The sequence below is a fragment of the Streptopelia decaocto genome, assembly GCF_964273445.1.
Source record: "Streptopelia decaocto genome assembly, chromosome: 22".
NCBI lineage: Eukaryota > Metazoa > Chordata > Aves > Columbiformes > Columbidae > Streptopelia > Streptopelia decaocto.
This window is the reverse complement of record NC_138677.1, coordinates 949,693-1,019,633: the sequence shown is the minus strand read 5'-3', so window position 1 is coordinate 1,019,633 and position 69,941 is coordinate 949,693. Positions and strand designations below refer to the sequence as shown.

Sequence of the window (69,941 nt, the reverse complement as noted above, 5' to 3'; positions counted from 1 at the left end):
AACACAAGATGCACCATATGGTTTCTGGAGCAGCAGCTGGAAACAAAACGGAATAGCCTGGGACATCTAAAAGGGCCCTGAATTCCCAGGAAACATGATTGCCTCAATATACTTTTTGAGTAATAAAGAGAAGTAAGCACGTTCAAGGCGTTTGTCATCTGAAAGATGGTCTCCCTAACATGGAGGGATTCATAGCGTAAAATTGCCAACAGGATCTCAGAATATCCCCTGTAATATCAAAGGCAGCTTAGAGCACTTGTCTAGAATTGGTGAAGTCAATTCCTCTCACCTTTCTGTTCAGTAATTTTCAGTGGACATTTGTCCCTCCGATTTGCTAATCCCACTTTGTATCCTTTGGAGTTTTGTCATTAACAGCAACTAAAGGAAATAACACAGCATAGCTTTCTTTTGTTTGGTATCCTGTACATTAAAGATTACAAAAGCCTGCTGGTATCAGCTCACTACCACATTGCATTAATTCTCCTCATTCTCACCCTCAGACTTTCCACCCTGTTCCCAAGAAGGCTGCACACAGCAAGTTTGAACGTGCTTTTATTGGTGGTCGGGAAGCAGAGCAGGAGGTGGCACTGTTGCGCAGCAGGGGGAGGAAGGGAATAATGTGAATCTGTGTGTACTTGGGACTTGGACTTTTACCTTAGCATGGAGAACCTCCTTAGCACAGAACGTGTGCCTGTGCCGTGAGAGCATTGCTGACCCCGTCTGAGCTGCCCCTGGAAGCCTCTAAGCATCAGCGTGTTGTGCAAACGGGGCACTGAGCATTTTAGTAAGAGGAGGGAGAGTCAGGTAGGTCTTGGAGTGCAAACTTTCTCAGCTCTTTACGTATCCAGGGTTCAAAATAGGAGACTCTGGTAAATACTTCAGGGAAGATGCAATATTTCTTTCCATAAGAAACAATGCCATGAGCCTTCCCATTGCAGACTAAAGGGCCACCAGAATCACCCTGTGGGGTAAAAGGAGTGATAAGGTCAGATATGTCAATGCATAGCTTCCCCCGCCCTAAGGAGGAAACTGCCCCTCTTGCCTCCCTCCCCTTTCGACCATCTCCCTCCAGGCCCAGCTCCGCAGGGCTTGTAGCTGCCTTACTACTCCTCTAAGCCAATTTGTGAAGCAGTTCAGGTCTGGAGCAAAAACTGCCTTCACATCCCTGAAAAGAAGAATCTTGTGATACTTCAGACACATGGAAATATCGAAACCATCCCACTCTGTGTGGAGGATATCACAAAGATGAGAGGAGATCTGCAGCCTGCTGGGGCTGTGGCTGGGCTGGGTAGAATATGCCCAGGCATGTTAAAAGGCACATGATGCTGGTAACTGGGCAACTGCACCCTTGTTCAGGGAGCACGTCAGCTTCAGACCTCCCGAGAGGAGCCGCAGCACATCATCCTGAAGAATCTCATTCAATTCTAATCCCCTTCATCTCCCACCTGAGAACCTTGTTCAGGGAGCACGTCAGCTTCGGACCTCCCGAGAGGAGCCGCAGCACATCATCCTGAAGAATCTCATTCAATTCTAATCCCCTTCATCTCCCACCTGAGAACCAACCTGACTGGCTATTCCCAACCTCATGCCAAACTTGGAGCCCAAAACAACACGTACATGGGAAGCTGATTTTTTGCCATCCTCATCGCCACAGCAGATCATAGACTCACGCAGATAGTTCTTTTTGAAAGACTCCTCACATATGTCCTCCCTCTGCACCTCCAGGTCCACCTCCATCAGCACACTGCTCTTATCCCCTGTTGTTGATGTCCAGCCCCAGCCAGCCACTTCGCATCTAGTTCCTTGCTTAATATGCTCATTGTGCCTGGGCAAGGGGACACGATTCACTTGCTTATTCATCTTGGCCTTTGGCTTCAGCTGCCAAGCAGAGAGAACATGTGGTTAGAGCAGGCAAGGGAATGGGAGCAAGTTCATGGGGTTGGGAAAAATGAGCAGGGAGATCCGTCAGGTAGCACGTATGTGTGAGGGCATACCTTCAGCAGCACTATGTCATTTGCAAGGGTATCTCCTGAATAGTTGGGGTGGATGACCCAGCGGCCAATGTGGAACTTCTGCTGGCTCAGCTCCTCCTTCTTTATGTTGTGTGCTCCCAGAGTCACAGTGATATTCACTCCCCTGACAGGAAACACCAACATGTTCCATTTACACTGACTATAGCAACTTGGCCTCCCCATGGCAGGCGGTCTGAGGGAGGTGGTGGTGGGATATTCCTGCCCAGAAATTAGTTCTCAGGAAGTTGCCCTCTGTAGCCTGGATTCCTTCCACATTGAATTGAGAGTCCCTTACTCCATGCTGACGTACGTCTGAGGTGTCCCATTCTGAAGACCAAAAGGGAATCAGGGAATGGGGGACACTGGCCTCTCTCCTCTCCAACAGTAGCTCTGACCCATGGTAGGAACCATGGACCAGAAGGGTGCTGCTGAGGAGTTCTGTCCCAGGCACGCACCCTGGCAGACAATTCCTGCAGCTCACAGGGCATGTGTAGCAGATGCACTTCCCTTCCCCTGACCCACCTTCTCTCCCACCCCCTGCCCCCCAAAGCACCTGAAACTGCTAGACCAATAGACCACTATGATCATGCACACACCCCATGGTCAACAGACAAGGGCCTTGACCAGTGAAACGCCTTGGTTGAGACAAGTTTCTGGACCACTACCACAAACAACCACAGCTCAAACTCAGCTAGAATATAAATGGAGCCCCGCAGAGACCCCCGTCAAGTTGGTGTCCCCAGAGCAGTGGGTGTGCAGTCAAAGACTCTCCTCCTTAGGCTGGCCATCTAAGGAACATTCCTTGAACACTGAGAGGACTTGCTGAACTGGTAGGCAACGGTCTGGGTACCCTTAAGAGTCCTCACTTTGTAGGAGTGGGAAGATGCACATTTTGAGTCATCACTCTAGAGTCTGGGATCTAGTCCCTTGAGTCTGAACTGGCTGTTTAGTAATTGAACTCCTAAGCAGTATCCTAACCTGTATATTATAATGTTGGAGTGCTGAATAATTTTGGAAAACCCCTTTTATAGTTGGTTGTCTTCTAAACAGTTCTGGTTAGAATAAATCAGTTTGGAGCTTATCACCTGCCTAAATTCATATTAGGGTTGTCTCCATGACAGGATGGCTGGGCTCACAGAAAGCCCTGCTGTGCCTGAAGAGACGTCGAGTGCTCCTTCACCCCAGACCAGGACTGTGATTCTCCATGACTGTGTGAGACTTGAAAAAATCCCCCATACAAGAAAGACAACCCTTACGTTTTACCAGCCACGCAGTGAGCTGCTGAGAGCACTGCGTATGGGCGAATCAGGAATCCTCCGCATTTAGATGTACCTGACGGACTTCTAACTGACAAATAAGCCATGTAGGGCCTGGAGTGGGGCCAAGCTTCCTGCCCGCCAATGATCCTTCCTGGAAGAGAGGTGGGGAGCATTAGTATCACATGTGCCACTGTTTCCCATCAAGTTTGGAGAAGCATGAGTAGAAAGGGTCATCCTCTGGCATCATATGCCGATGATGCCAATAACTCTTCTTCCATGGGCTTTCCAAAGTATTGCCTGCATACAATGGAGAGAAAAACAAGCAACACTTCCAGGGGATGACTGACCGCACCTGACTAGGGATGTCTAAAATGCCGTCAAAGGGCACAGTTCTAGTACCTGTAATGCACAATTGGTTTCAGGCACAGCCTGAGCTGAGAGATAGAACAGAGCAGGAGAGTAGAGATATGAGAAAAGGCAAGGCAAGTACCAGACAGAATTCCAACTCAGTGCCCGTTTCTGCCCTTGCATGTCCTCCTCTTAATCCTGTCTCTCTGTACTCACCAGCCTCAGCCCATGGGACAAGGAGAAAAGCACTTGTGAGCAGAAGAAGTAGCATCTTCTCCTACTATCTTGAAGAGCCAAAACAGTTGCTATGGCCAAGCAGGAGACAGGTACAGAATGGCAATCTACATATATGAAGTTTGGAGCGGAAACAGGAAACCTCAGCCTGCTATTGGCTTGTGTCCTTTACTGTTTCTGCTCTTCAAAACCCCAAAACTGTGGTTTGGTGAGGGGTTCATGTTACAATCTCTCGTTTTTGACACCATCTCCTCCAAAAATTGGAGAGAACTGCTCTTGTTCAGAGTACCCAGGGCACACACAGTACCCCAGCAGCAGCGAGAGTAGTGGGATATCTCCAGTCGAGTGTATATCTCATTGGAGAGCCTTGGTGGAGCCTCCTTGGATCCTAGATGTGGGTTGGTTTTAGTTTTTTTCTTTTTTTCCCCATCACCTGATAGGAACAGCGAGAGCTGGACAGGGCCAGACACAGGTCCCAGTTCTTATCAGAGGGGCTGAGTGCCATCAGAGGTGCCCTTGGGATATCAAAAATCACCTGTCAGAATACCTAAGGCACAGGACCTAGTGGAGACACACAACCTTAAGCACTAATGTTCTTGTCACTAGTGAAAGATGTGTTGGTTTTACATTGGAGTTTACTGACGACACCAGGTGATAGAATCATGCAGGTGAGCAGGGACCACAGGAGGTCATTTAGCCTGACCTGGTGCTCAAAGCAGCGTCAGCTATGAGGTCAAAATTGCTGTGTGCTTGATTCAGTGAGGTCTTGAAAACCCTCATCTATCTGGCAACTTCCTGAGTGAAAGGGAGTCAGTAGCCAAGAGACAACAAGGAAGGCAGAAGAACTGGCTTTGTCACAAAGGTCCCAGGACCACAGTATTCAAGTGAGAAGAACAAGGAAAGCTTGGGGATAACAGCCAGGGTAAGGTGAGGGTCTAGATGACTAGACAAATCCATAGTGACAAAAAGTCTGATGCCAACCTGAGAAGTCAGTCTTTGCTCCCAGGTCCAGACCAGCAGGTTACAAGGCTGAGACACAGCTGGAGCTGGAGCTCAGGTGAGGACCAGAGTCAGAATCTCCTCTTCAGAGCAGCTCCCATGAGAAGGGGAGAAGCCCTGGCTGAGGCCTCTCTGCAGTCCTCCCTGGGAGCACTGCCTCCAGTGTCACCTGATGGAAGGGACATCACCCTCAGTTGCCCTGGCTCTAATGTGGCTGCGGGCCTGGCCAGTCGCATCTCCAGGATGGGATATGTGCTTAAGGTTTCACCCCTAATGCCTGTGAGTGGGGGAGCAGTGAGCAGCTTTGGCGGAGGTTGGAGGTGAAAGACAGAGAAGACAAAGATCTTTGTGGGATTCCAGCTCCTGCTGCCCTTGGGCAAGTTCCCATCCTGGCTTTTCACGTTCCTTATTACACACTCCTGCAGCACAGTGCCTTTTAATATTGAAATCTTCTGAGTTTCTTCACACTTCTACATTGTCCAGGCCTCTTCCTTTCTGAGGACTGCAGAGGGTCTGGCCCCCTGCTCGGGCAGGGCACGTGCGTCCAGTTGTGCCCACAAGCCCCTCACCAAAACACTGAATTCAAACTTCAAAGTCACTGCAGTGATACCTTCATTGAAGAAAATCACAGGAAATGGAAAATTGGGCCACATGTTTGGCTCTCATTCCTTTTAAAATGTGGGAGCTTGGCCAGGTGGCCTCCCAGGTTTCCCTGCATTAGGAAGCAGTGTTACCTGTTGGGACTGAGGACAGGTGGAGGAGAGAGAAGCTCCTTCCACTCTGCTCATGTGCTGGGCTCTGGGCTTTGTGCAAGAAGCAGGAGCCACTGTCTTTCAACAGCAGCCCAACTGATGACTAAGCTGAGGAGCCGGCTCTGACCTGTGGTTTATCTCACAGGACCTTGTCTTTGATTTTGGCCTCTTGCAGGCTGGGGAACTGTACTGCCTGCAGGCTGACGGGACTTATTATGGGATGCCAACAGCAGCATTTTGGGATTGTACAAAAAATACTGTGGAATTTTTAAAGTGACAGTCAAAGGTGGAGAAAGGGAAGGGCTGAGGTGGCCTGAGGAGCAGCGTGTGTGGGACGGGGGGATGACAGGAAAAGGCTGCTTGTGGGTGCACTTGCCTGGCCCTGTGCTTTGCATGATGACCACAGTCTCGTGTTCTCATGAAACTCCACCTTTCTAATGAATTTGAGAATGACTTCTCTAAGCCCCAAGCCCACGCAAAGAGCAGGAACCGTGCTCTGTAGCAGCGCTGTGGGAACTGACAGACCACATCTAGTGCTGCACGAGACTCCCTCCCCTGCATTAGACTGTGAGGCTCATTTGGACAGACACCCTCCCTACCTCAAACACCTTTACTTATCCTGGAAGCATGTCAGCCTCTTCCTTTCAGCATTTACAGTGGTTTCCGCAGCTTTTCGCACTCCATGGGTGTTTGTGAGAGATCAAACACTAAGTCAATTTTAAAATCTTTGTGTTTTCTGCCTCGGTGTGAAACAAAGGAGGCAAAAATTGAATGTGAAACCTAAAGTGCGATCATTCCTACAGGTACGAGGGGAAGGGCATAACTGATTCAATCTCAAGAACCAAAAGAAGGTCAAAAGGATACAAAAGACGTGGAAGGGCTGGATCAACCTGCAGAGGGCAGAAAGAACTCCTTTACCTTAATATTGGACCTATGTCACTTTTCTTACAATCTATGGCTCCTTGCAAGAGAGACACAAGACTTGTTTGACAACTTCATTTCCTGATGAAAAGTTGCAAAACCTGAGAACTCCTCCAGACACAACTTAGAATGAGAATAGAAATACCTGTATTGTCTTTACCATAAAGCCCAACCTTGTCAGCTGGGCGTGGGTCTTCCACAGGAAGCTGCTTGCTGTGCCAGTGCCCTTTTAACCTGTCCCAGAAGACTGGTTAAAGGCTGGTTAAAGAGCGAGGACCGTGAACCACTGAGCCCATGTGGCTGGTGTGCCAGGAACTGCAGAGCCCAGTCAGCCTGCCTGAGTACAGTAAGAGACTTGTAAACCAGGCAGTGAAATGGCCACAAGTTTGGGCTGGGTACCAGATGTACCTCAGGGTGCAAAAGCTGGCTACGCAGTCACCAACCACATGAAGTTCAACAAGGGCAAGTGCCGGATTTTGCACCTGGGACACGGCAACATTGGCTGTACAGACAGACTGGGGACTGAGATGCTGGAGAGCAGCTCTGCAGAGAGGGATCTGGGGGTTCTGGTTGACAGCAAGATGAATATGAGCCACCAGTGTCCCTGGAGCCCAGAGGGACCTGTGTCCTGGTGCATCCAGCACAGCACGGCCAGCCGGGCAGGGGGGACTGTCCCGCTCTGCTCTGCCTGGGGCGGCCTCACCTGCAGCATTCACTGTGTGCAGGGCTGGGGACACGGGAGAAAAGCAGATAAATCTGCTGGAGAGTGTCCAGAGGAGGCCACAAAGTTGGTGAAGGGTCCAGAGAGGAAGTTGTGCAAGTAGCAGCTAAACTCACTTGGTTTGTTCAGCCTGGAGATGAGGAGACTGAGGGGAGACCTCATCGTGGTCTACAGCTTCCTCACAAGGTGGGAGGAAGGGTAAGCACCAGTCTCTTCTCTCTAGTGACTAATGACAGAACCCAGAGAATGTCAGGAAGATGTGCTGGGGAGGGTCAGTGGGACATGAGGAAAAGGTTCTTCACCCAGAGGTGCTGGACACTGAACAGGCTCCCCAGGGAGGTGTCACGGCCCCAACCTGACAGTGTTCAAGGAGAAACTGGACAACGTCCTCAGACCCACGGTGTGACCTGTGGGGTGTCCTGTGCAGGGACAGCAGTTGGACTCAAGATCCTTGTGGGTCCCTTCCAGCTCAGGACTTTCTATGATTCTATGATACTGGAGGGACCGTCAGGACCAAGCAAGCACTGCTGACACCATGAACTCTGGACATCACTTGGATGTGTGTGTGTGTCTGTGTGTGTGAGGCAAGTGGACATGAGCGGAGCCAAGGATCAGCTTCTGGGTAGGCTGAGTGTCTAAGGCTGATTACTGGGGGGATACATCACACATACATGTCTGTGTACGCTTGTGTGTGCAAGCTGGTCTGTGTCCCAGCAGCTGGAGTAGGGTTGGGAACTGTGAGAGATGGTGGCTCTCAGCATATGGTTTAAGTGTGTGTGGTCCTTAACACAAGGAAGGCTGAGATATTGTGAATTATTTGTCTCAAAGCTTGCTTGCTAAAATAATATGCATAAGGCTGTTTGTTAAAGAAAAATGCTTGCTCACACTGCTTGCTTCATTTGGCCTGCTGTAAAGGCCTAAATACAGTGAATTAAAGTGCAAAATGCATGATCACTGTGAATTGCTAAAACGCAAAGAATGCTTGAAGCTTAGGTAAGCTCAAGTGAAGCTCCAGCGCTATCAGCCACCAACATCTGCGACCAGGCCTGCAGTGTGCTCAGGCAACACCTGCCACCAACTGCCATAAAATGACCAGGTTATGACTTGCAAGTGTGGCCATCCGCCACCAGGACCAAAACCTGTCACCTGCGACCGGCGGACCTGACACCCGAGTGCTGCCAACACCTCCTGGACCTGGACCCTGCTACCAGAACCTGGACTCTGATACTGGCACGACCCGAGACCTGCAAACTGCCAGAGTTACTGGGACCTGAGACCTGCAAACTGCCAGAGTTACTGGGACCTGAGACCTGAGAGCTGCCCCACAGGAGACCTTTGGATCCCTGGCGGTGACCCTCTTGCTTATCTTCTCGCGTGCTTGCTTAACTTTCCTCCTAATTTCTCACCCTTTATCTCTGTTGCTCTTTCACACCTAGCTTTAGGTGTGAAAGTGAAATAGATTTACTCTGTCGTTAGGCATAAAAATAAAATAAGATAGTTTAGCGGCATCCGACCTCGTTTGTGTCTTAATCTCACTCTTGGAATAATTTCTGAATTTTTCTGAGTCCAACACTGGACCGGGACCCCACATAGGACCTCAGGGATTTGCCTGCATGGTGCCAGCAACTGTGAGACTTGGGATCCGGGGCAGCATGCTGGGTCAACTGAGTGTCTAGGGTCAAGTGTATTAGTGTTGCTGGGGGACCCCTGTGCCTAGGTGTAGGTGCTGGTGTGCAGGAGCTGGCACTGACCTTACAATGCCTCTGCCTGGTCCCAGCATCGGGGGAGAATTCACCTGGGCATATGACCAGAGTATACTTGCAATAATGCCCCAGGCCCCACTGAGGTTAAGAACATCACTGGTATGTCAGTCACTCAGTCTGAGAGACTGGTTTACACATACTGAGCTGTGTGCGTTTGCCAGTACTTCATCTGGGCATGTTGAACTGGCATTGTCCTTAAAAATAAAGTTCTTCTTCCAAGTCTAAGCTCCTAATAATATTTTAGACGCTTCCATCTGAGTTGTCCACCTACACCTGTGCTGCCTTCATAGGGAAAGACAGAGGAACTGTCTCTCAGTGGGAGATGATCTAGATCACAAGAATCACACTGAAAATAACATTTTTCCATTTTTCATTGTGAATACTTATGAGAAAAAATAATTTTGGAGATGGCATTAGAAGTCTATTTGTCTGATCAAGGCTGTGAACAACCTGACAGATATTTGAAGCTGGCCCAACCACGAGTGGAAGATGGACCTTCAGAGGTCTCCCATCCGTGGTTTGAAGTCGTCATTCTGGTTTAAGTGCCCTGTATTCTCACCTTCTACACGTTGTCCAAGAGTAGAGAGCAACAGTATTGCAGAAAAGGCAGGCTTTAGAGTTTCTTCTTCTGTGGTTAAGCTCAAGATTGGTGGGGATGATTAGGGAGAGGAGCATTTTGTAGTGTTGGTGAGGTCAAAAGTTTATGGTAAGGTCTGTCTTTAGTCACAGATACGATCTGCATTGTTTCTAGCTACTGAAGTGAAATTTAGATGAGGGAACAGAGGAAGTTAGAGGTTCAGCTTTGTTTAGTGTTTGCTTCTTTGTCTGTACCCTTTAATCTGTGCTGCAAAAGGCAGCCTTTCAACCAGCAAAAGAAAAGGGCATGAAATCATTCATGATCACTTTGTGTCTCTTCAGAATGGGTAATCTGACTTGGCTCATGGAGAGTACTTTTCTTGCCAAGCACCCTTGCTTTCCTAAATGTTAAAATCAAGTGTAAGGTTTCATTTGATCCACAGAATTTTAGTTGTTCTTTAATTAAATGCATCAACATAGATGCACGAGGACTATCTGGCAGGTGTTTGAGATACCTCAGACCAGCTGAAATGTCACAGGACACCTACAGTAGGCCCTACAGCGATACAGTGCAATCCACCTCTTCATTTGACATGCCCTTTGTTTTTGTTTTGTTTTGCTTTGTTTTTAAAAAGTCCTCTAGCTTCTGAGGAGGATGAGTGAAGAAATGCCTGCAAAATCAAATAACATTGGTCTTTCATTTCATTATAAAACAGAAAGACAGCTACATGGTAGGTTGGGAGATAGATAGATAGTTTCATGAAAAGGTGTTTTTCTGTAGTATCCGAACAGGATTTTTCTCCCTGAGATCTGATATTTTAAGTACATGACTTTTTGGTAAACCTCAGAGAAAAGCAAAATGTGGAAAAATGAAACAAAGTTTAGAATATGTATTTAGGATTATTTTTCAAAACCCAGTGGAAACTTTTATATTATGGTAGAGAGCAAATGTGTGAAAAAGTCGGCTGCAGTGGGTTGGCCACAGACAACATGTAAGCACCCACCCAGCCACTCATTCAGTCCCAGAAGAGCATGATGTTGATGGTATGGAATGGGTATCAAATATCCCTCTGGGCCAGTTTGGATCAGCTGTCCTGGATGTGTTCCCACCCAACTTCTTGCCTACCCCCAGTTCTGGGGTATGTTCAAATCCTGAAGACACTGGGCTCCACAAAGCAGCCTAACAGGGCATTTGCTGCCTTCAGACATTCATCCAGCTGGACCTCTGCAAGCATAGAGAAAAAGTAGAGGGGGACCACAACCCATTAAGGGAAGGTAGCATGTATTGACAGTCTCATAGACTGCTGTACAGGAGCCCTAGGAGAGAGGGACATGGGTCAATAGGTGTCAGCTGTGGATTTGGTGGGAAAGGTCCTGAGCGTGACTCCTCCCAGCAAAATCTTCTTACCGTCTTGGTCCTGCAGCCACCTACAAGCTTTGGCCTGCAGAAGGTCTGACCAAGATACCTTCCATTTGTACTGGTGCAACCAGACCAAGGCCAAAACTGTGGCCCAGGCAGTTGGTTGCACAACCTGTGAGGGAAAACATAACAATCAGGGGGAAGAAATAAAAAGAAAGATCAGACCTAAACCAACACGCGGAAAAAGACCTTCACACATACACAGATAATGTCTAAGCTTCTGAAACCCTCAAAATTGGAACGTTCCCAGATATCTGTGCTGATTCCACCCCACACCCTCCCCGTCCCACTTCCACAAGCAGAGAGGCTCTATACCCGACTGCTTTGATCTCTTCAGCTCAGACTGGAAACCTGGAGCAGAGGAAGGTTCAGCTCATGACAGTACCAGACTCCTGCCCCTCATCATTTACCTCGCTGGGCCTTTGTCCCTCAACATCAGCTTTGCTGAGCCCCAAGGCAGAGGCCAGGGCTGCAGTTGGAGCCCAGGACCCATTTGCTTTCTGAAGTGCCACCACTACCCTGAGCCCAGAAAAGTCACACAGTCTTGTTGACAGTGGTGAAATTGTCCAGTTCCAACTCATGTTGAATGCTGGTGGTTCTTCCATCATGTCGTCTTCGGGAGAAGGCTCCCACTCTGAAAGACAGAAACATACACACAGCTCATATCATACAATCTTGGAATGGTTTGGGTTGGAAGGGACCTTCAAGATCATCTAGTCTCAACTCCCCTGCCCTGGACAAGCAGCTGTGTAGGAAAGAAAGCCTGGAAACTGCTGTGCAAACAGCTATGTCTCTGTTAGCTTGACTCTCGTTTGCTGAACTGTATGAGGATAAAGCTACAGATTCATGCAGCTGTTTTGACACAAAACTTAGTGTTTGGGTATAGCGTTAAGGAAAGTTGGAGACAAGGATAAGGTTACTTCGGGCAAGTATTAATGCATTTGATTCTTAGTCTCCAGCGCAGAGTTGAGGTGTAGGAGTTTTCTTTGTCTTTCACTTCGCCCAACCCCAGCACAATGAAAATCAGGAGGCCTGGTGAGAAGATAAATTCTGAAAGGAGAGTTCAACCCTAGTCCAAAACATTTTGAGAATGCCCAGCTGACAACTTTCTCCCTACCTTTACAGGATGCTGAAAACTGGGTGAGTGCCTCAGTGTCACGGGCTTTGCGATCAAGTGTCTCAAGGCAGGACTGACACTTCTGGACCATCCAAAACTTGGTGGACTTGAACCACCCAGGCCTGAAGCCACGCAACCAGAGCAGCTGGCAGGGAACCAGGTTGCAAGAAAGAGAGAACGTGGAGGAGCCTGGAGGCAAAGAATCTGACAAAGGCAGGGAGATGGGGGTTAGACTCATGGATATTAGAGATAAGCAAAAGGATGGTCAGGTCCACAGGATAGAAGGCTGCAGTTGGTGAGGAGGCATCAGACCAACAAGCCCTGCTTTCCTCTCCCAGTCCTGTCCCCACTGTTTCTGGCCTTACCACGGTGCCAGGCATCCCTCTGTTTCATCCGTACTGCCACAACAGATGTGAAGGGGGACAGGACCCCCAGGCTGAGACTGGACTTCACTGTGCTGTGACGAACGTCCTTCTCTGCCCTGCTTGTCCCCTCCCAGGCCAGTTTCCACAGCAGGTGCATCATGGCCATGCGATGGACAGGCAGCCTGCAGGGGCAGAGAGTTGGTCTGTGGTTCCACCTTGGAGAGGAGGGAGCAATGCAGTAATGGACACCCAGGTCCTCCTCCAAGGTCCAAGCAACGGGGCAACAGGGAAAAGACCTGGATGCCCAGAATCTCTTCCCTCCTCAGGCTACAGTGGGAAGGATGCAAGCAAAGGACACTTGCTGTCCCTCCTCCAGAGGGACCAATGCCACTCTGCCCTGTGGACAAGTGTGTTACCCTCTTACCTGCCGTCTGATGATGGGGACAGTGAGAACCTGAATGTGTAATCAAAGGACTGGTGGCCCACATAGTACTGAAGGGTAACAGCTCCCTCATCCACCTCAGGATCCTAGTAATGCAGGGGAAAGTGTGACAGAAATGTTCATCTGCAAGGCACAGGCAGCCTGGCTACCTAGGTTCCCTCCCTGCTCTACTAAGATAGTAAATGTTTGTGGTTAGAGCAGAAGCACTGGTGTCTCTGGGGGAAGGAAGAGGGACCACAGAACCCTGATCATGGTCTCTCTCAGGTCTAGTGGAGGTGAAGCATTCTCAGTGCTGGGAAGGTGAAACAGGGAGTGGGTCCTTTACCTTTCAGAAAGCCATGCCCCAGTGCATAAGGCTCCTGGATCATTCTCACCTGTGCTTGCCCATGGATCTGGGCATAGATGGAGCTCTGATGTCCTTGGAAGATCATTTGAGGAGCTTTTCTGATCATCGACACCTCCAGGCCAGGTGGAAGGTCCCAATGTAGTGAGATCCCACTTGCGAGAGGCTGCAGAGCCTGCTGCAGACATTTCACTGCCTGGTGAGGGGAAGCAGAGAGTACAGAGCACTTGCATTCCCCCACAGTGCTGCCCAGTGGGGAAATCAGAGGGAGTCTCTGAGTTGGAGTGGATGGTGGTATTTGGATCACCTTGCATGTCTAGGAGACCTGTGGGGGTATTGAACAGAGCAGAGGGTCATTACCTCAGATGTCATATCCATCCTAGAGTGGATGCACACACATTCACCTTTGGTCTCCAGGGCCATGGCCTGGGAAAGGTTGAAGCTGTCACAGCTGTTAGTAGGAAAACAGAAACACCTGTGCAGGAAAGGAGGGGGAGATTAGAGAGGGGACAAAGATGAGAGGCCTGAAAGACAAGAGCAGTACAAAGAACGAATTCTGGAGAGGTAAGAATGCTTCTAATTATAAGAGTGTGACTGAGTCTGGGTTTTTCCATTCACTCTGGGGTGAGAGGTGTTGCCTGCTGGACAGAGAGATCCTGAGAATGGGTTTTGGGCCCATAGAGCACCTTGAGGTATTACAGGGTGAGGGGGAAGAGGAAAAATGCTGAGAAGAGCAAGGAAAGATTGAGAGAGGAGCCTCGGTAGATGAAGAGTACAGACAGGTTTAGTGAGGTAAGGAAAGCGTGAGGGGGGGTTTGTTGCTGAAGTTCTGATGAGGTAAAGAGAAGATCTGGGACTAACTAGGATCTGGGAGAATGTTTGAAGGAATGTTGTGAATTAGCATGTTAGGGGACAGGAACAGGGCTCCCCAATTACCGGTGGTGGTCCCGGTAGCGGTAGACCTCAGCCATGACAGCTTCCTCTTCATTGGAGACCTTCCTTTGGATGAAGATGAAAAGCTGAGGGAGAGAGGAGGAGAAACAAAGATTGCCAGGGCTGCGCACCCCCATGGAGGACAGACACCCTCCTGAAATGCAGGAAGCCTTCCTGGTCTGTGCCCTTACCCTCTCGCACCCGCTGGCCCTGAAACAGGATAGTGTGTCTCCTGTCATTAACACCAGGACACCTCTAAGCACAAAGGGGCATCCCACCTTTCCCAAGTGCAGGCAAATCTCACAGAAGTCCTACCATGCTGCCCAGCCCTAAGACTTTGTCACTTTCTGACACAAAGTTGTCACCCCACATTCCAACTCTCACTCTGAGTCCTGAAGTCTACCTTTACCCCACTGCTTATACCCGTTCTCCTCCCCATATCCCTTTGGCCCCTGATACCTGGCGGGGATGCCCATGAAGGAGAGGAGTGCTGTAGATAAACCTTAGAAGGCCCAACAGGTCACAGCCTCCCAGATCAGGGCAGATGGAGGAGATGCGCCCCACTGCATTGTCCACGCTTTCCTGTGTGTATTCCACACTTTGCCTGTCGGAGGGCACCCAGAGTGTTAGAGTGGGGAGAACCTGGCCCACGGCTGCCCTCGTATGGCCACTCACTGCAAAAGCCGTACCTCACTAAGAGTGCTACAGAAACACTCCAAAAAGAAGACTTAGCCTCTCACTGCCCCCCAGCAGATCCTGCCCCATAACTGCCCTCCAGCAGGATCTTGTCCTATAGTTTCACTTAGAAAAGTTATACTCACCCCCTGGCCCTGCTCTGTCATCACCCCCAACTCACGGATAGAAGGCTTTGAAAGTGGCTCCGAAACTGTAGATGTTGAAGTAACAGCCCAGAGGCAAACTCTTGAGGAGGAAGAGCAGTGTATTCTGGGGACAGATGGAGGGATGGGCAGAGCTCAGATGGAGAAGCTGGGCAGAACACCTGCCTACATGAAGCAGTTTGCCACTATCCTCACCAGTTGGGCATGACCCATGTGGAAAATTCCACCCCCCGACCAAATTCCACCAGACCTCCTCTGGTGGTACCTGTGCATCCTGGAAGAGGCTGCGGTCCATAAGAAAGAGGAATTCCCCAGACTGGCCTGGATTGGGCACCGTGTCTGGAATGCTGGGCGTCAATGTCACCATCACCACCGTGTCTCCCAGCAGAGACCCTGGAACGTGTAGGGGAAAACAAGGAGGAATTTTAGGTTGGAACCCCCTTCCCCATCGCTTTGCTTTTGTCCCCCACATTGCTTTCAGCTCTGACCTATTGCCTGAAAAGGCCATGAGATGCCCCCAGTCTCCCTGACACCCTCTCCCTCATGTCCCCTTCCATCCTCCTCACTCACCAGGTGGAGCTTTGGGATCTCTCCTCTCCACCACAGCACTGAGACTAGGAGACCCTCTGTAATACACCAGCAAGTTCAGATCATCCTGCATCCAGGGTGGCAATTTCAAGGAGACCTGAGGACAAGCAGAGGGTGGGGAGGAAATAACCATATAAAAGGATTGAGGAGTCCTAAGGAGCATCAGCAGGCTGCAGCCCCTTCTCTCCCTGTTTGTGACTCCAGCATCTGGCAGGGCTGTTACCTCAGCAGATGTTTGATCTGGAGCTATGTATTGCAGAGGGGTGTGACTGCTGTTAACGGCTATATGGGACACACCATGGCCTGACCTCAGACAGATACCGAAATGTAGGCTTTTGGACGTCTTCTCCTCAGAAGAGATCCAGTCTGCAGTGAGAAAGAGGTGTAAGAAGGTGAAAGAAGAGACTTCACGGCAGCAGACAGCTGTGGTGGGGCACCGTCTGTCGTTGGTAGAGGGGAAATGTGTCATCTGAGATGCCCCTTACTGCGGTGCCTAGTGCAGTGGTTGTGGCGGCAAATCTATAGACTCACACTTTGTTTGTATAAGGATCTATGGGGAACTCTTGCTATGGGATATATGGGGAGACCTGGGCATTTTCTGAGTGTGAGGTGCAAGGGGGAATGTTCAGATTGTCTCACTGAGGCACATGTACAGAAATGGGTGTCCCTCTCCCCGAGACGGATGCTGGAGAACGATGTGTTCCTGCCTATGGGGTGCATCTGGGGGATCACTCACTAATGTATTTTCTCGAGGGGAACAGCTCACGTGGCCAGCAAAACTGGGCAGCTCCATCAGGCTGCAGTGTCAGCTCCTGGACACAGCACAGGCTGACGGTCACCTCCCTGTTAGGAGGCAGGGTCCCCAGGAAACAAGCAAACACGGGGCCCCAAAGATCTCCCTGGTCCTGCAGGTATGTCAAATTCTCCATGCCTGAAGTGGCTTTGCACAGCTGCTGGGCCTGCCATAGAGGGAGAAACGTGTCACTGAGGTCTCCACAGGATTCCATTCTCTCACCTCCACCCATCATCCCAATCTGTGGACCAACCCATCCCACGGCAATCCCAGTACCTCCTCCTTCTCCCAGACCATTGCTTCAATGCGAGTATCCCCCATGGTTGCGTAGAAGGTGTGTACAACAGTGTTAAAATCCAATGGAAAGATGAACATGGTCTCCTTAGAAACTTGTGACGTATTGCGGAAAACCAGCTCAGACACCACATCGGCTACAAAGTCCTGGATGGATACGTTTACTGTGACAGTTTCCAGCTCCACTTCAGGACAGGAAGAAAAGAACCATATTCCTCTCTGAAATAAACCTGAGGAACATGAAACAGCTGTCAGGCTCCCAGTCTACCCATAGGAAACTTGAAATTTGATGTATCTGTTGTAGTGGGAAATAGTTGTGTGTGCAGAAGCTGGCAAACAGCAAATAGAAGTCCCTGAGGCTCTCATCATGTTTCCCTTAGACCACAGCTCCCCACATTTCTAAGCCCCTTGCTCTTCAACAACCATGACAACTATGCCCTAAGTTCACATAAAAGTGCCATGCTTCATCTAAGTTCAAGTCTACCATGGCATTGAGAGGAGTCCCCCAGCACATAGCGTGAGACAGGCCCACAGTAGAGCTTCACGCAATTGGCAGGGGGTGGTCCTCAAACCTTCAGACCATATCTCAGAGACAGAAGCAGGTTCCTCCGCCTGCTTTGAGAGTAATGCTCCAAAGAGATGAGCTTGATTTTCATCATAAGAAGATACGCTACTCATTTTGGACTACTGGGAGGGAGGAGGAGGACCGTACAAATGGCACTTAGTATGGCATCAAAGGTGGAACCACAGGAAGTCAAATCATCTCCTTTTTGTTGTCAGCAGTGGAGATGTTTCTCACTGACCTCCCTTTCTCACCTGTCATACTTGCAGAGTATGCTTTATTTGAGGCCAACAATGTGTAGATCTGAATTTGGTTGGAAGATGGCTTTGATGACCTCCCTTCCTGGTATGACACCAGCCCATGGCAAGACAACCTTCTCCATACCTTTACCCTTGGTTTGAAATGAAGAGCATCTCATATTAGGGCAAGGTTTGGCATCAGTGGTGCATCAAACCTGAAGGTAAAATGCATTGGAGTAGTGTCTTAGTCAAGAATGGTGTAAGGTATAAGACTTTCATAGGGGTTGGTGTAATGTCTTGGAAGGGGGTGGTGTACAGAAGATGACACAGTTCACCTGGAGAGGATGATGCAACTCACCAATCAAGTGTTATACCTAGCTATCACAAAACAATTCAGTAGGAGATGATTCAGCACCACAGTAGAGGTGATGCAGTATCATAACCCTGAGGAGTGTTGCCCCCCATCCCACAACAGCAGACATGTCTTCTGCATCATCCTTCCACTTTGTGGATGTGGGTGAGGTGAATCACACAATAACATCTTTTGCTATGCCAACCAGAAAAAGTGAAAGATTACTAAAAGCCATGCTCCTGAGTTCCCAGAATATGATGAGATGTGCCTCCCTGTCAAGCACCCAAGAAATCAGTTCCTTCCCACATTGCTCTCCTAGCTAAAATTTTTTCCACTGCTCACAGATGCCACCCGTCTGGCCCCAACTCACCCCTGCACATATACTGTTTGCTCAGGATGCCACTTTTCCTCATCTTGACTTGTTGGTTGAAGACAGATTCTGTATGGGAAAGAGCATAAAGTGAGCTATGAGGATCTTTTGAAGAAAGCCTGGGCACGTTCATCTTCCCTTCCTCCAAGATATGTAGCTCCCACCCACATACATGGGCCAAGATGACTCTGCTTCCTCACGTCCCAGCTCAGGATCCTTTTTTTCCCCTCTCTCACCAGTCTGGTAGCAGATTGGTTAGAGAGAGACCTGGGGTGGGAGTTGAAGGTATCAGAAATGCCTGTTGGGTCAGTGGGGTGGTGGTGCACCCCACTGATTAGAGCACAGGGAGGGTGGGAGCAATGATGGGTCGCAGTCTGAGACGTAAGGCACAGCATGAGCTTGAGCCCCAGCAGCGACACCAGTAACAATGTTGACAGAGGAAGAAATGAACAGAAGGGTGGACAAATAGAGCAGGTGAAGCACCATCTAGGAGGATGGGTGGAGGAACGCATGATCTGTGTGAGAGTGGTGCCGCTGGGTAGTTGGAGAGGACTGTGTTCAGTGGCAGTAGGAGTGAATGGCAGATAGAAGTGACCATGTGGGGAGCTGGGGAAGGGAATGGATGAAAGAATTCGTAGTTGGGATACAACGATGCACTTCCAGGGAAGTGGAGGACAGGAGGGTGTTGGAGGAATTGATGACCAAGCACAGTTGTGTGGAATAAGCGGGAGAGGATGATTAAAAGTGCCCGGTTTGTGGCAGTTCTGTCAATTAGGTACCTGAAACTAGCAGATCTGTGTACAGGTCAGTGGTCTGAACTCTTCCAGTACTGAATAGAGCCTTAGCTCAGTTGTAAAAACATTAGACAGAGAAGGGACATTTGCAGTGAGGAGCCCTAGCACAGGTGAGCAGTCCTCACAAAGGTATTGTGTCTAGTTTGGAAATGGCAGGACATCTAAAATGATACTAGACACCCAGATTTCAAAAAGTAAATCTCACCCCTAAATTTAAATATTAATAAGAGGAAGAGCCTCTTCCTCTTAGTGCAAGAGTAGGATTCAGGTGAAGATTAACATGTATAAATGTAGGTAATTGAAATAGATACATTCAGGTTAACTTCTAAACCCCTGCAAGGAGGTTTCCCAGAGGGCACAGAAGGAGAGGGTGGGAATGGGACAAAGGAATGAAGAGCCAGGGGGATGTGAGGGGGGTAGAATGGCGAAGGGAAGGAGGGATGTGCATTTTCTGCTGTAGTGATCCTGATGGAGGGACCATTGTACATCAAGCAGTTAGTGATCCACGCAGCAGTTAATCTGAGGCAGCACAGGACTGTGCTGAGCTGCACATACAGCTTGGCCTTCAGGCCTGTGCTGGGCTGCACAAATTCCCTGGCCGCAGGATAACCTCAGCCTGCTCGTTTTACCAGAGCTGGCTCTGGAACATGCACACTGTAATATTCTGCGTGTTGGTTGGAGGCCCGTTGGATGCTGCACAAGCCAGGTTACCAGCATCTGACATGGCATAAGGTTATCTGTGCTATTGTCATTTTCTCTAGGAAATAGGTTTCCAATGATACTTTGCAGAATCTGAGTGTCTTTCTTCCTGGGCTTGTAGTGAAGCTGCACCTACCTCCTGAGGCAAAACGTGGCGCAGTTGGCGGGTCCCAGCAAGAAATACTTTTCTAGAAAAAGGGTAATGGGGACAGACTGAGAGCCTGGCTGTCCCCGCGCCCAGCCATGCACGGCAGTCGCAAGAAACTTGGCCCAGTTGTTTTTCTCATGAATTGGGAAAGTGAGGAGGAATTACCTAAACGTCCCAGCCCAGCTGAAATACTGATGTGTCTCAAGCAACAAGGGGTAGGGCAAGGAAAAGCCAAGGAAAACTTTGGCTGTATTTGTTCCTAACGTGCTGGAGAGGACGCGGGATGTTCGGAGCCGAAGCCGCGGTCCCCCGGGAGCAGCGCAGGGAGGTCCCGGGCGGCAAACGGGGGCGGGGGGGCAAGGGCGGCTCGTCCCCAGCGCCCCTGACACACGAGACACGGGGGGAGAACGGGCCGGGGAGGCCTCGGGGACCCGGCGGGGCTGGGGCGGGAGGGCGGCAACCGCGGCGCTGCGGCCGCGGATGGAGCGGAGCCCCCGGCGCCGCCGCCGCCCGCCCCGGCCATGGGAAGAGGCGCTTCCTAACGGCGGTTCCACCCCCGCAGGGGCGGCCCCGCTCCAGCGCGGCTCACCCGGGGGGCTGCGGGGAAACGACAGAGGGAGCGAACGCTTAAAGGGTTAAACACATAGAAGTGCCCCGGTTAGAGCTTTGAAACCTGTTGTGTGACGAACAGGATTTTGCTGAAGGGAGCAGACTCTGCAAAGATAAGAAGCCCAACAGCATCCTTGGGTGAATGAGATAACAAGGACAGCTGTGGAGGAGCCGTCAGCTCTGAGCCTGCTGGGTGGGATTTCCAAGGGAGCGGCTCTCGGGAACCTCCGTTTTTTCCCAGGTGAAGAAACATCTCCCGCTCCCCTGACAGCCCAGAATTAACACCAGTCTTTTATTCTATGCCAGCGCTGCTCCAGACAGACCATCTGAGTTAACGACCCCTTTTTGTTAACATAGCTACATCTCAAACGACTCCACATGAATCAACGTAACTTTTTCATGTAAATCTGGGGTTTGCGCAGAGCGGAAGGAGAGAGTGAGAAAAGTCAAAGAAAAAAAAGAAAGGAAGCAAAGTCAGCAGGTCCAAACCCAACACTGGATCTTGGACTTCACTCACCACCAAATGTAAGGGCAAGTTTAATTCTCCTTACTGTACTCAGCCGAGAAAGCTCTCTCTGGCGCTCTCAGAGACTTTTGTCTTTAGTCAACCATCCTTGCTGTCTGTTTGTTTAAACTATTTGGATAATTCTCCGGATTCTGGAGGACCCCTTCATCAGCAGAACTCCTGGGGAGACAGCTCCTTTTGATGAAACTGAGAGTGGCTAAAAATATGATTCTTTGCTCCTAGTAGAAATCCTGGTTTGCCAGCAACTGCTTTTAAGAGTCCTCATAGCAAAATTCATATGCTTGCACATCCATGTTCCTGTATTTTACTTTCTCTCAGGTAAGAGACCGAATTTACAAATATCATGATCACCTCGTTGTGAATTTGGACTTTAGCCCGCTGTCCTCGACCTTAGAGATCCCAAATGTGCAGGTACCATTTGAACTAAGTGGCCTGGCAGGATGGGGCAGCAAACACAGTCACACAGAAGCCTCAAGCCTTTGCCAGGATGTGGTGAATGCAGACAGACAAATCCACATATGCACATAGATCTGCAATCTTTTGCCTAGGAAGGAAGGAAGCACAGATGAGCACACTCACCGTGGAGCAGCAGCCTGCAGCAGGAGCAACGAGGAGAGAGACACAGGAACAGGGACTGAGACCTGCCAGCTGCAGCATGAAATGATGTTCACAGAGGTGCTGGGAGGAGAAGGAGACCTGGTCTTTGCAGGAAGCGGCAGGGATGGATAGGAGCTGCAATTAATGCTGCAATGCCACCTGGGTGCATTCTGGGAAGGGGAATGCAGCCAAATGTGCACTCTGATATGTTTGAATGGGAACCAGGCGTCCTGCCAGCCCTGCCGGCTGGGATGAGCTGTGGGACTGGAGCTGCTGCTGACCCTCTCTGCTGGGATGGGTGGGAGGCACTGGCTGTAGGGTTCTGGGAGCTCTGGGAGGTCTCTGGGCAGCTTTGGAAGGTAAGTGGAGCCATGAGAAAAGCAGGAGCTATAGGAACCCTGCATAGAAGGTGTGTTTTAGGCCTGGACTGAGGAGTCAGGCTGCGGGGAAGGGCATCAATAGAGACCAGTTGGTCCTGCCCTGGGGGCTCCGAGCTGGGAATATTGCCTGGGAAATACATCTTGTGTGTGTCAGGGGTGTCCTAGGGTGCGAACACCAGCAGTGAAGTCTGGCATGGGGTGGGGAGGTGGGGGGTTGAGGAGGTGGGGGCAGAGGGGAAGGCTCCAGTGTTTCTCCATGGGAAGCACCCCCCACCAGAAGCAGCCACAGTGCGCTCACACAGGCACCTCAGCCTGCCTTCCTGACAGCATCCCCTGACTCTGCCTTCTCCAGCAGGCCTCAAGGGCTTCAAGAGGATACAGGTAGCAAGTCAGTTTTGGACCAGTGAGGAGATTTTGGAAGAGATGGGCATCTTGAGTCCCATTCTAGGATTGCTGAGCTTGCTCAGGGTCAGACACCTGCAGAGAAGTGAATGTCAGAGCTCCAGACCTGGAAGGGGTGCTGCTGTGGGTGACCTCTGGAAGCCTACATCCAAAGACAGGGTCCCATTTTCCTGAGGGACACTGAGACCTCCTTGTTCCCCAGCAGACAGACTATTTAGGTTGAGAGCCAGTGTCACAGAAGTGTGTTAGGTAACTTGTGCACAGTCTTGCCAGATGAACAGCCACAGGTTAGCCTAACGTCCATGTGCACGACTGAGAAGTAACAGACATGGTCACATCCTGATTTATGTTTGGAATGGTGAAATTTTCTTTTCCTTACCTTGTGGCACTTCAGTAGGACAGGTTTTGTCAGTGTTGCTTTTCAGGAATTTTCTTCTCCAACACTGATTATTAAAAATGTGCCTTGAAAAACTCTCAGAACTCTTTTGAAGTGTTGCTGAGATTTCTGCTGAATGCTGAGAGCTTAGTGATGTGCTTCTGTGCGGAGAGTGAGCTTGGTTAATGCTCGCAAAAGGGGGTTGCGACGAGGTCCTTTGAGCGCAGTGTTCAGGTCAGAGATGGACAGAGACGCGGACTCAATATGAGGTTGCAATCAAAGTCAATTTAGTAAACTACTGGCACTGTTTTTATATTCTCCACAGCAGGCTCAGGCGTAGCAACAGACATATGGTTGGTTAATACAAAGCAATCACGCATCCCACCCCCCAAGGTGATAAGTCATTCGCAGTTGTCCATGCGACATTCACTATCTTATCACCTCAGCAGAGATAACATTTAACCAGCTCAGGTCGCTTCTTTGTTCCTCACTATCTATGAGCTTTGGTCTGCTGCTGAGTTTCGGTGTGTCACGCACAGGATTGTTCATAAGGTATTTTCTGGTATAGATGGTGAGCTCTTTCTTTCAAAAAATCTCCTACACTTCTGGATGTAAACTGTGTTCAGTGCTTGAAAGGGTGAATGAATGAATTCCATCCCGGGCTCCCTACTGAACTGAACCACCGTTTTCCACTCAGCAGGAAAACCCATCACTGCAGATGGGCAGTATGGACACCACACTGAGCATGTTTCCAACCATGCCCCAGCAGTTCCTGCATTTTAAAACATCCATTCACAGTGTCCCTCATACCCTGCAACGTGCATCCTCCAGGATGTACTGCAAGGAAAAAATAAAAAAGACCAAAGAAAAGTAGATGCTCTGGTACTTTGCAACATGACTGTGTCTTAGTTTTAACCTCTTTAAAGTGGACATTTCCATCAAGAGCGAACACCGTTTTATCTCAACATCATTAGTGGTCCAGAGAAGGCCGTTGGCAGTGTGTGATGCACAGCTCCTCCAGAGGCATGTTCAGTCAAACGAGAGAATCCTCTCACCTGGGGGAAAAAAAAGCGCTCCAGAAAGCCCATGTCCCAGCACGCTGCTCTCTCCTCCGCCTCTCATTGACTGTTAAGGGGTCTCACCACATCATGTTTGGATGCCCACACTGCAGGTGCCTAAGAACAGGGGATGGGTGAGCTTCACGAACACAGCTGTGCCATGGAAATTAGCTGGTCTGTCTTCTCCTTGCTTGGATTTTATCTAACCCTAACAGATTGTATTTAATTCTAATAAACGGAGTGGACTTTTTGAACAGCTGCAGTGATATTCTTCTCAATGGCAGTATTTTATTCAGTATGTGGTCATTCCAAAGCCCAAACTTTTGCGAGGTGTTTTATAATTTCCTCAACTGACCTTGTTGGGAGAATCACAATCTAGCTCAATAGAAAGTTACACAGTTTAGCATTCTCTCAGAGGTGTTTCATATTCCCATGTGAATGTGGACCAGTTTATAGCATAGATACAGCTGAGCAGCAGGACTGGAGGGAACAGAATGTGTTTTCTCTGTAACTGTACTTAGAAAGAAAATAATAGATGGCCATTAGTATTTGTGAAAAACCTTTCCATTTTAATGGTGGGGAGAAGAAAGAAGCTATAAATGTGTTTAGCATTATGGATGCTGGTGTAAATGGGCGGGATTAGTGGGGGAAATGCATCTCCTGTGTATTAGGGAGAGATTCCCACCATGTAGGTTTAGGTGCCTGCTGTGTAGGTATCTAGCTGCAAGCAAGCTAGGTTTCTTGGTTTCCACTGTAGGCAGAGGAGGTCTGACTGATAACTCAGTGAGGTCTAGAGGACTATCTGGCTCACCCTGCGGTAAGCAGTGACTCAGTTCTTGAGCTGTCCATGAGTCCATGGAACCTCACTCAATTAGCTGCTGTGTTGAAACTTCCATGAGAAGACATCCACATGGAGGGCAACTAGCTGGTGTCCTTTCACAGGTGACAGAGTCAAAGGCAACAGTGTCTCACCCCAAAGCAGGCAGCAACTTTTGGCCTAGGGATCATGCCCTACCATTGCTAGGTTGTCTTCATCATGGAGACACAAGATCAGGAGACCAGCAGGGCTGTAGGCAGGTGCACTACAGATTTTAACTTCACACGTGGAGTTTGGGCTTGACCTTACACCATAGTAGAACAATGCTCTTTTGACTTCTCGTTATAGAGGGATTCACTGCACCGGGAGAGGAACAGACTGTGGCTGGCTGCCAGGTGCCCACCAAGCTGCTCTGTCATTCCATTTCCTCAGCAGAATGAGTGCAGGGGGAGAAAATAAAGACAGGGATACCCCTCACTAGACCATGATGATGCCATCATGGGCAAAATGGACTCATCTTGGGAAAATTAATTTAATTTATTGCCAATTAATATCAGAGTAGTACACTAAGAACTGAAAACAAAACTAAAACCACCTTCCCACCATCTCTCTTCTTCGTAGGCTCAACTTCACTCCTGACTCTCCTGCCTTCTCCCTCCTAAGAGGCCGGGGTGGGGCGGGGTTGGGGGAATGGGGCTTGCAGTCGGTTCACAACCTGTTTTCTCTGCCTCTTATTCCTCCTCATGTTCTTGCCCTGCTTCAGCATGGGGTCCTTCGCACAGGATACACTCCATTAACTTCTCCAATGTGGGTCCATCCCATGGGCTGCAGTTCTTTAAGAACTGCTCCACCATGGCTCCTTCCACAGGGCACGGCCCATCAGGAACAGGCTGCTCCAGCATTGGGCCACAACAGTTCCTGCCAGAAGCCTGCTCCTTCATGGGCTCTCCATAGGCTGCAGCTTCCATCAGGGCATGTCCATCTGCTCCGGCACGGGGTCCTCAGTGGGCTGTGGTGTGGATGTCTGCACCACCGTGGTCCTCCATAGGCTGCAGAAGGACAACCTGCTTCACCATGGTCTTCTCCATGGGCTGCAGGGGACTCTCTGCACTGGCATCTGGAGCACCTCCTCCCTGTCCTCCTTCACTGACCTGTGTGTCTGAAGGGCTGTTTCTTTCACAGTTTCCCACTCCTCTCTCACAGGTGCTGTGCAGCATAAATATGTCATCACAGAGGCACCGCCAGCATCGCTGATCTGTCTTGGAGCCTCAGCTCAGCCTGACGTGGGAGCAGCTCCTGGTCTCTTCTCACTGAGGATGTGTCCACAGCTCCCCTACCCCTCCCACCCTCAACCCTTGCCACGTAAAACCAACACAAATACAGTGTGGGATTTTGTAGATCTTAAATAGTGTAATGCAACCTTATTTCAACAGAAACCTGCACTCATAGCAGGTCAGTAAACTATGTCCATGGAGAAGAACGCTATGGATTCCTTCTTCCCTTTGCAAAGTCTTATTTACAATAAACAGATGATTGGAGACTGTCTCATTTGCAAAACCAAACCATGGCAACAGACTTTATTCTCCATGGCACCTGGAGTATCTTCATGCTGGGTGAAGTACCAGTGAAAAGGAGTGTAACTTTTCTATATGCCATGGGTTGTAACTGCAAGCCACATGATTTTATCCGCCAGCACTAGCTTTAGGCAATTGCCAAGAGGACTGAAGTTCAGCCCCAGTGGGTACAGCTGCGTTAAACCAGAGCTCAGATTTCTTAAGGTGTATATTGATTTCTGACAGCAGATAGCTTACCCTAGTGGAGATGAATCCCAAGGTTTTTTGGTCTTTATTATTTCCCCCTCTGCGTGTGTGTATAAACAGGTCACTAAGCTACATATGCAGATGTACACTCATTGAGGTATTTTAGATTTTTTGTGGGGTTTTTTTGTTTGTTTTTTCCTAATTTTCCTGAGCCCTGAATCACAAATTCTGCTCCCAGTCATCCTTGGAAACCAAAATGATAAATCTGTAGCCTGACTAGGGCAACAAAGATGCTGCAGGGAGTGGAGCATCTCCCGTGTGAGGAAAGGCTGAGGGAGCTGGGGCTCTGGAGCTGGACAAGAGGACACTGAGGGGGGACTCATTCCTGGGGATCAAGATGGAAAGGGTGAGTGTCAGGAGGATGCAGCCAGGCTCTTCTGGTGACAACCAGTGACAGGACAAGGGGCAATGGGTGCAAACTGGAACACTGGAGGTTCCACTTAAACATGAGAAGCAACTTCTTCCCGGTGAGGGTGGCAGAGCCTGGCCCAGGCTGCCCAGGGGGGTTGTGGAGTCTCCTTCTCTGCAGACATTCCAACCCGCCTGGACACCTTCCTGTGTAACCTCATCTGGGTGTTCCTGCTCCATGGGGGGATTGCACTGGATGAGCTTTCCAGGGCCCTCCAACCCCTGACATTCTGGGATTCTGTGACTACAGGGCTGGAAGCTTCCCCTGTGCTGCACTCAAGAAGAACCAGAACACAGGAGCTACCTGTGAAATCGGGCCAGGTGCTCAGATAACCAGGTGAAGTGGCACGGAGTGATACCACAATTTCACATGGTCACTTATGTATTCAGAACTTTCCTTTGCCATACACAAGACTAGTTTCAGTTTCCTTCTTTCTCAGAGAAAGCTACTACTGTTTTTCTCCCCCTTCACAAATGAATACTCCAAGGTTGTAGCATAACTTTCCTCTGTGTGCTTGTGGATCTCAGCTGCTCCTCTCGGAACTGTCCTGTTATCATGCCTGGATGAATTTCTCCAGCTGAGAGATGCAGAATGCTAATTATCCCATGACTTAGACCCCAAGATGCTTGTGGACACTGTACTATATGAGAAGTTTAGTTCTTGCTGGAAACAAGGTAGGAGCATCGGTTTCTCCTTCCCTTGTTTTCCCCTCACCCTCAATTAAAAAAAAATTCCTGAGTAAGTGATTTCTTTATCACTTTCATTCAATTCCTTTTCTGCTGGAAGGAATGGAAATCATTTAACAAGGAAAAAAAATTCAAAGTAACCCACCACACTATTACTTTGTGTATGCTTATCCTGAAAAGTTCACCGTAAAGGAATATTTCTTGAGTGAGAGGGGCAGTTGAACACCTGCAATGAAAGTGAGAATTTCAAGCCTGAATAACTGAATAAAATATGTGAAGTGGGTTGGTTTCTTTCTGCTCTGTTTTGGAAGAAATGTCTGGTATACACTTCATACTCTTAAGGAAAAAATAGAAATGGAAATTCTAAATAATTTGCTTCTGAAGCCAAAAATAAGGACAAAATATTCTTAAGTATAAAATATCTCTTTGCTTCTGTTTTTTTCCAGTAAACTAGTAAACCTTACACATCCACCAAAAATGGAAACAACATTTTTAAACTACACGCTCATGGACAAGAAAAGACTTATTTCTTCATCAGCTCAGCCATCATTCTGGTTAGTATGTCTTTCACATCTTTATTCCTCAGGCTGTAAATCAGGGGGTTTAACATAGGAGTTATGGCTGTGTATAAGAGAGGCAGAAATTTCTTAGCATCTTGAGAGTAACTGGCTTTGGGCCGTAAGTAAATCAAGGTCCCACTTACACAGTACAACGTTACAACTATTAGGTGTGAGGAACACGTAGAGAAGGTCTTGAGTCTGCCCTCTGCAGAAGAAATCTTCAGGATGCTGGAGATGATGCAGGCATAGGATACGAGAATGAGAAAAAATGGTGTGAAGATGACCAGCACTGTGGCTGTGATGATCTGCTTTTCGTATGAAGAGGTGTCAGTGCAGGAGAGCATGATGAGGGGGGGAATGTCACAGAAGAAGTAGCTAATGGTCTTTGGCCCACAAAATGGCAACGTGAACACCCAAGCAGTCTGCACCACAGACACTACACCACCACTGCAGCACGACAGCAGGACCAAGGAAAGACAAACTCTGCGGTTCATGGTGATTGCATATCTAAGGGGGTTGCATATGGCCATGTAACGGTCGTAGGCCATGGCTGCCAAAAGGTACCATTCAGTGGCTGCTAAGAAAATCAGACAGTAGAGCTGTGTGGCACAGCCCATGTAGGAGATACTCCTGTCCTCTGACAGGAAGTTTACCAGCATCTTGGGAACAACAGTTGATGCCAGGGAAATATCCAGGGAGGACAGGACCCGGAGGAATAAGTACATGGGCATGTGGAGGGTGTGGTGCACTGTAGCCATGAAGATGAGAAGGTTCCCAATGATGGTGATGGTGTAAATTAAGCAGAATGTGCCAAACAGCAAGCGCTGCAGTTCTGGGTGGTTGGACAATCCACAGAGGACAAACTCAGTCAGCAGAGTGTAGTTTCCTGGTTCTGGTCCTTCTGTTGGCTTCATCTGGGAGGAATCAAATGGACAGACTGTCAGAGGGAATCTTGATCATGGTGCTAAAGTGAGGAGTCTCTTGGGAATACCTGGAGAACCACTGGATTGAAGGGTGCCACCCTAGAGCTGGCTTACCTGAACCAAATAAGAAGGCAATGGATGTGCGTGCTGAAAATGTACAATGTTAGTGCTCGCTACGTGTCATAGTTTGGGGTAGTGACCAAGCATACAACTATGAGGAGCTGGTATTAAAGGGTTGGGTCCGTTATGGGTGTAGGGTTAATTGTGGTCCCCCCAAATGTCAGGTCTGTGGTCCCCACAGGTGCCACAGGCACTTTCTGCACTGAAGGAAATGTGCAGCTGATAGCTGAAACAACCTCAGCCCAAAGAAAGCAAACGCATTTTGCTACCTTGGGGAGCAGCGGGCACAGCTCATCTTAGAAGCACATGCTTGCACTGTCCCAGCGCGACAGAAAGTCTTCAAAGAGCCCAGCGCCAGGGAAAACACACCTAAATGGAGCAAACAGAAGCTGGGAGGGGAATACGTAAGCCAACTCCTGTCACTGGAAGAAACCCCAACTGGCAACTGAAACACCCACAGACCAAAGACAGCAGCACCGCACTAAACCAAACTAAAATTCTGTCTATAGATAGGCAAAAGAAGAAGGAATAATTAGAGGGAAAGGTATCTGTGGAGAATGCTGAGAAAGTGTAGAGGGTGAAATTCATTATCATCTGCTTCATTAGTCACATTGCCTCATTATCCTGAGGAGTTACTGTGTGTGGTGCTGACAGGGTATTCATGCGGTGCTGTGCCACCGCAGCACCTTTGTGTTTTCTTACTGCGCAGAGTGGGAAACTGATGCACCGAGAGAAGAAATTACCCTGACACAGAGGAGAAAGAGGTCGTTGTTTCTGCGTTCTTCAGACCAGCCACTGGACTACACAAGTAAATCTCAAGGCACAGAATGCATTTTGGCCCCAGAAATGTATCCGTACATGGGGATGGGGGGAAGCACCTTTTCCACTGTGCATACATGGACCTGGTCAATAGATCACATCACAGAGAGGACGCATCTTCAAAACAAGATCAGTGCATACAATCCTACCACGATTCACTCCCTCATAGTGACTCCATCTGACTTCTCCTTCTGATATAACTTCACTCACACAAGATGCCTCTTTTCTGTAGGTTTTCTAACAAGAACATGAAATGGAAAACTGTGGAACTGGGAGTCACAGGTGATTTTAACTTATAAACACAACAAAAAGACTTTAACATTCTCAGGCATTTAAAGGTCTGATGGATTTAAAAGGAATCTTTCTGCTTTTGATTGCTTCTATTAATATAGAAATGAAAGAACACTGTGTTATTTGAAGCTCCAAATTTTGTGAGATACGTCAATATAACCTTTGCAAAACAGAACAGAGAATGACTTTAAATACTCCCTGCAGTTTGTAATGCACCCATTCACACTAGTTAACTTGTTGAATCCATGTAGCCAAAGCAGAGTCTACCTCATTCTGCTCTTTGATCCCTTATGAAAGTTTTATACTATGGCTTTGGTCACTAGCTGTTAATTAAAGTCAATAAAACTCACAGCAGTCGTTATTTTACTGATAGATTAGTGTTTTATTCCCTAATGCAGAACCCCTTTCAGAAACAACTCTCACCTTGTGTATTCTTGTTTAGTGGCTATAAGAACTTCTAAGTTTTGGTCTTAGTTCTCTCTTGGATTTGCTCTATGCATTCACAATAGCATTTTGAAGTAGGTGTCCTACCTTCAGCAGTTCTGCCATCCAGTACCTCCAAAACGCATCATGCACATTTCAATAGAAGACTTGCCTTTGTTTTCTTAGATTAGGGACAGTGTTGGGCTGAAGGCTCCTACAGTCAGCTCACACTGCAGATTGTAAATTGTATTTTTAATGCAGATGTTCTCCTGCCACAGCTTGAATAACCTGGGAGATTAGCACATGGTATATTCTATGGAACATAAGGCAAGTTTTCTCCAAAGCACCATAAATGGAATTTACTTGCCCTTCACATAGATGTCATAATTCCAGTTGCCAATGTAGCCTCATAGTAGAGAAGAGAAAAAGTATTTGTTAAAGTTGTTTTAATTTAGTTGAATTGGATGCAACTGAAAAGGTAGAGATCTCGATGCATCTTTTGTGTGCATGTGTGTGTGTGTTTGTGGCAAAGAAGAGAACAACCGAGCTACCTCTGACACATGACTTACTCCAACATTAAGTAGACTTTCTTGAAATCCCTCTTTCCCTTATGGGTGGGATGGATTTCAGATGATTTTAGAAATGTCATAATTGGTCATTCAGAACATAATGGTCCCTCTATGGGCAATAGGAGTTAACAAGCCAATTATATACTTGTAGTAGCAGATGAAATGCTATTTTCAATGGCAAATTTCCCTCCATTGTCTGCAAAGGGGGACCAGAGTGAGTCCTTCAGACTTAGGTCTATCATGTCTTACGTGCCTAACACTGTCAATTGTGAATCCCAAACCAGCTGATGATCACTGCTAACTGAAAAGCTTTGAAAAATAGCTGAAAGCATCAAGGGATGTGTGATTCAAAGGACAGAATTAGCCTGATGTAACCTAGGGCCTTCGTCTAATTGGACTGGATGCCTTTATGGGCACTGCTCTCTCTTGTAGCAGAGGTTTCATTCAGTTGTAGCTACTTACATTTGAATATTCAGTCTTAAGTGACTACTTGTTAACTTTGAATCTTTCACTACTTGCCTTGCCTTGCCTTGCCTTGCCCAAATAATAGCATCCCCAAATAATAGGCCAAATAATAGTTACATCCCCAAATAATAGTTACATTTGATTTTCCTTATGAAGAAAAACTTAGGACCTTAATTTCTGGTAAACCTGATATATACTTGTATCATTTCAGTTCAAAAAATCAGGTTCTGCCCTTGTAAGTATTGTTCTGAGTCTGAATGAAAGCAAAAAAGTCTGAGGCCTATTATTTAGGGTTGCTTATAAATACAACGTAGAGAAGTCGTAACACCAGTGGCTTCAACAGAATTACTACTGTTAAAAATTTCACAAATATGGTTCTGCTATTCCAGTTAATCTATATCTGGAAATGTCAGCAAGGCTGTGTGTTCATGAGAAATGCGATTGTCATACTGAGGTGTGTAGTCAAGAATATGCACAGATTTGCCGGAAATGCAAAGATGTTCTGTACACCTGTATTTTGAAATCTGGTCCTGCACATTCAATTGTATAGGATCCCCATTTAAATTAGATTTGTGTCTATCCTCAAACAGAACTTTACAATATATAATACTTCATAGTCCTCTGATCTAGTCAGTTTTGGTCAGTCTCAGGTGAAAGTATTCCAAGACACTATTGACATAAATTTAACATAAAAATGTACTATAAACATTTCCCCTTGTCATCAAGAGTCCATTTATAATCTATGAAAAAAACAGGCATTGCTAGAAACAGTCCGACTTATGCTTGACCTTTATCTTAGCATGAAGTGAATGATGCCTTAGTTGTGCCTGTTTTAGTTGGTGCTGGTGAGGCCTCACCTTGAATCCCACGGTCAGTTTTGGGGCCCTCACTAGAGGAAAGACACTGAGGCGCTGGAGAGAGTTCAGAGGATGGAACGGAGCTGGTGAGGGGCTGGAGCACAAGTGTGATGGGAGCGGCTGAGGGACCTGGGGGGTTCAGCTGGAGAACAGGAGCTGAGGGGAGACCTTCTGATCTCTGAACTGCCTGAAAGGAGCTTGGAGCCAGGGGGCTGTTGGTCTCTTCTCCCAAGTTGCAAGTGATAGGACAAGAAGAAATGGTGCCAAGTTCCACCAAGGATATTATGAAAAAATTCTTCATGGAAAGGGCTGTGGGGCATTGGAACGGGCTGCCCAGGGCAGTGGTTGAGTCACCATCCCAGAGGTGTTTAAAAGGTGCATAGATGAGGTTCTTAGGGACATGGTTTAGTGCTAGATTTAGGTTACGGTTGGACTCGATGACTTAAGGGTCTCTTCCAACCAAAATGATTTATGATTCCATGATTCTATGTTTCTTTTCATGGTTATAAAGGAAGCAGGGGCTACTACCAAACAAATGAATACCTAGATAACACATTTCTGAATTTTGAGAGTAACTTCCAGGAAAATACTGAAGGAAGTTATTATTTACAAGGCCTTCCCCTTTGCATCTCTTTCCCTTCCCACACTTCTTGCTCCCCATCACTAAATCCCTCCCTTTGGTCACCTTTGGTTTTCCCCCTAAACATCCCACAACAAACCCTGTCTAATCCCAAAATGCTCTTCCCCTCTATGTCAGGAGGTCCTTCCCCATTAATGTGTCCCACACCCCTATGCACCAACTCTGCCTGGTTAGTCCCAAAGGTGATCTGGAGAGCTCCTCCTGGGGACTCATCTTAATGGGTTTCATGCCTGGACAATGGGGCTGATGACTCTTGGACAGACCTGGGAAGAGCCCAGACAAGGTGTTCATTCCTCAGGAGTCATTTGTGTTCACTTTGTGCCTCTGTGGTCTTCTGGGTTTGTGGAAATGAGGCCTTGATGGGCTGGTGGCTCTCCTGTGATGGACCTGGGAGCAGCCAGGGTAGGTTATTAATCAAGCAGCTCCTCCTCACACTGCTTCTCTGTGCCTTTGTTGTATGTGCAGATGAGTTTCTTATCATTTCACCTAAAAGTCCTGAAGTTACTTTCTGTATTAAAGGTAAGCAGTAAGCATTTGAGAGGGAAACCCATCTCATGCAGCTTCTGTATCTGAGCTGGAATGAATTGCGCCACACCCTGGGAAGTCCTGTTTCCTTCTGTTGCTCATAAAGCAGACCTATGGAACTGTCTTTAGAAACGTCTGTCTAAGTACAGTTCATTTCAGCTAATTTCAATCTTTTACAGGGTAGATGTTTGCACATGGGCGAGTCATAGAGTCACATAATTATGGTGTATACTGAGTTAGAAGGGACCCACGAAGGTCATCATTCCCACTCCAGACCCCATAAAGAGCAACCTAAAAGTTAAACCATATATCTAAGAGTGTTGTCCAAGATCTTCTTGAACACTGACAGGTTTGGGGCCATGGCCGCTCCCCTGGGGAGCTTGTCTCAGTGTTGGACATCCTTTCAGTGAAGAACTTTTTCCAAATATCCAGTCTGAACTTCCCCTGATGCAGCTTTAAGTCATTCCCTCCTCTCCTTTCACCAGATACCACAGAAAAGAGATCAGCACCACCCTCTCTGCTTCTCATGAGGACATTGTAGACAGCAATGAGGTCACCCCTCACTGACCTCTTCTCCAAGCTGAACAAACCTAGTGTCCTCAGCTACTCCTCCTAAGTCCTGCCCTCTACTCCTTTCACCATCTTTATTGCCCTCAGTTGGACATATGCTAATATTTTCATATCCTTCTTATATTTTGAGGCCCAAATTTTCACACATGACTTGAGGTGAGGCCGCCCCAAGGCTGAGTAAAGTAATTCCTGAACCTGCATGGGAATAGAGCGCAGCAGAAAGCCAATACGAGAGCCACTCTCTTCAGAAACGACAACTGCAATCCTAATAAAGCACCCTGCAGAATTTGAAATGGAGCTGTTTGGTCACTTGAATCACTCCTCCACACTCTCTGCACAGTCAAAGATAATATATAGGTATTTCTGCTCATGGGGTTAGCTGATCTGAAAGCAAAAGTTAGATTCAGTGCTTAGAATCACACACAAAATTTTGAGGATTTCCACAAACTAAAATGATTCAGCTGCTCAAAATTACAGCACAGTGGTTCTGTTCTGTGAGGGTGTTGGGCAAGAGTGGGAGGAGATGGAAGGGAGAGATAATTTACTTTGAAAAAGTAAGATGTGCAAGTACACAGGTAGTTTAGATGAATTACAGAGCAGACCTTGTGAGCAGTCATTTATTTAGACATGAAGTGATGATAAACCAGAGGCACATCTTGCACTATTGTCACAATGGTACTTCTTGTAGTTGATGCAATAAAGAACAAACAAACATTCCAGTGGTGACATAACCAAATGGACACCATCAAAACACCTCTCTGGGTTTGCAAATAAATGTCCTGACCTCCTGGGCAGCCTTTCTCTCACACACACTTCGATGCGTCCCTTTTCTGCAACAGCCTGATTATAGACTGTATTCCAGAAGCATACAGAAAGCAGAGGGAAGGTGACACAGCAACACAGGCAGGCAGATGTAAAGTGCTTACAAGCATTACCCTGCATTTGTTCTGCTATTGATATATCATTCTGCAAAAGCTGCTGCCACCAAAATTACACATATAATGAAATCTTTAGACAATCTTCCTCCAAAAAAAAAAAAAAAATTCTTCTGATCCCGTTGATATAAATTTTCTGTTATTGGAAAATGAAGTGCTCATTACCAAAAACATAGAGGGCGCCTAATGAAGAAAAACTGGTTACTTATCTTTTCATAATAATCTGTGGCCAGTTAATTTTCGCATGGCAGTTTTGATGTCATTGTTCTTCATGGCGTAGATGACTGGATTTATCACTGATGGCAACACAGAATAGAGAAGAGAAACTATGAGATCCAGAGCTGATGGGGAGCTGGAGACAGGCTTAAGATAAGCGAAAGAACCGGTGCTAACAAACAAGGAGACCACAATGAGATGAGGGATGCAGGTTGAAAAAGCTTTATGCCGTTGCTCCTTGGCAGGAATTCTCAAGACCACAGCGAAAATCTGAATGTAGGACATACTTATAAAAACAAAACAGATGGTGACTAAAAGGAAACTAAATGCAAGAACCCCAGCATCATGGAAGTATGAATCAGAGCAGGAAAGTTTGAGAAGCTGTGGTACTTCACAAAAGAACTGGTCAATGATGTTGGACTTGCAGAAGGATAAATGAAAGATGTTCCCAGTGTGGAGAGCAGAGTAAGGGATGCAGCTGAGCCATGCACTGGCTGCCATGCGGATACAAGTAGTTCCCTTCATGAGTGTCTTGTAATGCAGAGGTTTGCATATGGCAATGTAACGGTCATATGCCATGACAGTGAGTAACGCAAGATCAGCAGCACCAAAAACATGGAAGAAAAAGACTTGGGCAACACAGCCAGAATAGGAGATGGCTGTGGTATTCAACAGATAATTGGCCATTGACTTAGGGAGAGTGACAGAAATGGTTGAAACGTCTAAGATAGACAAATTCATCAAGAAGAAGTACATGGGAGTGTGAAGGTGATTACTGAAAGCTATGACAACAATGATGAGAAAGTTTCCCACCACGGTGGCCAGATAAATTACCAGAAATACCATGAAGTGGAATATCTGCAGTTCTGGAGTACCAGAGAATCCCAGGAGAAGAAACTCTGTCACAGTGCTTTGGTTGGACATTTTATTTCCAGCATGTTGGTGAAAGCTGTGAAGGGGAAGTAAAGGATTTTTATTAGGACTTCATGGTCTGCTCCATAGTCTCCCCACCATCCGAATTTCACAGCTGCCCTGAATACATGTTGTTCACTGAAGACAAAGCAGACGAATCCTACATGATGGACCAAACTGTAACTCAGAAACAAATCCCCCAGTAATCATAGTTCCATATACAAAATACATGTGCATGCCTATGTATATATAATATACATTGGTATGGATACATATATAATATATATGCGTGTAGTCTACATATGGTTTATATATGCATATTATGTATATTGTAAATATTATACGCTTATATATAAGTATACATGTTCATATAAACAGTCCACAGTTCTCGTCATTATCTCAATACATATTTGTGCTCATACATATACACATACATACCTATTTTTATATATGCATGAGATCCCATAATCTCTGTCATGAAAACCCAGTGTAACATATATTTTCCCTCAGAAATATATCCAGATAGAAACATGAGTCCCAACATGTCTGCAGTCATTCAACATGGTCCTTTCAGAGCATTTATCCTAATCCCAGCTAGACCTGTTGGGATATTATCTTTTATGCTGTGTGACTCATCAGCCTTGGGTGGTGAGATACTGGTGCCTAAATGGAGTCAGAAAGAACCAATTAAGATGTCCTGGTATGTCACCTCTGGAACTCCACTTTTCAGAAGGCGGTAGGTAACCTACAGTCTCATGCATCAATATCAACGTATCAATAACCTTAGGGCATCTCAAAACACACTGACCACACACATTTAAGCGTCTGACTCCCACTGTAGGATGATTTTAGCAGGAGGCAGTGGAGAGAAAACCAGGATTAGTGGAGAGAAAACATCAGAATGGATTCCTGTGACCTCTTGTCCTACCTGAGGATGGACTGCAAAACCCTCTCTCATTGCCCAGCCTCTCCTCTCCTAATAAAAGGAGGGCAACATGATTAATCAAGATCTAAATGGGCAATTTGAGATGTTAAAGTTAGTTAGGTCCATATCTAGACCTAGGCCCCCACTTTACTTCTCAGTCAGTGATTCACCCACCTCCAGACAATGATTCATCCTGGTCCTGTTGTGCACATCCACTCTCAGAGAGAGAAATCATTTCTAGTCTCTCGTTATTTTTTCCAAAATGTTGAAAATGCCAGAAAAATTAACTTTTAAAAAAACTTTTTGCAGTAGGAGTAAATACAGAGCAAAACGCTCCAACTTTGTTCAATTTCTGTGATGTTTCTTCTATTTTCCATTAACCACATTACTGTTACTACCTTGAATTGAAATAGCAAACCTAATATGTTGCTCCTTTTGCATGTGTTTCCAAGATGTGAAGCCTCTGCTCCTCTCAAATGGCGCTTCTTTGTGAATGACTCAGTAATGAATCATTTGAGACACTAGAAATGCTGCCGTGCTGTCCAGGTATGAAAGATGCACTCACCGCAGTGTCCTTATACCTTAATGCCAGGACGAACTTCAAGACTCTATTATACACAAATCAATTTACCTTACAAAGAGCTGTGTACACCTGCCCCACAGCTCCACTGTACAAATATGATCAATGCTGTGAGAAAACAGTCTATTAACGTCTCTCTCCAGATTTGTGGGAATAGCACTCTGGAGGCCTGCAGAGAAGCTCAGAAGCACAGATGCAAAGTGAATCCCTGGTGCGTTCTTCACCTGCAAACTCAACACAGATATCTTGCTAACAGAATGCTTTTCATATAATGAAAATCCAGTTATGGGCTCAAGTAGAAATTTAGATGCACCTGCACATATAGTGGGACGTGAATTCATAGTATACTGGTCGACACCAGAGCTGACTGTCTTGTCATTGTAAAAAAGGGAAGAACTGCTTCTTGATATGTTAAATTGTAAAGAAATTATTGGGGGGTGGGGTTAGGTGGGTTTTTTTTGGTCCTAGATAACCCAATTTACATACTTTTTTTCTCTTTATTTAAAAATTCTATCTGATGCAGGTACTTAAAGAAATGTCTGGCATTTTCTGCAATGCCCTAGTGTGACTTAGACATAAGATGGGAATTGGTAGACATCATAAAGGATGCCTGGGCATTTGGATGTACAAGCTCTCTGACACGTCTCAATGTGGCCTCTGTGCCACAACTATGCCACGTGCTGCCCCCCTGCTGGAGACAGTTCCAGGCAGCTCCAGAATAGACCCATAGCAGGGCACATCTGAACCCATCAGCCAAGCTGGTGGTGCCCCTGAGAAAACATGGAAAGAGCATAAAACCTCAGACAGGCAGAGGAGGAGGAGAAAAAAAAGAGTCCAAGCCATGAACTGCCAGCTTCCCCAGGAGAATGCTGTGGGAAATGGTGTCCTGCTGGTCCCTTCAGGAGCCAGCTCCTGAACCCTGGGGTACATCTGGTACCCAGCCCAAACTTGTGGCCGTTTCACTGCCTGGTTTACAAGTCTCTTACCGTACTCAGGCAGGCTGACTGGGCTCTGCAGTTCCTGGCACACCAGCCACATGGGCTCAGTGGTTCACGGTCCTCGCTCTTTAACCAGCCTTTAACCAGTCTTCTGGGACAGGTTAAAAGGGCACTGGCACAGCAAGCAGCTTCCTGTGAAAGACCCACGCCCAGCTGACAAGGTTAGGCTTTATGGTAAAGATAATACAGGTATTTCTATTCTCATTCTAAGTTGTGTCTGGAGGAGTTCTCAGGTTTTGCAACTTCTCATCAGGAAATGAAGTTGTCAAACAAGTCTTGTGTCTCTCTTGCAAGGAGCCATAGATTGTAAGAAAAGTGACACAGGTCCAATATTAAGGTAAAGGAGTTCTTTCTGCCCTCTGCAGGTTGATCCAGCCCTTCCACGTCTTTTGTATCCTTTCGACCTTCTTTTGGTTCTTGAGATTGAATCAGTTATGCCCTTCCCCCCGTGCCTGTAGGAATGATCGCACTTCAGGTTTCACATTCAATTTTTGCCTCCTTTGTTTCACACTGAGGCAGAAAACACAAAGATTTTAAAATTGACTTAGTGTTTGATCTCTCACAAACACCCATGGAGTGCGAAAAGCTGCGGAAACCACTGTAAATGCTGAAAGGAAGAGGCTGACGTGCTTCCAGGATAAGTAAAGGTGTTTGAGGTAGGGAGGGTGTCTGTCCAAATGAGCCTCGCAGTCTAATGCAGGGGAGGGAGTCTCGTGCAGCACTAGATGTGGTCTGTCAGTTCCCACAGCGCTGCTACAGAGCACGGTTCCTGCTCTTTGCGTGGGCTTGGGGCTTAGAGAAGTCATTCGCAAATTCATTAGAAAGGTGGAGTTTCATGAGAACACGAGACTGTGGTCATCATGCAAAGCACAGGGCCAGGCAAGTGCACCCACAAGCAGCCTTTTCCTGTCATCCCCCCGTCCCACACACGCTGCTCCTCAGGCCACCTCAGCCCTTCCCTTTCTCCACCTTTAACTGTCACTTTAAAAATTCCACAGTATTTTTTGTACAATCCCAAAATGCTGCTGTTGGCATCCCATAATAAGTCCCGTCAGCCTGCAGGCAGTACAGTTCCCCAGCCTGCAAGAGGCCAAAATCAAAGACAAGGTCCTGTGAGATAAACCACAGGTCAGAGCCGGCTCCTCAGCTTAGTCATCAGTTGGGCTGCTGTTGAAAGACAGTGGCTCTTGCTTCTTGCACAAAGCCCAGAGCCCAGCACATGAGCAGAGTGGAAGGAGCTTCTCTCTCCTCCACCTGTCCTCAGTCCCAACAGGTAACACTGCTTCCTAGTGCAGGGAAACCTGGGAGGCCACCTGGCCAAGCTCCCACAATTTAAAAGGAATGAGAGCCAAACATGTGGCCCAATTTTCCATTTCCTGTGATTTTCTTCAATGAAGGTATCACTGCAGTGACTTTGAAGTTTGAATTCAGTGTTTTGGTGAGGGGCTTGTGGGCACAACTGGACGCACGTGCCCTGCCCGAGCAGGGGGCCAGACCCTCTGCAGCCCTCAGAAAGGAAGAGGCCTGGACAATGTAGAAGTGTGAAGAAACTCAGAAGATTTCAATATTAAAAGGCACTGTGCTGCAGGAGTGTGTAATAAGGAACGTGAAAAGCCAGGATGGGAACTTGCCCAAGGGCAGCAGGAGCTGGAATCCCACAAAGATCTTTGTCTTCTCCGTCTTTCACCTCCAACCTCCGCCAAAGCTGCTCACTGCTCCCCCACTCACAGGCATTAGGGGTGAAACCTTAAGCACATATCCCATCCTGGAGATGCGACTGGCCAGGCCCGCAGCCACATTAGAGCCAGGGCAACTGAGGGTGATGTCCCTTCCATCAAGTGACACTGGAGGCCGTGCTCTCAGGGAGGACTGCAGAGAGGCCTCAGCCAGGGCTTCTCCCCTTCTCATGGGAGCTGCTCTGAAGAGGAGATTCTGACTCTGGTCCTCACCTGAGCTCCAGCTCCAGCTGTGTCTCAGCCTTGTGACCTGCTGGTCTGGACCTGGGTGCAAAGACTGACTTCTCAGGTTGGCATCAGACTTTTTGTCACTATGGATTTGTCTAGTCATCTAGACCCTCACCTTACCCTGGCTGTTATCCCCAAGCTTTCCTTGTTCTTCTCACTTGAATACTGTGGTCCTGGGACCTTTGTGACAAAGCCAGTTCTTCTGCCTTCCTTGTTGTCTCTTGGCTACTGACTCCCTTTCACTCAGGAAGTTGCCAGATAGATGAGGGTTTTCAAGACCTCACTGAATCAAGCACACAGCAATTTTGACCTCATAGCTGACGCTGCTTTGAGCACCAGGTCAGGCTAAATGACCTCCTGTGGTCCCTGCTCACCTGCATGATTCTATCACCTGGTGTCGTCAGTAAACTCCAATGTAAAACCAACACATCTTTCACTAGTGACAAGAACATTAGTGCTTAAGGTTGTGTGTCTCCACTAGGTCCTGTGCCTTAGGTATTCTGACAGGTGATTTTTGATATCCCAAGGGCACCTCTGATGGCACTCAGCCCCTCTGATAAGAACTGGGACCTGTGTCTGGCCCTGTCCAGCTCTCGCTGTTCCTATCAGGTGATGGGGAAAAAAAGAAAAAAACTAAAACCAACCCACATCTAGGATCCAAGGAGACTCCACCAAGGCTCTCCAATGAGATATACACTCGACTGGAGATATCCCACTACTCTCGCTGCTGCTGGGGTACTGTGTGTGCCCTGGGTACTCTGAACAAGAGCAGTTCTCTCCAATTTTTGGAGGAGATGGTGTCAAAAACGAGAGATTGTAACATGAACCCCTCACCAAACCACAGTTTTGGGGTTTGGGGGTTTTGAAGAGCAGAAACAGTAAATGACACAAGCCAATAGCAGGCTGAGGTTTCCTGTTTCCGCTCCAAACTTCATATATGTAGATTGCCACTCTGTACCTGTCTCCTGCCTGGCCATAGCAACTGTTTTGGCTCTTCAAGAGAGTAGGAGAAGATGCTACCTCTTTTGCTCACAAGTGCTTTTCTCCTTGTCCCATGGGCTGAGGCTGGTGAGTACAGAGAGACGGGATTAAGAGGAGGACATGCAAGGGCAGAAACGGGCACTGAGTTGGAATTCTGTCTGGTACTTGCCTTGCCTTTTCTCATATCTCTACTCTCCTGCTCTGTTCTATCTCTCAGCTCAGGCTGTGCCTGAAACCGATTGTGCATTACAGGTACCAGAACTGTGCCCTTTGATGGCATTTTAGACATCCCTAGTCAGGTGCGGTCAGTCATCCCCTGGAAGTGTTGCTTGTTTTTCTCTCCATTGTATGCAGGCAATACTTTGGAAAGCCCATGGAAGAAGAGTTATTGGCATCATCGGCATATGATGCCAGAGGATGACCCTTTCTACTCATGCTGCTCCAAACTTGATGGGAAACAGTGGCACATGTGATACTAATGCTCCCCACCTCTCTTCCAGGAAGGATCATTGGCGGGCAGGAAGCTCGGCCCCACTCCAGGCGCTACATGGCTTATTTGTCAGTTAGAAGTCCGTCAGGTACATCTACATGCGGAGGATTCCTGATTCGCCCATACGCAGTGCTCTCAGCAGCTCACTGCGTGGCTGGTAAAACGTAAGGGTTGTCTTTCTTGTATGGGGGGTTTTTTCAAGTCTCACACAGTCATGGAGAATCACAGTCCTGGTCTGGGGTGAAGGAGCACTCGACGTCTCTTCAGGCACAGCAGGGCTTTCTGTGAGCCCAGCCATCCTGTCATGGAGACAACCCTAATATGAATTTAGGCAGGTGATAAGCTCCAAACTGATTTATTCTAACCAGAACTGTTTAGAAGACAACCAACTATAAAAGGGGTTTTCCAAAATTATTCAGCACTCCAACATTATAATCCACAGGTTGGGATACTGCTTAGGAGTTCAATTACTAAACAGCCAGTTCAGACTCAAGGGACTAGATCCCAGACTCTAGAGTGATGACTCAAAATGTGCATCTTCCCACTGCTACAAAGTGAGGACTCTTAAGGGTACCCAGACCGTTGCCTACCAGTTCAGCAAGTCCTCTCAGTGTTCAAGGAATGTTCCTTAGACGGCCAGTCTAAGGAGGAGAGTCTTTGTCTGCACACCCACTGCTCTGGGGACACCAACTTGACGGGGGTCTCTGCGGGGCTCCATTTATATTCTAGCTGAGTTTGAGCTGTGGTTGTTTGTGGTAGTGGTCCAGAAACTTGTCTCAACCAAGGCGTTTCACTGGTCAAGGCCCTTGTCTGTTGACCATGGGGTGTGTGCATGATCATAGTGGTCTATTGGTCTAGCAGTTTCGGGTGCTTTGGGGGGCAGGGGGTGGGAGAGAAGGTGGGTCAGGGGAAGGGAAGTGCATCTGCTACACATGCCCTGTGAGCTGCAGGAATTGTCTGCCAGGGTGCGTGCCTGGGACAGAACTCCTCAGCAGCACCCTTCTGGTCCATGGTTCCTACCATGGGTCAGAGCTACTGTTGGAGAGGAGAGAGGCCAGTGGCCCCCATTCCCTGATTCCCTTTTGGTCTTCAGAATGGGACACCTCAGACATACGTCAGCATGGAGTAAGGGACTCTCAGTTCAATGTGGAAGGAATCCAGGCTACAGAGGGCAACTTCCTGAGAACTAATTTCTGGGCAGGAATATCCCACCACCACCTCCCTCAGACCGCCTGCCATGGGGAGGCCAAGTTGCTATAGTCAGTGTAAATGGAACATGTTGGTGTTTCCTGTCAGGGGAGTGAATATCACTGTGACTCTGGGAGCACACAACATAAAGAAGGAGGAGCTGAGCCAGCAGAAGTTCCACATTGGCCGCTGGGTCATCCACCCCAACTATTCAGGAGATACCCTTGCAAATGACATAGTGCTGCTGAAGGTATGCCCTCACACATACGTGCTACCTGAGGGATCTCCCTGCTCATTTTTCCCAACCCCATGAACTTGCTCCCATTCCCTTGCCTGCTCTAACCACATGTTCTCTCTGCTTGGCAGCTGAAGCCAAAGGCCAAGATGACTAAGCAAGTGAATCGTGTCCCCTTGCCCAGGCACAATGAGCATATTAAGCAAGGAACTAGATGCAAAGTGGCTGGCTGGGGCTGGACATCAACAACAGGGGATAAGACCAGTGTGCTGATGGAGGTGGACCTGGAGGTGCAGAGGGAGGACATATGTGAGAAGTCTTTCAAAAAGAACTATCTGCGTGAGTCTATGATCTGCTGTGGCGATGAGGATGGCAAAAAATCAACTTCCCGTGTACGTGTTGTTTTGGGCTCCAAGTTTGGCATGAGGTTGGGAATAGCCAGTCAGGTTGGTTCTCAGGTGGGAGATGAAGGGGATTAGAATTGAATGAGATTCTTCAGGATGATGTGCTGCGGCTCCTCTCGGGAGGTCTGAAGCTGACGTGCTCCCTGAACAAGGGTGCAGTTGCCCAGTTACCAGCATCATGTGCCTTTTAACACGCCTGGGCATATTCTACCCAGCCCAGCCACAGCCCCAGCAGGCTGCAGATCTCCTCTCATCTTTGTGATGTCCTCCACACAGAGTGGGATGGTTTCGATATTTCCATGTGTCTGAAGCATCACAAGATTCTTCTTTTCAGGGATGTGAAGGCAGTTTTTGCTCCAGACCTGAACTGCTTCACAAATTGGCTTAGAGGAGTAGTAAGGCAGCTACAAGCCCTGCGGAGCTGGGCCTGGAGGGAGATGGTCGAAAGGGGAGGGAGGCAAGAGGGGCAGTTTCCTCCTTAGGGCGGGGGAAGCTATGCATTGACATATCTGACCTTATCACTCCTTTTACCCCACAGGGTGATTCTGGTGGCCCTTTAGTCTGCAATGGGAAGGCTCATGGCATTGTTTCTTATGGACACAAAAATCGCATCTTCCCTAAAGTATTTACCAGAGTCTCCTATTTTGAACCCTGGATACGTAAAGAGCTGAGAAAGTTTGCACTCCAAGACCTACCTGACTCTCCCTCCTCTTACTAAAACGCTCAGTGCCCCGTTTGCACAACACGCTGATGCTTAGAGGCTTCCAGGGGCAGCTCAGACGGGGTCAGCAATGCGCTCACGGCACAGGCACACGTTCTGTGCTAAGGAGGTTCTCCATGCTAAGGTAAAAGTCCAAGTCCCAAGTACACACAGATTCACATTATTCCCTTCCTCCCCCTGCTGCGCAACAGTGCCACCTCCTGCTCTGCTTCCCGACCACCAATAAAAGCACGTTCAAACTTGCTGTGTGCAGCCTTCTTGGGAACAGGGTGGAAAGTCTGAGGGTGAGAATGAGGAGAATTAATGCAATGTGGTAGTGAGCTGATACCAGCAGGCTTTTGTAATCTTTAATGTACAGGATACCAAACAAAAGAAAGCTATGCTGTGTTATTTCCCTTAGTTGCTGTTAATGACAAAACTCCAAAGGATACAAAGTGGGATTAGCAAATCTGAGGGACAAATGTCCACTGAAAATTACTGAACAGAAAGGTGAGAGGAATTGACTTCACCAATTCTAGACAAGTGCTCTAAGCTGCCTTTGATATTACAGGGGATATTCTGAGATCCTGTTGGCAATTTTACGCTATGAATCCCTCCATGTTAGGGAGACCATCTTTCAGATGACAAACGCCTTGAACGTGCTTACTTCTCTTTATTACTCAAAAAGTATATTGAGGCAATCATGTTTCCTGGGAATTCAGGGCCCTTTTAGATGTCCCAGGCTATTCCGTTTTGTTTCCAGCTGCTGCTCCAGAAACCATATGGTGCATCTTGGGTTGTATCATCCAAACCATGACAATGACTCTGATACCCTAAAACACTTCTATTTAAGCCATCTTTGAAACTCAGAAAGGTGTTTCCATTAAGATATTTCTACTATACAGGCACTGAATCTTGTGGAACCCCTGAGCAGTATCTACTAGCCCTGTTCTTACTGTAGTCTAGAGCATCTAAAGTCACCTAAGGTGCCAGTAAATGGGAGTTCTTCACTAGGAAATCAGAATGCCTTTCCTGTGCCCTAAATGCTCCCTCACCAAATTTTAGGGAAAGACACGAGGTCTCTGAACCATGAAGGTGTCAGACACAAGTATGGTTATGACAGCGATTGGTTTCCTCTCCTGTTCCAAACTCCACTGATTAGGAGCAGGGCTGGTTAACAGTTGTACTAAAGTCACTATCACATGAGTTGTTTCACCTGATATCCTTTTCCCCTCCTAAGTTCTTCCCCTGTACCACTATCTACCCCTTAAATAAAATGCCCACCCCTGCTTGCCCTTTCTTCATTAGCCTAGGTTTTCCTACTTTTAAAGACTTCTTTGATATTTATGACATGATTGCTCCGGTAATTTCTACCTTGTTGATTAGTTTCCTTGAGCTCATACTCCCCAGTTGTTATCAATAGTGTCCTATCATTTCCCACATTGCTGTTTTGTGAGCAGTGCCCTGAGTAAGGTCAAACTGCATATACATTGCACATTCTGTCTGCAATGCCTTCTAATTATTCCTGTTGCTGTCTTCCTAGGGTAGGCCAGGGATGACCATTTGTACACATATCCTGACACCTATTTTGGTTGGCTATACAATGGTCCAAATCAGGTGCTGAATGCCATCACTGATGTTAGGTAAGATTAGTCCCATTCCAGTTTCCCAAAGTTAAATGAGATGGGTTCCAGTAAGCATCACGTGAATTACTAAAACATGGAAATGTTATAAATTTGACACTATTTCCTTCATCAGTGAGCAAAAAGTATGCAGTTTGTTTCAGAAAACATCTAGCATTCATCTCACCTTCACTCACCGGATCACAGAGGTACCTGACATTCTTTATCTGCTGGTGCTCAGAGTGAAGTACGTATACATCGGAGACTGGCCTGTCACACACCACATAGCACTGAGACTCATGAGGATGGGAGGCTCGGGCATTTATTCACAGATAGCTGATGGCATTGTGTTTCCCTCTGTCTCATACCTTTCCATACCCTGATTTCATTCGATTGAAGGAAGGCATTGTTCTATGTGTACAAGTGGCTCCTTAAATGACACAGTGATGTTGTTTGCAGAAAGCCCTTTGTACTTCCCGTTGTTCTTCATGTGGCCTTGGACTTACCCAGTAAGAGAGTGATTTGTGGACTAGCTGCCACTATCCTATATCATTGGACAGGCTGGAGTGTTGGGCGGGGAATAACCTGACGAAATTTAACAAGGGAAAGTGTAGAGTCCTGCATCTGGGCAGGAACAGCCCCATGTTCCAGTATAGGTTGGGAAATTACATATTAGAGAGCAGTGTAGGGGAAAGTGACCTGGGGGTCCTGGTGGACAACAGGGTGACCATGAGCCAGCACTGTGCACTTGTGGCCAGGAAGCTGATGGTACCTGGGGTGTATTACAAGGGGGGTGGTCAGTAGATCGAGAGAGGTTCTCCTGCCCCTCTACTCCGCCCTGGGGAGACCACATCGGGAATATTGTGTCCAGTTCTGGGCCCCTCAGTTCAAGAAGGACAGGGAACTGCTGGAGAGGGTCCAGCGTAGGGCAACAAAGATGATTAAGGGAGTGGAGGGAAATTGCTGTCATAACCATACTTGTGTCTGACACCTTCATGGTTCAGAGACCTGGTGTCTTTTCACTCCCATAAGGGAGTGGAGCACCTCCCTTATGAAGAAAGGCTGAGGGAGCTGGGTCTCTTTAGTTTGGAGAAGAGGAGACTGAGGGGTGACCTTATTAATGTTTATAAATATATAAAGGGTGAGTGCCACGAGGATGGAGCCAGGCTCTTCTCGGTGGCAAACGATGATAGGACAAGGGGTAATGGGATCAAGCTGGAACACAAGAGGTTCCACTTAAATTTGAGAAGAAACTTCTTCTCAGTGAGGGTGGCAGAGCCTGGTCCAGGCTGCCCAGGGGGGTTGTGGAGTCTCCTTCTGTGCAGACATTCCAACCCGCCTGGACATGTTCCTGTGCGACCTCACCTGGGTGTTCCTGCTCCAGCAGGGGGATTGGACTGGATGATCTTTTGAGGTCCCTTCCAATCCCAAACACACTGTGATTCTGTGTGATACTGTGATCATGCAAGATGGAGAAAACCAGAAAGCTTGTGGCAACAAATGAGAGGAGAAAGAACTGAAAGAACAGGTTTAAATAATTTACAAGATCATTGACAATGTTTGTAGGTGGACTGATGTATGGATGAATGCGTGGATAGACGGATATGTAGGAATAGGCATGTCAGTGAATGGATGGTTGCCGAAAGGAGAGACAGAAATGTTATTAAACCATTTTCTTTCACATTCAACACCACCTCAAATTTCTGGGTGTTTAGAAATTACTATATTCCATTTAATGCTCTCACATAACGTCACCTGGAACTGTGCATTCCTCAAGCTATAGATGAATGCATGGAGCAGAGGAGACACCACGGTGCTCAAGATGGACACCAACTTGCTGAGGTGCAGTCTGTTGGTCTGGGTGGGTGTGAGGTACACGAAAATGCACCTGCCATACGTGACAGACACCACAGTGAGGTGAGAGGCACAGGAGGCAAAGGCTTTTTGTCTGCCAGTCACAGAAGGGATTTTGAACACAGGAATAATGATGTTGATGTAGGATACAGCTGTAACAGCTGCGCTGCCCAGTAGGATAAACACCGCTGAGATGAAATTCACACACTCTAGGACCCTGGTGTTTCCACATTTGAGCTGAATCATTCGTGTGTTGTCACAGAAAAAATGATTAATGGTGTTTGAACCCCAGAATGGGATCTGGGAATACACCACTGATGGACAAAGAATGCGGATAGCCCCACCAGTCCAGGCAGTCATCACCAGCAGGCTGCGGAGCTGTGAATTCATAACGGTCACATAGCGTAGAGGTTTGCAGATGGGCACGTACCTGTCAAAGGACATCCCAGCTAACAGGAAAATCTCAGTGCTACCAGCATGAGGTAGAGAAATGCTTGAATGGACAGCCCCTTCAAGAAATTGTTTTTTGCCTAAAGCCACGTTGATCAGTGCTTTGGGGACAACAGTGGTGGCAAAGCAAATATCTAAGATGGAAAAGTTCCTGAGGAAGAAGTACATGGGAGTCTGAAGATGATGGTTCATCAGGGTGATGGTGATAATGAGAATATTACTGGTTAATGTCAAGATGTAGGTGACTAACAGGATGGTAAAGAGCATGTACTGGAGCTGATAATCATCAAGAACAGCCAGGAGGATGAACTCCGTCACTGTTGTTTGATTCTCCATCCCTAACTTATCTTTAGACAGGTAAAAATGTTTTGAGGGAAGAAAATAGCACAGCACACACACAAAAGTAATGAGTGAGAACGTCCAAAACCTTCTTCCTGAAATCAGCCCATGTTCCATTTTTCCTGGGTGTTCTTCCAAAGAAGAGGATTCATCAAGGTTCAATAAGATCCCCACTCTCAATTGCGTGCTGCCCCTCCTCACTGGTTTCTAAGATGAACTCTACACCGCCTTTCTGAGCAATACGCAAATCCAGTGCTAAGCATGTAAAGGCAAATGAATCCACACTGTAGAAGAAGTTACTGAGCATGAAGCAGTGATTCTTCCTTCTTCTACTCCTGTGTCTGATCTTCAGAGCCTAAAAAGACAGTGAAAATAAAATTGGAAATCTGCAGGGGAGTGGAGAGCTGAAGGACTGGAGCTCTGCGGTGGGTGACCCTGCTACAACACGGCAGCATAGGAACAGCCACGGGGAGCTCTGACAAGGAGCATCATTGTCTGAACACGGCCCTTGTGAATGCCTCCACTACCAAGGTTTAAGAAATCTCCCAACAATGCTTCTGGCCCTTGGTGTCAGATTCTTAGTTAAATTCATCTCACACAACTCTACCTTCCTAAGAATAACAGGCTGTCGTACTGCTCATATCTAGTACTTTAAAAGAGGAGTTTGTTCCCTGATGAAATGAACATGGTGATCAGCCCCTGGATTTGCTGAGGAGTGACTGAAAGAACAGAGGAGTCTGTCTCCAAAACCAAACAGAAGAGTCTACTCATCCGCCCTCAAGCGTCTTTCCTGTAGACAGCTACAGGAACCCTTTAGAAACCATCTAGAAACCCTTTTTGAACAATGGACATAAAAGATGTTTGTAGGACATGATTCATCTCCTGCTAGGGTAGATACCTCAATTACATGAGAAGAATTGGTTTCCTGGATTGCCTAGAACTGTCTTTTAACCAAAAACAAACAAACTAACAAAAAAAAACAAAACCAAAAAATACAAATATATGTAGGTTTCAGGTGGAGAAAAATCACACTTGTGGTGAGTAACTGACACTTGGACAACTGGGCTAGAACTCAGTTGTTTAAACACAGGTGTCTAATAATATCTTGGGCACCACTGAGTATTGAGGACATCTATACAGTGCTGGCAGATTGGACATGTACTCATAGGTTCCTGCAACCTGGAGATGAGACAGGAGATCATAAGGTGTAAAATGCCACTGAGTTATTCTACTGACTTTTAAGCACTGTCAGAAACATCTACTAGAATTCCTAGACTAATGAGACATCTACAAAGGAGTGGCAGACTCTGTGGAGGAGGTTTTTCTAATCAGTTAATGACAACTCATCTTCATCTTAAGCAGGTAATTAAGATGTCTGAAAATTGCCTTCTGGACCCTCTTGCTCTCTCTGCTCACAATAGACTGAGCCTAAAGTACTTCCTCAGACTTAGAAGACTGACTTGTAGAAATTAATTCTCCCTGGACTCTTGTGCAATGATTTTAACTTATGCCTATTACTATGAAAGAAGTATGAATTACCTGCACAGGTTAACAGGAATCCTGATACTAATCTATCACCAAATATTGAGCTATAGCAGAGATAAGAGTAGGAGGAGTAAAAATAATATGGAATATTTAAATTGATGAAGTGACTACTTCTAATAAAATGATTGGACAGCACATTTAGAGAAGTTTGTGAGGGCTAGAAAACCTCCCCTTAAAAAAGCACTTCTGTTGTAAAGGAAGAGAGAAGTACTCACCATGCAGATTGAGAAAACCAAATATTCCTGGGAGGAAGACCTTTTGTCTTACGAACAATTCAATTATATAGCCTTTTATAAAGCTAATGTATACCCAGAAAAAAGATCTTTTGCATGTATGCAGGTTACATCTATGTATAACCTGCCTTTCCATGTACAATATATTTTACTAAAAGGTTCAACACGGACCCCTCCAAAGGGTGATTTATACAACAGTTTTAGCCATCAGTCTTAAGAAAAATAAATCACATTCCATAGGCCATTTTTGGCCATGCACCGAGCAAACAAGTGTATCTTAGGTCACAAAAACTTAGGAAGGTTGATGCTGTTCTTGTTCTTAGCTCCATCTTAAGCACCCTCATTTTTGAAAATGATGCTGGCTTGAAATTATCAGCCAAAGAGAGTGACAGGGACTCGAAGCACGGATGTAAGTCATCCTAAGTTGCAGAGGGGGAAATCAGCTGCAGATGTGGCTTCTGGATTTAGGCAGATGCAGTGAACATCTGTGTCTGTGAGGTGGGTGTCTCAACACCTGAGATCTGTACCTAAGTGCAGATCCACTTAGTGAGGGCAATTAAGCCAGCAGACTAATTGACATGATCAAATGCAGGTGTCCACTAAAGTGTCCTGAAAAACTCCCCTGGCATCAGCGTGTGTGTTGACCAGCTCTCCCCAAAGAGCTGGGGGATCAGAAGATCAGAACTTGGGCACAGGGGCACTGACATGGAAGGCGTCGGATGCGGGAGGAGTCTGTTGCCTGAATACTGATGTCTCAATACTGACATCTAGTGACATTTTTGCACACTCAGGGATCCCACCTGCCCTCCAAAACCTGATTCAGGGGGTGAGAAGTTGAGACTCTCCTGCAAGCCCTTTGTCAGACTCATTTGAAAGGCCTGAATACCACAAGCAGTCTCAAATACCATTAGACTCCTGTGTTAGGGCAAATTAACTCCACCCTTGGAATGTGTGTATGCTGCCAGCCTGGGTAGCAGCTTTTAGACCAGCGTTGTGTCCCTCTGACATACCACTTTGCAGGAAATATAGATGGTTTCCAGGATCCCTTCTGCAGGAAAATGTCCAGGTCATGCTCAAGATGAAGTCTCAGAGAGTTTTAGTGGCTTCATGGGGCCAAAGGCTGCTCAGAAAGGCTGAATGGATGAAAACACTCCAGGGTTGACTTTCTACATGCATTTAGCAAGTTCTTCAGTGCTCTCAATGCTAGAAAAGGCCACAGAGAACCAAGAGGTAATTTAGGTCATGCTGACAGTATCCCTGAAGTTAATCTAGACAGAGGAAATAAATGTCTTCAGAAAGTTCTTGATACTCCATATACATGACAGGGACTGTTGCAGTGCGTAACTAGCACAGTGCTGAGCAATGAATGAAGTAGACCAGTGGTCTCCAAAGTGGGGTGTGCAAGAGAATCCATGGGGTCTGTGTGGCGGATGCACTTAGCACCGCCGCCCCCGCCCCCCCCAGCCAAACCAGAGCAGTTGGGTCCAGGCTCCAGAGCAGGGAAGGGCCTGAGCCGTAACCAGGCCAAGAACTCCTGCCAGGAGACCCACAGGGAAGCAGAACGGGAACTGAACACCGGGGGTTTGTGGGCACAGGGAGTCTCGTGCAGACTTTTCCTCCTGTGTGCAATTTGACTACAAGTCAACCACTTCATTCTATAAATACAACAGCCTGGATGAGCCACTGTGAGCTCTCCCTGCTAAATAAGTGAGCTGTGGGGCAATGGTTTTACTACTCACAGGTCAGTGGATGAGCCCAATTCAAGTTCAATATTAATCATTTAGCTTGAGAAGATGCACACTAAATATAATGAATTATTTAGAGATATAAGGTTGTATGATTTTTAATATGCTCTTTGCTTTATGTTACTTGGTAAGCTGGATTTGCTACAATTTAAGCTGTAAAGTTCTGCTCATATTTACCAAAAGGAACTACAAACTACACTGAACACTTGCAAGATACTGTCTAGTTTGCACTTTGCTGGGAAAAATGGAACTGACTGGGAAAAATAACGATCCAAGGATAACACGGAGACATCACAGACATCTGCAAAACGGGGCCTACTTTGCACTTCGCTCATAAGGAAGGATTTATTTAGACAAAACAGTAACTGCCAGGCTATGGACCATAGACAATTTCTACAGCTGAGCAAAACAAAGGCCCAAGTGGAATCAGAGAAAAAGATCCAATGAGAAGCAAGAAGATCCACAGTGAAATATTGCTATTGGACTGAATCATGGTATGAATGGTCTGTAAAGATATAAAAGTCCCTGGTCTCCTCTGCTCGGGTGGGACCTCTGTGCAGGTACCAGCTGGAGTCAGCCCTCCTGCTGTTCTACTCCATTATTTTTATTGTTTTTTCCTGAGAAATTTGTTTCCTGAAAATCCGCTCTGCATATGGTTGTTGGGCCTCACCTGAACGTTTGCCACTGGAGGTTTAAAATACAGACTCCGGAGCGAATGCCAATGCCAAAATCTGACCCGGTGACCTTTAGGTTATCTCCATTGTCAGTGGTGAAGTGACAGAGTTGGACTGTCCTTCACACCTGGTTTTGGATGTAATTCCTTTCTTTAGGAGAGACCTGTTTCTTCTTGTTGCAATAGAAGCGGTTGAGGATAATTGTCTGAGACCTGTACTCCTGGCACTTAGCCCTGCTAAAAAGTTTTTCCCCATCTTTCCTATAAGACCCTTATAAGCACTGAAAGGCCACAGTAAGTTCTCACTGGAGCTTTCTCTTCTCCAGGATGAACAACTATCTCAGCCTCTCTTCACAGGAGAGGTGTTCCATCCCTCTGACCATCTTGGTGGCCGCCTTCTGGACCCTCTCCAACAGGTCCATGTCTTTCCTGTACTGAGGGCTTCAGAGCTGGATGCAGCACTGCAGGGTGGTCTCACCAGAGCAGAGGGGCAGAATCACTTCCCTCAGCCTGCTGCCCATGCTCCTTTTGATGTAGCCCAAGATACAACTGGCCTTTATGGGCTGCAAGTGTACATTACCGGCCCATGTCCAGTTTTCAATTGACCAATACACCATGTCCTTCTTCACAGGGCTGCTCTGAATCCCTTCATCCCCCAGCCCGTATTGATATCATGGTTTTCCCCAAACCAGGTGCAGGACCTTGCACTTGGCACAGCTGAACCTCATGCGGTTCACATGGGCCCACTTCTCGAGCTTGTCCAGGTCCCTCTGGATGGCATCCTGTCCCTCAGGCATGTCAACCACCTCACTCAGCTTGTTGTCATCTGCAAACATGCTGCTGGTGCACCCAATCCCACTGTCTATGTCATTGATGAAGATATTAAACAGTACTGGTCCCACTACAGAACCCTGAAGGACACCACTTGTTGCCAGTGTCCATCCGAACATTGAGCCATTGACCATTCCCCTCTGGATGTGACTATCCAACCAGTTCCTCATCCACTGAACAGTCCACCCATCGAATCCAACTCTCTCCAATTTAGAAAGAAGGATGTTGTGGGGGACCTTGCCAAAGGCTTACAGAAGGCCAGACAGATGAAATCTATAGCTCTGCCCATGCCCACTGATGTAGTCACTCCATCACAGAAGGCCACTACGTTGGAAAGGCAAGACTTGCCCTTGGTGAAGCCATGCTGGCGGTCTTGAACCACTTCTCTGTCCTCCACATGCCTTATCACAGATTCCAGGATGATTCGTTCCATGATCTTCCCAGGCACAGAGGTGAGGATGATGGGATGGTAGTTCTTGAGGTGCTCCTTTCTGCCCTTTTTAAAGATGGGTGCGATGTTTCCCTTTTTCCAGTCACCATGGACTTTACCTGACGGCCACAACTTTTCCAGTAGCATGGAGAGTGACTTGACAACTACATCAGCCAATTCCCTCAGGACTCTGTGATGCATCTCGTCAGGTCCCATAGACTTATGTCTGTTCATGTTCCTCAGGTCACCAAGAACCTGATCTTCTCTTACAGTGGGAGGGACTTTGCTCCCCCAGTCCCTACCTTGAGGTCCATCCACTCGAGAGATGTGGGAAGAGAGCTTGCCATTGAGGACTGAGGCAAAGAAGGCGATGAGTACATGTCTTCTTGTCCATTGTTACCAGTTCGCCAGTTTGCTTATGGGGGGGTGGTATGCTTTCTTTGACCTCCATTTTCTGGCTGACATACCTGTAGAAGCCCTTGTTATTCTTTGCATTCCTTGCAAGTTCAGCTCCAGCTGCCCCTTGGCCTTCCTGACCCCATCTCTGCACAACCAGCCGGTGTCCCTATACTTCTCCCAGGATCCTTGTACCTGCTTCCACTGCCTGGGCATTTCCTTCTTGTCCTTTAGTTTGACCAGTGGGTCTTGACTCAGGCATGCTAGTCTCTTGCTTTCCTTTCCCAATGTCTTACACCTGGTGAATGAGAGCTCTTGTGTTCTATGGAACTCCTCCTAATGCAGCTCAGGACACCATTAGCCACCTTTGCTGCAAGGGCACATTGTGATTTTGTTCACTCATTTCATGTGTGGAAATAATTTTTTGACTTTAAGAACCATCACTTGCAGATGGGTTTCGTCATATTGGTGTGTCCATGTGATTTATGCCTCTTAGGCTTCAAATATACTCACTGGAGAGCAAGAAAATTAATGGACTTCTGGACATTCAGGTCCCTGTAGCAAGAACCTCTGTATTTGATCAGCTGAATCATTTCTTTGGCTCCACTGATTGTTCTGACTGTTGGATGCCTGACTCACAAATAAATACCAGAATTTGGGTGCCCAGATGTAGGTCTTTCAATCTCTCCTCTGGTCAGCTAGGAGCAGTCTAACCCAAGAAGACCTACAGAAGGTCAGACCGAAGCCTCGCTTTGCTTGGCAACTTGATTCTTTAAATAACCACTACTGTGTAGGCAAGACTAGAAGGTCAATGCGTACTGCTAGGACTACAGAATATTTTGCTAGCCTCCAATTGCTAGCCTTCAATTAAGTCAATATCCAGTTGTCCATCTGCTAAATTATCTGGCAAGACCATAACATTCTCTTGTGCATGTACATTCAGTTTTTCTTACTTTATTTCTGTTCATTCCACTGTTTAAACATTCTGTAGTCTAATTGTCTCTGAAAACTTCCATCATCACCATTGAGTCAGCTCTTTTCAGGGTTCATGTTCTGAGGAAACTGGAGTTCAGTGGGACTGAAGTAAAAGATATGACTTTTTTTCTGTTTTTATTTTTTATTTCTTTCATTAAAGAAGGCCTTGAAATTCTTTTGCAATAGTAATTAACATTTCTCCTGTTTCTGTACATAGTTATCATAACAGGTAAAGATAGTGCTAACTACAGCAGATAAAGATGTTGCAAATAAAGCCTTTGACACCGCTTTTGACTGTAGTGACAAGAGAATAGACTGTAATAAGAACTGTCTTACTCCCAGCACGTGAATCAAAGTTTAGCTACTCATTTCTTAATCACACAGATACTTCTCCTCTCTTTGCCTGATTCCCACCAGGAAATGAGCTGGGCTAATTTTTTTTTACTTACATCCTTCCTGTCATAAACAATTACAACAAATGATAAATGCGAATTATGCTGTACGTATTCATTGAAACACACCTGGGAGCTCCCTAATTAGCTACACAATGCCTACAACTCTACGGGGTGTGGCAGAAAACCAAACGCAGAGCTCATTACGGCATTTTAATGAGCCTCTTGAGGAATGTGGTGCTTCCTCCTCGTACTTCGTAGCTGTGGCAAAATCTGGCAAGTTGCCTTGAAGAAAACACAGGTAGAAGCAGAAAGAAAACTTACTTGAAGTTTTAATGAATCCCAGTGTGAGATGCAAGACCAGAAACATAGTTGGACAATGTGCTCCCACCAGGGCTCATTAGAGCAGAAACTCACAGACTTTGATTACAGGCAGCACAGAAAGCCACAGACGTCTTCTTCCCTTACTTCTTCCCTTACAGAAGTCAAACAGCAATCCCCAGGTGCTGGGAGGACGGTCTTTCAGTCAAATAAAAATAAATAAATATTAATACAAAATGTCTGAAAACATATAATCAATTAGGAGTTACTAGTGTGTCATTTATTTTTTGAAATATGGAAACTTACAGCTATGCAACCGTGTAGCATTCACATTCACTGTGACAACTATAGTCATACTGGTACAGTTACTCTAAAATGGAGATTAAAATGCTCCCTCTGAATTAGATCCATTCCTCTGTCCTACCTTTAGCTCCCTAAAAAAAAATCACTCTTTAAATGTAAATTGTTCATCTAACAATCAACTGCCCTCAACAACTCTCTTGAAGTGAGACAGACCACCCTTCAGAGGAGTGGGATTGCAATCAACTGGTTTGAGGACTCGCTATTTAGACACTGAAAGCTGAACTAGTCACTCCGGCAACTGATACAACTGGCAAAGACACATGACACTTTTCCAGAGAAAAATGTCTTATCTTCACTCAGGCACTGAAAGTAGGTCAGATGATTGATAGTGAAAAGTCTGGGGTGAGTAAGAGGATCTGAGGGCTAAAAATTACATTAGGAGAATCTTCCTTCAAACATCAAAAGTTTTGTCATTGTCTCCTAATGGAAGAAAATGGCTAAAACTTTCTAACCTTTAGGAAGTATTCACATTTCTTGACCACTTGACTCAGAGCATCCTTCACCTGTTTCTCAGGCTGTAGATGAGGGGGTTAAGCAGTGGAGTCACAACAGTGTACAAAACGGAGAAGACTTTATTCAGTGCTCTTAGAGTCTTAGTTTTTGGCAGGACATAAACAATTATTAAGCTTCCATTAAAAAATGTCATTACAATGAGGTGAAAAAAGCCTTCTGCATCCCAGTGGCAGAAGACATCCTCAGGACCGTGGTGATGATACACATGTAGGACACCAGAGCTGATAGGAAAGAGGGCAGTGCACACACTGATGAGAGGGTGAGCACCAACATTTCAGTCAGGCTGGTGTCACAGCAGGAGAGTTTTATCACTGGAGTAAAATCACAAAAGAAATTATCAATAAACTTGGGACCACAGAAGGAATGTTGTGAAATCAGGAATAAGCTTATGGCCGTAACAAGGACATCATTCATCCAAGACAAAGCTACAAGCTGGACAAGTGCCTGGAGGCAGCCAACACCCTCCTTGGGAGCAGCGCGGAGCCAAGTGTCTTCAGGCTCTGAGCTCAACATGTGCCTTGTGCTACAGACCAGCAGAGCTAAAAATGGCCAGAAAGTGCAGCCTAAATTCACGTACCGTGCAGGGATATCAGTGTTGGTACCAGCTGGGGTCTTACACTACAGATGAATTCCCACTGCCTAAGTCTTCTTCTAGTTGGGCTGAACCTGTATCATACTCAAGAGGAAACCTCAAGTTCAGAGCCTCCAGCATGTTTGGTTTGGGTGGAGGTGGAGTGGGAAGGAGCCGACACATTCCCCAGTGGTTGCCCTTCCTGAATTGTGTTTTGGCAAAATGGGCCACTGGCCTCCAGAGAGATGGCACCTAGGGACATGGTTTACTGGGTAGATTGGACTCAATGATCTTAAGGGTCTTTCCCAACCTAAATGATTCTACGTTTCTATGGTTTCTGCCTTGACAGCAGTGCTGTGCACACTAGAAAAGACGAGTGTTTGGAGATGTCAACAGCAGGCACAATAGCAGTGGCTCGCAATGAGGGACTCCTGCTGAACCCCACTTGCTGACCTCTTTGCTTTACCTCAAAAGTCCAGGCTGTGTCAGGAACTCCCATTCTGCAATGTCATGTAAAACAATTGTTTTGCAAGTAAAACTCTCATCACGTCCATTTAGTAATGTAATTTAGTAATGGAAGATCTCTCATCATTTCCATTTAGGCATGAGCAGAATCACAGCCATCGCCTGGGGTGTTGAAACAGTGCACCAGCTCAGAGCTTCCATCCTCCACAGGGACACACGGTGCTGTCTTCCTGAAATCCCAAGGCAGACACCCCCCAGGACACTATTTCCATAACAGAGGAAATGGCATTCAGCTTCTTCAGGCCCAGAGCTCCATCTATGGAAGGAGGAGTGAAAAAGCTGCACTTTTCTTGGCCTTCCTGTGAGACGGGTTTCAGGGAGAACAAGGAGGGCAGAACAGGTGACACCCAGACCCGAGTCTTCGTTCCCGGGCACCATCACAGGGAAGGTCCTCACACTCTTGATTCACAGTGTTCAGTGCAGCAACCTCTCCTAATTGCATTTGTCATCAGCCCTTACAGACACAATCCATCCCAACCTGGACAAAAGTTGTGTTAGAGTCTGGTTGCATCACCTTTTGAGACACCTGTCCATTCCTGGATTTCTATGGACCCCCTACCTGGGTGCTTTCCTTCACCATCGCGATCTCCCTGTAAAGGCTCAAAATTATGGGGATGAAATCAGCAGGGACACAACTGTGCTTATCCCGTGAGATGGGGGTTTTCGGAGGGGACAGGGAGGGCAGTGATATGGGGCAGAGCAGGTGACACCCAGACCCGAGTCTTGGTTCTCAGGCACCATCACAAGAAAATCATCACTTTATGCTGAAGATTAAAGTACCACATTTGTGGAGGCACATCTGGGCTGTTCTGATTCAGCCAGTGGGTCATTATTTAGTGAAAATGAGAGACAAAGATGTCTAATCCTTTTCCTGGATTTTCGTTTTGTTCAGGCTCCAAAGGAGGGAAGGGCCTGAGCTGCAGCCAGGCCAAGAACTCCTTTTGGAAAAGTCACAGTGAAGCAGAACAGCAACCGAACACTTACAAGGTGTGGGTGCAAGGAGTCTCATGCAGACCTTTCCCACTGTATGCAATTTGATATGAGTGAACCACTTTATTCCATAAATATGACAGCCTGGGGGAGCTACTGTAAGCTCTGTCTGATAAACAAGCGTGGCTGTAGGGCAATGATCTTTTCCTAATTACAGATCACTGGATAAGCCCAGTTTCAGTCTTATATTAATCATTTAACTTAAAGAAGTGGGTATTAAATAGAATGAATCACTCAGAATTATAAGGTCACGTGATTTTTAATATACTGTCTGCCTCATGTTACTTAGTAAGCTAAATCTGCTAAAATCTCAAACTGCATATTATAAAGTTCTGCTCATATTTACCAAACTTGTATCTACTTAATGAAAACAAAAGCAGGTTCAGACCACTATGACACCTGCAAAATAAGGCCTGGGTTGCATTTTGCTGAAAAAGCAGGATTCATTCAGACAAAAATGGTACCTTCGAGGCTGCACAAAGCGGTTATGGACTGTAAACAAGGCCTACAGCTGAGCAAAACAAAGGCCTCTCTGAGGCTGGTGAAAGGATCCAACGAAAAGCAAGAAGACTCCAGACTCAACTCTTGCTATTGGACTGAAATATGGTGTGAGGGGTGGGTAAATAGTCCATAAGGGTACAAAACCCCAGGGATTTCTATGCTTGGTTTGGTGCCTCTGCAAAGGTACCCATTTCAAGATGAACCTGATGCTGTACTACCCCATTAAATTATTTATTTCTGTGAATGCTGGTACCCAAGAGTTTGCTTCAAGACACCTGGGATCCAGACTTTGGAGCGACCTGACACCAGGCCACCAGAGGGAAGTGATGATGACACTTCAAAATCCTAACCAAGCAATATAAAGAATTGGGTGTGCACATATAATCCCTTCACATCTAATCCCTTACCTGTTTTCCTTTACCTTCTATGTTTCTTAGACATGAACCATTGATCAAGTCTAGGCTAAGTTTGGAACCAGCCGCACCCAGACTCCTCTCTGAAGAGTTTAGAAAGCAAGGGGGTCCATTCTGAACCTCATGAGACATCCATTCTTCCCCTCAATAAGAGGGGCTCCTTCTACCCTTTTGCATCTCCTGTCCCCATAGAAATCACTCTAAAACGACTCTCACCTGATTCTACTTGGCATATTTCCTCCATGCAGTAAGTAACAAAGTGAACCTTGCCATCGAACTCTGTTAAGTCACATTTTTCTTTATGTGATCTAAAAATTTGCCCAGATTTTGAAACACTACATTCACCATGTTCAGTCAGGGAATCTCTCCTAATTCCACCTGTCATCAGCATTTCCAAACACAATTCACCCCAGCCTGGGAGAAAGGTGTATTAGAGTTTGGTTGCATCACCTTTTTGAGACACCTGTCCGTTCCTGGATTTCTATGGACCCCCTACCTGGGTGCTTTCCTTCACCACCTTGATCTCCCTGTAAAAAGTCATGGGAACAAAATCAGCAGGGACATAATTGTGCTTATCCACAATGCAGGGAAAGCCCTAGGATGCGGTGCGGACAGAGGAACACCTCAAACATGGACCTTCCCTGAACACCCACCCAGGCTCATAATGAGTATTTCCCACAAGTGTGCGCTAGATGATCATAGAATCATTTTGGTTGGAAAAGACCCTCAAAATCATTGAGGCCAAATGTCAACCTAACACTGACACTAAAAAATGTCCCTAAGCACCACATGTACATACCTTTTAAACACCTCCAAGGATGGTGATTCAACTACTTCCCCGGGCAGCCTGCTGAAATCCTGGCAACGCTTTCTGTGAAGAAATGTTTCCTAATATCCAATCGAAACCTCCCCTGGTGCAACCCGAGGCTTTTCTCCTGTCCTATCACTTCCTACTTGGGAGAAGAGACCAACACCCTCCATGCTACAACCTCCTTTCAGAGAGTTGTAAAGAGCAAGAAAGTCTCCCCTCAGCTCCTGTTCTCCAGCTGAACCCCCAGGTCCCTCAGCCGCTCCCATCACACTTGTGCTGCAGCCCCTCACCAGCTCTGTTGCCCTTCTCTGAACTCACTTCAGCGCCTCAAGGTCTTTCTTGTAGTGAGGGGCCCAAAACTGACCCCAAGGTTTGAGATGCAGCCTCACCAGCACCGAGTACAGGGGGATGGTCACTGCCCTGGTCCAGCTGGACACACTAGTGCGGCTACAAGCCAGGATGCTGGTGGCCACCTTGGCCACACTGCTGGCTCATGTTCAGCTGCTGTCAGCCAACACTCCTGGGTCCTTTTCCACCAGGCAGCTTTCCAGACGCTCTTTCCTGGGCCTGTAGCATTCATGGGGTTGTTATGACCCGAGTGCAGGAGCTGGCACTTGTCCTTGTTGAACCTCATACAATTGGCCTCAGCCCATCGATCCAGCTGGCCCAGATCCCTCTGTGGAGTCTTCCTACCCTCCAGCAGATCAACACTCCCACCCAACTGGATGTCATCTCCAAGCTTCCTGAGGGTGCACTCGATCCCCTCGTCCAGATCATTGATAAAGAGATTAAACAGAACTGGCCCCAGTACTGAGCCCTGGGGAACAAAACTTGTGAGTGGCCTCCAACTGCATTTTACTCCCCGCACAACGACTCTTTGGGCCCGGTCATCCAGCCAGTTTTTTAGCCGGTATAGAGTACACCCATCCAAGCCATGAGCAGCCAGTTTCTTGAGGAGAATGCTGTGGGAAACAGTGTGAAGGGCTTTACTAATGTCCAGACAGACAACATCCACAGCCTTTCCCTCATCCACTAAGAAGGTCACCTTGTCACAGAATGAGATGAGGTTGGTCAAGTAGGACCTGCCTGATTGCTTGGTTACACAGGAAGGTGTCCAGATGGGTTTGAATGTCTGCAGAGAAGGAGACTCCACACCCTCTCCCGGCAGCCTGTTCCAGGCTCTGCCACCCTCACTGGGAAGAGGTTTCTTCTCATCTTTAAGTGGAACCTCCTGTGTTCCAGTTTGCACCCATTGCTCCTTGTCCTATCACTGGTTGTCACCGAGAAGAGCCTGGCTCCATCCTCCTGACACTCACTCTTTACATATTTATAAAAATTAATGAGGTCCCCCTCAGTCTCCTCTTGTCCAGCTCCAGAGCCCCAGCTCCCTCAGCCTTTCCTCACACGGGAGATGCTCCACTCCCTTCAGCATCTTGGTGGCTGCGCTGGACTCTCTCCAGCAGTTCCCTGTCCTGCTGGAACTGAGGGGCCACAACTGGACACAATATTCCAGGTGTGGTCTCCCCAGGGCAGAGCAGAGGGGCAGGAGAACCTCTCTGACCTACTGACCACCCCCTTCTAACCCACCCCAGGTACCATTGGCCTTCCTGGCCACAAGGGCCCAGTGCTGGCTCATGGTCATCCTGCAGCCTGGCACCTGGGTCGCAGCATCTTCCCACACGATCTTGGTCTGGACAACTGCATCACCAACGGTGGGTGTTGACCTTGCAGAAGCCATGGCTTTCTGCCGGGTGGATACCGTTGCTCCCTGGTTGAGTGAGCAACCTGAGCTCACAGCATTCAGGTCGCTAGCGCTTTCTGGGTTGCAACGTCTTTCAGTTTGTGGAACAATGTGTGATGAGGAGTAGCATTACAAAGGGTGCAGAACTACCACGGTTTCCAACCTGAGAATTAAGCCTAGCTGTCTTTGATATTGTGTTGCAACTCAGTAGTCCACACAGAGCTAATCCCACAGGAGGTAATCAGTGCTGACCACTCAGATCTGCTGGAATAAGACCGAAACTGCAGGATCCACCTGGCCACACACACCCCATGACCTGGAGAGATGCAGCTGTCAAAGCCAAACAATTGGACTTGCCTATAGGAACTGTTACAAAGGTGTTACTGATGTTAAGTGCCTCAATATGTTCATGCCTGTTGCCTCTGACGGGATGGCCAGTAAGGGGATGGCCCTTGCGCACATCCCCCTCCACAGTTAATGCCCAGAGGAGTCAGGCTCTTGCCCCCAGGGGGCCCATTCAGGCTCCACGGGAGTGAGGAGGAGAGCAGCTTCTTCTGATATTACTGGTCAGTGAGGGAGTGTCAGGGTACACAGAGGGAACATGCCTTCTCTTTTAGGGATATCTGGTCAAAGGAGCCATAAACAAGAACATACAGTGAGAAACCTGACACACGATCAAGGTGGTTGTGATGAGAACAAACCTGATAAATCACGCTAATTGGTAACGATGGTGAAGCAAGTCTGAGAACATTTATTTTTACAACTGGCAAGATAAGAGAGGGAGGCAAACACAGAGAGTCATAAAACCTGACCAATTAGCACAAAGAGAACAACCAGAAACAAACATTATCAGTCACACTAACCGCTAAGCTCTCAAGGACCTACAGGCAACCAGGACTTTGCAATTGGTAAGGACTGCAAACCTGAGTGTCCAGGTTGTTGGATGGAGTTGATGGGACCATGCAAGCTGTTGAGGGAATGTGCAGGGGAGAGGGAGCTGGGAGCAACAAAGAGGGAGGTAGGAAGAAAAGGTGTATAAAAAAAAGGCTACTTGGGAGTAAACCTGGGTCAGTCAGTGCTGGTCTGGCTGAGTTCTACACTTGACCACCAGTCTGTCCTGTCTTATTAAATCTTTTCATAGGTCTCTCTCTTTCATGCTCTCTCAGAGTAGGTCGGCTTGCTCTCAAGGCCAGGAAACTGAGTATCTCAGGGGATGTTCTTTCATAGCTATTCCCAAAGTCCCAGCTCAACTAGCTATGCTCACACCGACTGCAAGGATTATCTACAACTTCAGCTGGACATTCTCACTCTAATTTTCCTGCCCGGAAAGTCAGCAGGTTGCCATTGTGTCTCCAGTCTGGACTGAACAGGCAGCTGAGTGAGGAGTCCAGACTCCACCAAGACTGACCCTTCTGCTACTGTGACTACATTAACCTGGCATAAGCCAGAAATATGTGTTCTAGATGGTTTCTTATTTCAGGAATGGAGCAGGTCTTTTTAATTGTCTGAAGTGGTTTTTAATATATTTTTCTAGCCCAAAATTACATTGCACTAGGAATATCTCTCTAAATGTTCTGCTATAAAGAACTTCCCTTCTCTGTACATTTCACACTCTGCAACCCACTTTGACACGTGGAAATGAGTCATGGGAAGCATGTAGATACACTTCCTTACAGAATGAGATAATAAAATTGCAATGTTCTCCACAAGAGAAGAGGTAATGCTTCCCAGGGCAGTCCAGGCAGCCTGGATATTCTCATTGCTTAATCAGTGGGAACCACCTGAACACAAGTACCACCTCATGGGATGAATAAGGGAAAACCACTCTGTCTGGGATTAGATAACTACAATGAAGGTAACTCCTCCCTTTAGACTAAAGCAGTGCCTTGCACTGCCTCACAACAAGATGTACCACCCAGTTTGTCCCCACCACAATCTCAGATGTGGTCAACACCCAAGGCCTCAAGAGCAGTCCAGCAGCTAACAGTCCCACCACCTCTGTCCCTACAGGTGTGCAAAGCAGTTTTCTCCTTCATCCCTGCCACAGCGTCAGGTTTATGCAACCCTGGGGGGGTGTGATGCTTGGCCCTAGACTCAGCTGGAGCTTCTGACACAGCATCTTGGTGCCAGCACAGAGCCACAAGAAAGGAGATGGCAAAGTCTCCAAGCCATCTGTATCCAGCACCTTTTGCACACCCTCAAGATGAATCTTCTCCCACAACCACAACTCCATTTCCTATGAGACCAGGAAAGGCAAAGCAGAAGAGTATAACTAGGTGTGTATGTTACCACGAGGGAAAGGCATGGGTAAAAACAGGAAGAGCGACTTCCAGTAACATGGAAGAGAATGACAACACCTGAACACCTCTTTCCTGCTGCTGCCACCCCTGTCTCTCAGGGGAAGAGACACTACATCCCCAGCTGCTCTGCAAGCAGCTCATCTGCACGCTGTAGAAAAGGGAAGATGGCAGATTCAGCAGTCACAATTAATCCTTAGAGGAGCTTGTGCCCTTCCCCAAAAGCAGGTAATGTGGAGATTGCAGATGTCAATAGGAGGGATGACTGCCAAACTGAGTGTCCTGGTTCTGTTTAAAACAAGACCAGTTCTCTTTTAGTGAGTTTTCCTTTCAGCTAAGTTCTTTTAAGTAACTGCACTTGTCTGAATTTGGTTGCATGTTTTTCAGACACTGTTCGCTCTGGAGCTGACAATGGCAGCAATGGTATGCAGAAGAGCCCCAGGTTTATACTTATTGCTGTGGCAGCCAAGGTTACTGATAAATTTTGCACATCCCATACGTGAGAGGGACGTATTTACAAATAGGGGCGGACAGAATGGGTGACTAAAACTGATCAACTAATTATTCCATCCCACATATGTCATACACTCTATAAAAGTGGGAGATCACACGGATCTCGCTCTCTTCGACCACAGCTGGCATCTGAAGAGGACCCTGCCTGTCATGCCTGCGATCCGAGGCCTGGTTCCAGACCCCGCATCCCTGAATCCAGTTCTGGTTTGCTGCAGAGTCCAGCCCAGGATTTCTGGGTACCTGCCCTGCAGCCACTGGAGTGGCACCAGTCCTGCCTGCAATGCTGCGCTACCCCAGGAAATTCAAGATTGGTTTTGTATATTTTGTATATTTTCTCTATTTATTAGCAGCATTAGTAAAGCATTTTTAACTTTTCCAGTTTGCAAATCTCTCTCCCTTTTCCTCCTATAAGCTTTCCTAGTGGGGAGGGTGGGGGGCTAACAGAGGCCATCTACCACAGTTTATTGTCACCCTGCAGTAAAGGGTGACACTGAGGATGCACAAAGGGAGACAGATGGTGAAAAGATCGCTCACCCTCTCTGTATGTTCTGTATGTGGATGGGGAACTGTCAAGAAGGGGCAGGGCTACCCTCTTTCTCACAGGGGAAGGCATGTAAGCCAGCAAGCTCACAAAAACAGGGCCTAAGCCAGCCCAACTGAGGAGTCTTCAAGCCACAATGTCCTTCAGAGCTCCAGACAGCTCAGGGAAGATGAAATGGTAGCCACTCTCCAAGGTGCGTTTTGGTACCACTTTCTGGCCCTCCAACAGCATGACGGCGCGCTCTGCCCCGAAGACAGCCCGCACGGCCCAAGCCGGCACCGGCAGCAGGGCTGGGCGCCCCAGGGCTGCAGCGAGCTCCTGAGCAAAGGTGCTGTTGGAGGTGGTGGCAGAGGATGGGGAGACACCATTGAGGACGCCTTGCAGGCACTCACTCTCCAGGGCATGACACACGATCCCAGCCAGGTCCCGAATGTGGATCCATGGGAAGGGCTGAAGCCCAGAGCCTAAGGGGCCACCCAGTCCCAGACGGAAAGGCCAGAGCATTTGAGAGATTGCACCACCATCTCGACCCAGAACCACCCCTGTGAGGAAAAGAGAGTGAGACAAGGACTACCCCCCTCTCCAAAGGACAAAAGCCCCCTTCACACCCAGACCCACAACCGGGAGACAATCCTTAGAGGGATGGACTGGAACAGCACACCCATTATGAAGAGGCACAAGACCCAATGTCCTTCTCCCTCCTCTTCCCTCAGCATGAAAGCAGAGCCACCCTGAACAGGTAGGATGCTCCTTCTCACCAGATCTCACCACAACACCACGAGCTGGGCTCCCAGGGACGAGAGCTGCTGCCTCCCAGGAGCTCACCAGGCGTGACAAGAAGTCGAAATCCCCCCCAGGACTGTCCTCAGTATACTCAGCTGTGGGGCTAGGGCGGTAATAGCCTGTGGGTATAACAGCAGAAAGGGAGGCAGGGTTGAATCATGACACCAGCCACACACCCTCCCCAAAACAGACCCTCTTCCCTGTCTCCAGGAGCCCAGAACTTGATCACTCCACCAAAGACATCCTCACATGAGCAGCACAGGGTCCCTTTGATGCCAATGCTCAACTACCAATGTGCTCTGCAAGTTCAGCAGGATACACTAATACTCAGGTTGAGCTGGCAGCCCCGAGAACCAAATATACCAGCAGGCAACACACTGAGCAGGCTGCATAGAAAGGTGCTTGCTCTAAAACTGGGCATCACAGATGCTAAACTGTGGCAGCATTAAAGACTGGAGAAAGCAGAAATACAAAGTTGGAGAAATGCAGGGGGATTCAGCTGAAGCCCTCTTTAGACAAACTAGTTCTACAGGATGCTTAAAGGCTTTCACAGAAAAATGGCAAAAAGGTCCTGTCCTAGTGAAACCAAGAAAAAGCATAGGGACCCAAATTCATCTGCAGCAGTAACAAAAAGCTGATCAAGGTTTGCTTAAACACAGTGACATTGATGGCAATAAAGCTGGCATTTCAAGGCAAGACATGTGTCCCCCCAGAAGCGTGTTTCTGTCTGGAGGTTACCTCTCCAGGTCAGCGTGAGTTATGCCTTGACTGGGCCCAACCAATACCTACGCCGGTGACGAGGACCCAAGCATGGGGTGGCCGTTCAGCATCAGCAATGGCTTTGGCCAAGGTCTTGGTGGTCTCAACACGGCTGCTGATGACTTCCCTGCAGAAGGCATCATTCCATCTGGGAAAGGGAGAGCCAGTGATTATCTTCCCCACAAGGACACCCAAGGAAAGAACAGCACCAAGCGGAGGCCCAGCAGACACCCACTCACAAGCACAGGAGAGGTCATGTGAATTCCTCCCAACCCCAGAGCAGGGGGAGGACGTGATCTTACTATCTAAATGCATGGGGACTTTGGGAGATGGTGGCTCTCCACTTCCCACAAAAGGCTGTGGGTTTTGGATTGCCTGAGGACAAAGGTAGCAGAGGAGCTGGAATCCAAAGCTGGGTACAGTGAATTCTACTGGATGCATTTCCAAAAACACCCTCATATAAGTCAAACTTTGGTTCTGATTTTACATTATCTAAATGTAGGCATCCAGTGTCATTTTGGAAATGTGGAACTACTTTGCCCGGCCTTCAACTGTCAGTCCAGAAGGGAACCTGTACTCCAAAGGTCTCCCAGAACTTACCAGGCCCACAGAAATATTTTGGATACTCAAGGATCGAGATGTCAACAGTCAGGTAACGCAAGTGCTTCCTCCCCAGATCCCTTCCACATTCTCTGATAACACTGAGTTGTCTTGCCTTCACTTTGTCCCAATAGCACTATGACAGATCAAGTTACCTGCGGAAAGGGTTGAGGACATTTTCACCAGCCAAGTTCACCACGGCATCGCACAGGGGCAGTCCAGAGCGGGACAGCTCTTCCTGGGCAGGGGTAACAGAGACATCACACACTCAGACTCCCCTCTGCTCAAGCCTTCCCAACAACCAAGCAGGGCAGGGTCCTAACAGCTCCAGCCAGTTCCTTCTTCACAATACTTGGAGCACAAGCATGAATGGAGAAGGTTTGGCTCCTTGGAACCACAGCAGTACCCATCCCAATGACTATGACCCATGGAACACCCAAGAGCCCAAAAGTACATCCACAGGAGCCAGATTCACCACTGCAGATTCTATGTACGCCATTGCTGGCCAGAGCAAGCAGGTTTGTTCCTCAGCCCTGACATCTTCACCCTCCTGTGACTGCTCCCATCTCATACCCAGCTGATCCGATCCTTGCCCCCTTGTCGAGAGACATGGGTCACCTCATGCCCACGGCTCCGCAGCAGCTGTGTCAGGGCTCTGCCCACAAAGCCAGTCCCACCACCTAGGAGAAAGACAGGACATTACAGATTTGGCATCCCAAGGCCCACACAGGTGCCCCATTACCACAGCCAGCTTTCTGGGACACATTACTCTGGGCCCTGACATGGCTAGTGTATGCGGTAAATGTCACAATTAAATTACCTTCAAAGGGAAGAAATCATAACAACTGCAGCACAACAGAAGAAACAGTTCATTTAGCTGCCCATACAGAGCTGCAGTCTGTAGAATGCTGTTGGCATAGCCACTGGTGGAGAATGCCAATGGAACCTGATGGCATCTTTTCGACATCTTAGTGAGGTGGAGCAGTGTGTTACCAATGGCAAAAGCTGGGAGCCCATGGCTTGGACAAGTGCACTCTCTGCTGGGTTAAGAACTGGCTGGAGGGCCGGGCCCAGAGAGTGCTGTTGAATGGGGCTGCATCCAGCTGGCGGCCAGTCACTAGTGGTGTTCCCCAGGGGTCAGGGTTGGGTCCAGTCCTGTTTAACATCTTTACTGATGATTAAGATGAGGGGATTGAGACCATCATCAGCAAATCTGCTGATGACACCAAGTTGGGAGGGAGTGTTGACCTGCTGGAAGGCAGGAGGGCTCTGCAGAGGGATCTGGACAGACTGGAAAAATTGGCTGGTCCAGCACCCAGCTCTGAGGGCCTCCACTCCCCAGGTCTGGGTGCCATGCACCA

General features: G+C 47.4%; 6 protein-coding genes across 7 annotated transcripts in view; 1 reads left to right on the top strand and 5 right to left on the bottom strand.

Moving 5' to 3' along the window:
- Positions 1-562: 562 nt before the first annotated feature.
- On the bottom strand, positions 563-3,950 carry LOC309449163 (cathepsin G-like). Its single transcript, XM_082071107.1, has 5 exons — positions 3,836-3,950; positions 3,269-3,422; positions 1,995-2,136; positions 1,618-1,878; positions 563-961 (listed from the first exon to the last, which is right to left on the bottom strand). Exons 1-5 carry the CDS (start codon positions 3,888-3,890, stop codon positions 782-784), a joined length of 792 nt encoding a protein of 263 aa, XP_081927233.1. The 5' UTR covers positions 3,891-3,950; the 3' UTR covers positions 563-781.
- Positions 3,951-10,534: 6,584 nt separating this feature from the next.
- LOC309449157 (von Willebrand factor A domain-containing protein 5A-like) lies at positions 10,535-18,285 on the bottom strand (the record flags this gene model as incomplete). Its single annotated transcript, XM_082071099.1, has 17 exons — positions 10,535-10,810; positions 10,994-11,108; positions 11,416-11,639; positions 12,123-12,326; positions 12,488-12,669; positions 12,912-13,015; positions 13,304-13,468; positions 13,633-13,747; positions 14,209-14,291; positions 14,665-14,809; positions 15,062-15,150; positions 15,310-15,437; positions 15,615-15,729; positions 15,856-15,998; positions 16,369-16,591; positions 16,702-16,949; positions 18,243-18,285. 17 exons carry the CDS (start codon positions 18,283-18,285, stop codon positions 10,731-10,733), a joined length of 2,406 nt encoding a protein of 801 aa, XP_081927225.1. The 3' UTR covers positions 10,535-10,730.
- Positions 18,286-28,086: 9,801 nt separating this feature from the next.
- Positions 28,087-29,037, bottom strand: LOC309449158 (olfactory receptor 10A7-like; the record flags this gene model as incomplete). The annotated part of the gene is made up of 1 exon (XM_082071100.1): positions 28,087-29,037. The coding sequence occupies one exon, from the start codon at positions 29,035-29,037 to the stop codon at positions 28,087-28,089; it is 951 nt and encodes a 316-aa protein (XP_081927226.1).
- Positions 29,038-34,982: 5,945 nt separating this feature from the next.
- Positions 34,983-36,400, bottom strand: LOC309449159 (olfactory receptor 14I1-like; the record flags this gene model as incomplete). The annotated part of the gene is made up of 1 exon (XM_082071101.1): positions 34,983-36,400. The coding sequence occupies one exon, from the start codon at positions 36,398-36,400 to the stop codon at positions 35,474-35,476; it is 927 nt and encodes a 308-aa protein (XP_081927227.1). The 3' UTR covers positions 34,983-35,473.
- A 5,412-nt stretch (positions 36,401-41,812) lies between these two features.
- Positions 41,813-45,088, top strand: LOC309449161 (cathepsin G-like). Of its 2 annotated transcripts, none has more exons than XM_082071103.1 (5): positions 41,813-41,923; positions 42,337-42,490; positions 43,623-43,764; positions 43,881-44,141; positions 44,692-45,088. In XM_082071103.1, the coding sequence occupies exons 1-5, from the start codon at positions 41,869-41,871 to the stop codon at positions 44,869-44,871; spliced, it is 792 nt and encodes a 263-aa protein (XP_081927229.1). In that variant the 5' UTR covers positions 41,813-41,868; the 3' UTR covers positions 44,872-45,088. The 2 variants fall into 2 exon arrangements, with proteins under 2 accessions (XP_081927229.1, XP_081927230.1); XM_082071104.1 differs by having other exon boundaries at positions 43,881-44,088; positions 44,692-44,812.
- Positions 45,089-63,813: 18,725 nt separating this feature from the next.
- The window catches only part of SDR39U1 (short chain dehydrogenase/reductase family 39U member 1), a 6,946-nt gene continuing 818 nt past the window's right edge, over positions 63,814-69,941 (bottom strand). Inside the window, exons 2-6 of the mRNA XM_082071102.1 lie at positions 69,154-69,260; positions 68,736-68,818; positions 68,007-68,128; positions 67,197-67,340; positions 63,814-66,980 (exon numbers count right to left, since the gene is read on the bottom strand). Coding sequence (XP_081927228.1) covers positions 66,565-66,980; positions 67,197-67,340; positions 68,007-68,128; positions 68,736-68,818; positions 69,154-69,260 — 872 coding nt within the window. The 3' untranslated portion in view covers positions 63,814-66,564. The remainder of the gene's footprint in view (positions 66,981-67,196; positions 67,341-68,006; positions 68,129-68,735; positions 68,819-69,153; positions 69,261-69,941) is intronic.

Bases quoted from the DNA above. Each gene is read 5' to 3' on its own strand.
- LOC309449161 (XM_082071103.1), top strand. From the start codon at position 41,869: ATGCTACCTCTTTTGCTCACAAGTGCTTTTCTCCTTGTCCCATGGGCT. The intron at 41,924-42,336 runs GTGAGTACAGAG...CCTCTCTTCCAG, and splicing joins TGTCCCATGGGCTGAGGCTG to GAAGGATCATTGGCGGGCAG. The intron at 42,491-43,622 runs GTAAGGGTTGTC...GTTTCCTGTCAG, and splicing joins CACTGCGTGGCTGGTAAAAC to GGGAGTGAATATCACTGTGA.
- LOC309449163 (XM_082071107.1), bottom strand. From the start codon at position 3,890: ATGCTACTTCTTCTGCTCACAAGTGCTTTTCTCCTTGTCCCATGGGCT. The intron at 3,423-3,835 runs GTGAGTACAGAG...CCTCTCTTCCAG, and splicing joins TGTCCCATGGGCTGAGGCTG to GAAGGATCATTGGCGGGCAG. The intron at 2,137-3,268 runs GTAAGGGTTGTC...GTTTCCTGTCAG, and splicing joins CACTGCGTGGCTGGTAAAAC to GGGAGTGAATATCACTGTGA.